We start from the raw sequence: 72,089 nt of genomic DNA, 5'->3' as shown, positions 1-72,089 counted from the left end.
AAGATGCTTACTCCTTGGAAGGAAAGTTATGACCAACCTAGATAGCATATTCAAAAGCAGAGACATTACTTTGCCAACAAAGGTCCGTCTAGTCAAGGCTATGGTTTTTCCAGTGGTCATGTATGGATGTGAGAGTTGGACTGTGAAGAAAGCTGAGTGCTGAAGAATTGATGCTTTTGAACTGTGGTGTTGGAGAAGACTCTAGAGAGTCCCTTGGACTGCAAGGAGATCCAACCAGTCCATTCTGAAGGAGATCAGCCCTGGGATTTCTTTTGCATTTTGCATTTCTCTAAACACTGCCTAAATTAAAATAATGTCTCTTGATTTTCTCTAACATAAACAGAGAAATACTTTTACTTCTTCTCTGTCTCATTCATAGTATTAATTGATAAAATATGATATCTGAGGTTAGTTTTCTGTAAAAATTAACATTTAACATTGTGTGTCTTCTGTGAACAACTTTTAAATTTGTATTTATTTTATAGATATATTCTCAGCCAATTACACTTTTAACATTTTTTATTCCACTTCCATTCTTTTTTTAAAAACTTACTATATGATGAATTATTTTAAGCATACAGAAAAGAAATAGTAACAGCTAACATTGACTGAACACTTACAATGTACCAAGCATTATTCTAAGTACTTGAAAATAATTAACAGTAGTTTTTGTAATAACTTTTTGAGATAGGAGATATTTATGTTTCCATGCTATAGATAAAACTATGTCATTTGCAAAAAGCTTGACAGCTAAAAATGATGAGCTCATATTCAAACCTGGTCTCACTCATCTGTGTCCTCATCCTCTCGTCTGCCATTAAGACTTCTACGACAGGAATATACCACCAACCCCACACTCTAGGGTCATTCTATATGTAATTTTTTAAATTTAAGCTTTATTCTTTGATTTTATTTATTACTTTTGCTGTCATCATCTCTGCCTATGTGGTATTTTTTTCTTCTTTTATTTCTTCGGAGTCCAGACGAATTTCAACATTTTGTAGCTGTGTAATTTTTTCCTCTGATTGTAATTTATTCTCCCATTGCTTTTGATATTTTGATATTGTTGATTTTGATATTTTTGGTTCTATAAATTTATTTTCTTCATGGATTTTAGGGTGTGGGTGCTTTTTTAGGTACATTGAACTGGGAAGTACCTCCTCCTTTCTAACTGCTGTCTCTCTTGTCTCTCTTTCTACTCTCCCCTCCCCTGCCCTGCCCTCCCCTATCCCTCACTTCCCCTCCTCCTTTTTCTCTTCCTCCTCTCTTTCTATCTCACTCCCTCCCCCTCTTTGTCTCCCATTCCAACCCCTAATCTATCTAGGACATTCTGGCATCAAGAACTGTGCCTTTTTCTGATAACTAAGAGACTCTCACTGAGTAATTATAGTGACTCCATTGTAGGAGTACATTAGTAACAAAATATCATAGCTTGGGAACCTCTCATTGTCCATATCCGTCTCTGTCCTAGAGCTTCAAAAGCTGATTCACAGCAAAGCATACAGAGAACCTGAAAACTAGGGAAATCTGGGAATGCTAATTATTAGACTAGAATGCAATTAGCACTCCTTTCCCCCTGGACGAATGTGATTGAGTAGATTTGCTATTATCCGATATGGAACATCTAATCTATGGGGCAAGATTTTCTTACAACTGATGCGTTGGACCATAAAGAAGGCTGAGTGCCAAAGAATCAATGCTTTTGAACTGTGGTGCTGGAGAAGACTCTTGAGAGTCCCTTGGACTATAAGAAAGGAGATCAAAGTAGTCCATCCTAAAGGAAATCAGTCCTGAATATTCACTGGAAGGACTGATGCTGAAGCTGAAGCTCCAATACTTTGGCCACCTGATGCAAAAAGCTGACTCACTGGAAAAGACCCTGATGCTGGGAAGGATTGAAGGCAGGAGGAGAAGGGGGTGGCAGAGGATGATCAGAGAGCATCACCAACTCAATGGATATGAGTCTGAGCAAGCTCCGGGAGATGGTGAAGGACAGGGAAGCCTGATACATGGCAGTCCAAGGGGTCACAAAGAGTCAGACACGACTTGGCCACTGAACAACAGCAATGGCTAAGCCTGTGTCTCCAGGACAAACTTCTGCTCTTAAAACAACTAAAGTTGAAGCAGACTTATATGGCATAAGCCACTGCACCTATTAAGCACAGGGATTCCAAGAGTTGCTTTTCTTGAGGAAAAGCTATGACTATGGCAAACATTGAGTTTTGTATATACTTCTTGGCATAGTTTTTCCCACTCTCTTAATTTAGACTCACTTCTAAGTATCTTTGTTACATTTATTTTAGTTTATATTTGTATTAGTCACAACCTCATTATTTTCTTCACTGCTCTAAGTGTACCCATCTGTTCTGTAGTCCCCTTGGACAAAAAAAGTTTGGGAATTCTGGCTTGTAGCAATGACTAATTGCTAGACTGATTATGTTCGTTTTATTTCTGTTGTGAATCTACATAAATTTATTCCCCCAAATTTCACAACCAAAGTTATGGTCCAAGAAAAAGAAGGATTATATAATTAGCTGGTAAATGTACTAGGAACTAGGAAAATGTAAATATCAACTTTAATTTAAATCATCTAGACTGGCTAGGCCGGATGTCTGAACTTCTGTGTGTAACTGCCTACATTTATGGTTCTAGCTGTGTGACATGAGGTACACATTTTCATAAAGGACTACAGACATTTATAGAGCTAGAAAAGGATTCTTTTGAAAGAAAACTAAAGGTACTTGTTTTATATAAATGTTGGACCAAATGTTCATCCTTTATTATTCTCCCATAGGAGTTTTACAAGATGAGAATCTGGCATTTATTAGCAGGTCATTTAGGGGTCGGTGGCTGTGGGAACCCAGACTCTTTGTCTGCATTTTATCTTCACCATATGATTTTTGTATGAGTATTTAAGTCTTATAAAGCATAATACTTCATGAATATTTAATAATTACATTTTTAAAATAACACAAATTAAATCACCTGCCTATTACAATGTTACACCATCAGTAAAGATGCATTTAATTCTTCAATAGGGATTGAAAAAATATTTTTGGTTTGAGCACTCATTTAGTTATGGATATGTGTATGTATGTATTATGTATGACAGTATGCTCTGAATAATCTCAGTTGTATTGAATATGATTTTAAGTTTTGTCTCCTTAGTTGAATGTTTGAATATACAAGTAATTTTAATCCATACAAAATTTGTAAATGGGTTTAAGATAAATAATATGATATAGGTACAGAATGTTATTGCTAAACTGCTAGATAATCAGATAAATCTACTCTGAATTATTTCCACTAAATTAAGAAATTCAGCCAAGTCTACCACAATAAATTGAAGCAGAAAGAACAGTCTATTGTTTAAAGAGGTTCATCAAATGTTCTTAGAAAGCATCTATTTGGACTTTGTGCTGCATTCATTCAATGCAACCCCAGAAGGTGTGACTCCTGACATTTGATAACTTTAACAAAAGAGAGACCACAAAGGCATAAACAAGATGTTGAGGCAATCTAGAGGTGAGCACAAAACGGCATCTTGATTTAAAACACAAGACTTTGGATCAGAAGAGGAGCTTCCAAGCTCTGGTTTTGCTACTTACTGTGCAATCTTGGGCAAGTCAACACCTCTTGATTTCAATTTCTTCGTCTTTTAAATGACTCTTGGAACTGTGTGTATAACATATGTCTGCAAATCTGCTACTTGGCCCCTTGTTTATAGTGCCCCAAACACACTGACTTCCTTGTTGTTCCTCAAAAACACCAAGAACCTCCATCAGGGGACCTTTGGAGAGGCTCTTCCCACTTCCTGCATTGTGCTTTCCTGAGATTTCCCCATGGACAGCTGCTTCTCTGCCTTCACGTTCAGCTTAATATTCCCACACGCCTTTGCTCCAGCTCGATAGAAAGACGGAAAAGCAGATAGGTGGTGCCTTCATCTTTCATACGGGAGACTGGCTCTGCATCCCTTCAAGATCCAAAAGATGCAGAATTCCCTCAAGTAGACAAAATATTAACAAATTTCCACTTATAGGTGTCAAGAAATTCTGCAAAGTCTTCAGACAATTACCATTCAGCAGCACAGGTAAACTCAGCAATCTGTAAGAAATGAGTAACAATACTTCAGTTAACAGTGTGTGCTGCTGCTGCTGCTGCTGCTGCTTCTGCTAAATCGTTTCAGTCGTGTCCAACTCTGTGCGACCCCAGAGATGGCAGCCCACCAGGCTCCTCTGTCCCTGGCATTCTCTAGGCAAGAATGCTGGAGTGGATTACCATTTCCTTCTCCAATGCATGCGTGCATGCTAAGTCGCTTCAGTCATGTCTGACTCTGCGCGACCCCATAGATGGCAGCCCACCAGCCTCCTCTGTCCATGGGATTCTCCAGGCAAGAACTCTGGAATGGGTCGCCATTTCCTACTTCCTAGGATCTTCCCTACCCAGGGAGAAAGCCCGTGTCTCTGGCATCGGTGGGTGGATTTTTTACCACTGTGCCACCAAAGAGACGACCAAGTAATAATACAATATAAACAATTTCCATATATATATATATACACACATATATATGGAAATATTTTTTCATTTTAAATTTCCTTCCCATTTAGGTTACTGCAGAGCACTGGGTAGGTTCTCATTAATTATGTATTTATACTTAGTATCAATAATATGTATACGTCAACCCCAGTCTCCCAATTCACACCACCACCTCACTTTCCCCCCTTGGTATCCACATGTTTATTCTCTACATCTCTGTCTCTATTATTGTTCTGCAAATAAGATCATCCATGCAATTTTTCTAGATTTCACATATATGTGTTAACACGTGGTATTTGATTCTCTCTTTCTGACTTACTTCACTCTGTATGACAGTCGCTAGGTCCATCCACGTCTCTACAAATTACCCGATTTCTCTCCTTTTTATGGCTGAGTAATATTGCACCCCGTATATGTACCACATCTCCTTTACCCATTTCTCTACTGATGGGCATTTAGGCTGCTTCCATGTCCTGCCTGTTGTAAACAGTGCTGCAGTGAACACTGGGGTGGCTGTGTCCTTTGGAATTCTGGTTTTCTCTGGGTACATGCCCAGTAATGGAATTGCTGGGTCATATGCTCATTCTATTTCTAGATTTTTTTCTTCCTTAACTTTTAATTTTGTATTGGGTATGTGTACCAGCTCAGTCGCTCAGTTGTGTCGAACTCTTTGCAGTCCAATAGACTGTAGCCCCCACGCTCCTCTGTCCATGGAATTTAAGCAAGAATACTTGGAGTCAGCTGCCATTTCCTATTCCAGGGACTCTTCCCAGCCCAGGGATCAAACCCATGTCTCTTGTATCTCCTGTATTGGCGGGCAGATTCTTCACCACTGTGCTACTTGGGAATCCAGGTGTATGGATATAGCCAATTAACATGTAATGTTACGATAGTTTCAGGTGAGCAGAATCAGGGTCTTTTCCAATGAGTTCACTCTTTGCATCAGGAGGCCAAAACACTGGAGCTTCAGCTTCAGCATCAGTCCTTCCAATGAATATTCAGGGCTGATTTCCTTGAGGATTGACTGGCTTGATCTCCTTGCAGTCCAAGGGACTCTCAAGAGTCTTCTCCAACACCACAGTTCAAAAGCATCAACTCTTTGGCTCTCAGCCTTATTTATGGTCCAACTCGCACATCTGTATATCACGACTGGAAAAACAGCTTTGACTGGACGGACCTGTGTTGGTAAAGTAATGTTTCTGTTTTTTAATACACTGTGTAGGTTGGTCATAGCTTTTCTTCCAAGGAGCAAGCATCTTTTAGTCTTATGGCTGCGGGCACCATCTGCAGCGACTTTGGAGTCCAGGAAAATGAAGTCTGTCACTGCTCCATTGTTTCCCCGTCTATTTGCCATGAAGTGATGGGACTGGATGTCATGATCTTAGTTTTCTGAATGTCGAGTTTGAAGCCAGCTTTTTCACTCTCCTCTTTCACCTTCGTTACCGTTTGACCTCACGCACGTGACAGTGTGCGTCTTCAAAGTGTTCAAACGGTAGGGCAATCGAGTGTGCCAGTACGGCAGGAGTCACAGTCTTTAGTAATCTAACCATGCAATTGACATCCCACCCCTGTGCCTTATTTTATTTATTAGAAGCAAGTCATCACCTAACCTCAAGAGGAAGGGATGGCACAGTCATGTATAGCAGGCAGTCGGATTTTACAGCTTTCTGAAGTCGGATTGCTAAAATTTAATTATTAAAGGTCGGTTTAAAAGCTGTCTGCCACATAGGTTCATTTGCATAATTGGAAAGGTGAGTGTAGCTTGTCTTTAGACACAATTGCATCCTAAAACTTAAAAGATGCCATCAAATGTCAGTTTCTCTTCATCACCATTACTTCTGTTAGTTTCGTTCTAAGACAAGCAGCATCAAGAAAAGATGAACTTTCGGTAACACACCTAGTGCCCTTGTAGATGTCTAAACAAATGAGAGCACGAATTCTTTTCCAGAGTGCCTTTCTCCTTGTTCATTTCAATAGCAAAGGAGATAGTCTTTAAACACAAAAACGTTTAGAAATACCTTAAATGCACTCAACAGTTAAGTACTTTAAAAACTTTCTAGAAAATGTGTGGGAAACAGCAGAAATGAGAAATTCTCCTAAAAGAGGGGGGAAAAAAAAAGAAAGAAACATTTTTCCCTAAGGAGAATTGAAAGAGCAAGTAGGAGAAAAAATGAAGAAGTTTTAGAGTTAGAAAATGGAAATTCAGGGTTTTGTCTTACAGAATCAGAAACCCTCTACATAATAGACTGAAAAAAAACTTTTTTCATGTCAGGCACATCTTGATGTAGGGGACGTTTACCAAAAACCTGAGTACAAATGACGGTAGAAATAGCACCTCAGTTGAAACACACAGATGAAGCAAATGTTTAACTATGAGCAGATTTAAGTCATAGCTCAAGTCCTTTCTACCAAAAGGGGCCTCACAATGTTTTTAATCCAATCTAATTCATACTATAGGTGAGAAAACTGTGCCTGGAAGAGTTAAATTACTTTCTAAAAATCAAACAATTAGTAAATACAGAGCAAGGATTGTTCATTTACCTTTAACCTCCAAGTCCATTTTTCAAAGAAATCGTTGCAGCTGTACATTGAAGATATTTATGATTTACAGTGCCCTCAGAGAATTGATGGGGAGGCCCACAAGAGCTCTAAAATTCCGGGATTTCCTTGTCCCACTTTTGGGATTTATCCTAAGCATTGAGTCAGAATCTCAAAGAGATACTTACACTCCCATTTTTAACATTATTCACAATAGCTAAGATATGGAAACAGCTTAAATTAAGTGTTCATTGGTTGACGAAGGAAATTAAGATATGACATATCAAACCCAGATCTCCTGCATTGCAGCCAGATTCTCTGCTGTCTGATCCACCAGGGAAGCCCCACAATGGAACATTATTCAGTCTTAAAAAAGGAAACCCCGCCATTTTCAATGATATGGCTGGACCTGGAGAACATTCTATTAAGTGAAATAAGCCAGACCTAGAAATACACATATTGTATGGTCTCACTTACATGTGGAATCTAAAATAGTCAAATTCATAAAGAAAACAACAGAATGGTGGTTTGCCAGGAGCTGAGGAAGGAGGAAATGGGAAGATGATGGTCAAAATGTATAAAGTTTAGTTACACAAGATAAACAAGTTCTGGAAATCTACTACATAGCACAGTGCACGCTAAGTTGCTTCGGTCGTGTCTGACTCTCTGGGAGCCTATGGGCTGCAGCCCACCAGGTTCCTCTGTCTGTGGGCTATAGCATAGTACCTATAGCTACAATAGTATTGTATTACATGACAGAAATTTGCCAAGAGTGGAGATCTTAAGCATTAAGCATTTTTACCAAAAATTTTAATAAAGGAAGTGGGAGGAAACTTTGGGAGGTAATAGATAAGTTAATGGCTTTGATGATGGTAATGGGCTCATGAGTATAAACTTATCCCAAACTCATTGAGTTGTATACATTAAATATGAACAGCTTTTTACATGCTAATTATACATCAATTAAGCGGTTTGTTTTTCAAAAATTCTTTTAAAGAAAGAGAGGTGAACTTAAGTAAATCTATCCCAAACCAAAGCTAACAGAATGCACTCTGGGAGACATGGTCTGAAAGAGATACAAAAGGAAGTTCTGTAGGACAAAAACAAGCGATACCAGATTAAAGCTCAGGAAACGCAGCAAGGAAAGGTCATCAAAAAGGTAAGTGTGTGGGCAAATCTAAATGAAATCTTGACTGTTTAAAGCAATAACATTATCATGTGAAGTTTAAAATACAGAGACAATTAAAATATTCAACCATAGTATCCAAAAGGCAGTTGTGGGAAGAATGAGAAACAGTTAAAACATTCTAGGTCCTCTACATGTCTAGAAGGCTTCCTAGGTGGTAAAGAACCCACCTGCCAATACAGGAGATGCAGCTTTGATCCCTGGGTCAGGAAGATCCCCTGGAGGAGGAAATGGCAACCCAATCCTTTATTCTTGCCTCGGAATTCCATGGACAGAGGAGCCTGGCGGACTACAGTCCATGGGGTCACAAAGAGTTGGACATGACTTAGAGACTAGAGCACTAAAAAATTAAATATATATATATATTATTTAAGGTGGATTCTAATAGCTTAAGGATGCCTGTGGTGAAGTCAGTGTTAATCACTAAAGTAATAAAATTAATAAAAGAATCCTAATAGAAGCAGAAAATGGAATAAGGAGAAAAAAAAACCACTCGATTATAGCAAGAAAAGGCAAGGAATGAAAGGAAATGGAACAAAAACAGATGACATATATATTTAAATGGTAGATTTAAACTCAGGTTTTCCTCGAGTCTCTTCAAATGGTTTCCAGTTCATGACCCCCAGTAAAGTTTTTACTGCCTTCTTTTTGCACTGAACTCGCCCTTTCCTACATATCCCACCACGGAGCTCAGACTCTTCCTGCTCTCCCTTAACTCCTAAACTCTCTCTCTAACAACTTCACGGCTAAAGCTGTGAATCATGAACAGACGTTAAATAATATATGAGCAGATACAATAAAATCAAAAGCACCATGTTCGTAGAAGTGCAGAAGAAAAAAAGAGAAACAAAGCGTTCACAACTGTGCTCCCCCTAATCCCCACTTCCTCCACGATCCAGCTAAATATTCCTCTTTCATTTCCTTCACTTTAGGGAAGGACACCAGCCCTGGTACCAGTGCTCAGATTCTGTCAACAAAGGAGCATTTTCAATCTGAACCAACAAGTAAGTCTCTCCCTTCCTTTGGGGAGTGTGCTGAAAGGGGGAGGGCTGCAAATATTTATCGTTCAGTATTTATACCCATCCTATTTGCATATCCTCTTTCTTATTTCTATTTCCCAAGGTCCACTTCTGTATCCCCAATACCACTAAACTAAGCAGTACAGCAAGCAAATGCACTGATTTTTACAGCTGAAAGGAAAAGGGACATGACCTTTACCCCTGTTTTAAAAACTGCAGAAGTGATTAGAAAGTTTTAGTCTATAAAGTCAGTTTTACGTTCTTTGATTTAATACCTCTGGAAAGTCTTAACTTTCCAGTCAGACTCCTAGGTGGGACTCTTGGACTTTGCCTCTTGCCTAGATACATGACTTTTCTGCAAAGTGACCCCACACTTGTAAACCTCACTCTCATCATCTGTTAAATGGGGACAGTAGAACAACTGAGGTAAGGATTAGAAAAGCCCTGTAAAGCACTGTTCTTAGATCAGAATGTATGTCCAGTAAAGCTTAGCTCCGCTTCTTTGCATAGGCTGGTCAGTGTTTGAACTAAGTGGATATGATTTTTAAAATTCATTTTGAGATCCAGGCTAGCAAAGCACACACAGCCCTCTGCTTCTCCTCCATCTGTCTGCCAACTGACATTCTTTGTTGCTAATCTAAGACCACGCCATATGTTCCCCGTATGGATGACTCTTTCCTGCCCAGGTGGGGAAGCAGACACAGTGATCTAATAAGTCTTTGCTGTCTCACTAGGGCAAGTCTTGGGAAAACTTCCAAACATTGAGAGGTTCTGATGAGACACCACCAGCTTGGGTGCCTATGTTGTACATCAAAAAGAATTTATTTTTTTACTTCCTTTTTTCCTCCCAAGATCCCCAAACTATGTTTCACTCCCGTCACTACCTGTTTCCTTGTCTCTGTTTAGTCTAGCAGACAGGTCAAGACTCTGAAAAAGGTTTCAACATGGAATGTCTGTGTGGTGTCAAGGACGGTATAGATGAAAAGTGTATTATTAGGAACTGGAGGACTGCATTAAAAGTCAGGCTCTGATCTACAAATCCCAAGCCTGTGGCATCCCAGTGAAGGAAATAAGCCACTTTGAAAGGGATGTGAAACGTACTCATAGAGTTTAATATCACCATATTTCACCTCCAGCATAATGGAAAGTGTGGAAGGATTTGCAGAAAGAAAATAAAATTATATTCAGAATTGCATTAAAAAGGAAATAGCAAATTGAGAAATAAATATTTACCATTCCACTAATGCTCTTCTTCACTGGGTCATAATAAAACAGCATAACCCCAGAACGTTAACACGACAATAACAGATTGGGAAAGAAATCTCTGAGATACCCTTGCTATTTTGACAGTTATATAAAACAAAAATGAGGCTTTCACTTTCTATTTACTTATGTTAAGCTAATGTTTGAAAATACTGAAGAACTCATTTTTAATGTTATGAAGTTAATTAATAGCTAAATTAAGCAAATTGGGATATTAACCTTCAAAGTCATTAACTGCAGAATGAACACAGGTATCAATCGCTAACTTGTCTCCTTGTTCTAACCTGTTGCCTTCTACTTTCCAGTTTTTTAATTCACAGTGTGGTGGCCCTAGGTAGACCTAGGTAAACCACTTAGCGTTTCTGAGCCTCAGTTTCCACATCCACAACATAGCAATTAAAAATCTCTGCCAGCTAATTGTCTCATAGGGAGTGTAATAGTAAAGGCATTTTTACAAAGTGTTTTACCTCTTATGAGGAATTACACTAAGACGTTTATTATCATAGGAAACAGGCAGGGATTGATATATTATTCCTTTCATTGGCTCCTTGCAAAGGGTTTAACAGGCCTGACCTCTAACCGTGTGACCTGGCTAGGGATATGCAACCTGGTTTGGATCTGTGTGTTATATCCTAACTCGTCAGTATACCACCATAAGTTATATTTCTTAGAGACATGAGGTTTTCAGAAAGAACTGGAAATCGGGGTCAGTTTCTCGAGGGAAAGCACCACAAACTTGACCTTTCTACATGTATGAGCCTGTTGGGGAAGGTCCCATCCTTTTTCCCAGCTCGTTTCACCATACGCTGGCTCGCGTTTTGCTACCACTTCAAAGAAATACACAGTTAACAAGAGTACATAATTAGTGTTTATGCTCTCTCCAGCCTATGTTGATGCTTCTCACGGGGAGAGACAGGCAGTACACATTTGAAACCTGCAGTGTATCCAGGGGGTGTGCGTGAATCTTCATATTTTCATTTATACAGCTGCAAAAAGGAAATTCAACAGAAAGGTGTCTGCAGCATGTTCACCAACTTATGCCTCTGAATTTATCCGAGGCTCTGTTCTTTAAGCATTCATACCACTGTTCACAAATCTGGTAATAAAAATTACTTCTGCTTTAGCTAGGGAGCTCAGGGTATTTACCTTGTACGTGAACTTGCCTAGCTCTACCCATCAGGTCTCTACGAAGATGGGGGAAAAAATGAGAGAGATCTGATATTATATTCAAGTACTTCATTTCTTTCCCAAATTAGTTCTCCTTCTGGAAGATAATGCTGGATAGTTATCCATGTAATACTTTCATTATAACAGAATGGAGAAGAATTGCATTAGCTTCAAAAGAGATATGAACTGGAAAGGTCATTTTTGTGATAATGGAATTCATCAAGGAGACTGAACAGACACTAGGAGAGATTCACAAAAGATGTCATTTTTTTCCCCTCTGTCTGAAATTTTTTCCTGATTATCAAAAGACCTTAGTACTTTACAAAAAGTGTATTTTTTAATTCACCTGGAACCATGCTTGTAGTTTATTATTGGTCTTACTAAAAAGATATTAGCCATTTAAGTCTAACTGTGAATTACACTGGGTCATCAAGAGGACCTGAATATTTAACATTTAGTAAAGAGGGTTCTCCATCATGTTTGATTTCCAACCATTTATATTCCAAAAATAGCTTTTCTTTTCCAGCCATGAAAGTAGTGCTTTGTGGGGATGTCCCAGTCTCTAGGGTTCTAAATTTATCTCAGATCTTTCAGGTTCTACATTTGAGATAAGTCTTAAACCTTGGAGGTCTGTTCAACCTATGTAATTTCAAATATTATCAGAAGCAATTTAAGTATGTCTTGAAGAGCTTTTGTGAAGCTCTTCTAAATTAATTATCAGGAATACGGATTTTCATAGTCCTTGGCAAAGCTCAATTAATTTTGACTAAAGTCAAAACAAATTATAAATATTTAAGATAGATTTTCCACCCTTGTCTCCATGTTTCTAGCCTGCAAACCCCCTCAGTCCCAATCTCTGTTGATCCTCACTAGCCATGTAAACTACAGGAAACAATTTAACTTCCTGGACTCTGTTTCTTTACTTCTGAGATGAATAAGCTATTCCTGTCCCATCTGTCTCTTAGAAATGTGAGGGAAATGACACGAGATTAGGTGTATGAAACGTAATGGTAAACTGTAAATTGTCTCATAAACTGCCATTATTCTTTTTTTGTTATTCTTTATCTTTCATTTTAAGTAATGCTTTGGTCTCCACACAAGCCTGAGAAGCCAATGTTTACCTGAAAGACTATACCTTTGATGACAATTAGAGCAAAATAGGGCAAGCAATTAACACAGAATTGGATGAAACAAAAATAATTATATCCTTGATCTTGGGGAAAATTGGGTTTATTTAGAGAGAATAGATGAAGAGCTTTTTTTTTTAATTCTAGAAGAAATTTAAAGATAGTTTCTAGGACTTTCAAGACTTTGTACATAAATTCTGATTTTTTTTTTCAAATGAAATCTGTGTATTTCCTTAAGGTGGTGTACTCACTCACCTTTAGCTTTGATTAGAATCATTTGAGGCCTCACAATTGAGAGGAAAGAAGACAGAAGAAAGAGACTTTACAAGGACCTAGGCAAGAATTACAGGACAAGAGAAAAGATGTGTTAAAATGAATATATGGCTGCAAAAGAAGGAGGTGGGGGGAGCCCAAAGTGGTGTTGACTGATCTGAATTGTACTGAAAGAAAAAATAAGCCAAGTAACTGCGAACTTAGCAAGATTACTCCATGCACCAGCTATGAGAAAACAGCATCCTCTAAAGAAAGTTACTTCCAGAAGCAGGCTGGGGATGAGAGGGTCACTATTTGAAGGGCAAGGGAGAACAGCTCCACAGCAAACAGAGCAAGGATGGGATGTTTGCACATCAGGTGCTCGTGACTTGGGAAATGCCTGCACTTTAGGAAACAGCGTACAGGAAACCTGAAAAGCTGACTGAGTGCCCATAAATATACGATGTTAAAATAGATGTTGAAAAGTTAGGATGCTCCCACACGCTTTAAAAATGTTTTAAACAAAAGGAAAAGTAAGCATGAAGAGAGAGCTCAGTGGAAGAAAGCGCAAATGTATAAACCATTAGACCAATAATAGCATCTGGCATTGTCGGTTGTCATGAAACATCTTGATATATTTCAGTGGTTAATAAAAGGATATTACCACGTGATAACTGATGGTTTTATACCACCTTCTGACTAGCCTACAAGTTGCTGAAACAGCACATCTTTTTACGAGCACTCTAACAAGCAAACACTAGAAGAATCCTTTTTCAGCACTGAGATTTTAAGAGAAGATAAAGACTACCTTGCATGCCTCCTAGCTTTGACGTGGTTTCCCATCAAGACGGCTGTAGCTGAAAGCCAAGGGAACGCTAGGCGTTAGTGAATGTGATGGGGAAGAAAGGGCCCATTCGCAAGCAGAGGGGAAACAAAGGAGACGGTGTCACATCAATCTACCCATTTTAGTAGCAGAAACAGCACTTTAATGTCCTGACAGTTCCCTGTCGTCTCAAAGTCATTTCATTTGTACTTCTTGACAAGGTTGATATTTAACTGTTGGCATTATTAGTTGAACTTGATATATAGTCGTAGGAGGCAGTCATTGAGAATCGTTCTCCGAGTATTATGAAATATTACTAAAATCTTTAATCCAATGTGGCTGATGATTTACATCCACTGAGTTCCACTATCACTATTTTGCAAGTGAACCTGGTATTTCTTTATGAAAAGAATAAGAGTTACGTTTAACAATTAGCTTCAGTCCAGTATGCTTTACAGAATTAACATTCCAACTAATAAGATTACAGTAGGTACACAAAAGCCATTAAAGGGCATGGCAGAAAGGTTACTTTTAAAATACCTGGCCCTGTGGAGACTCCCAGGGACAGAGGAGCCTGGCAGGCTGCAGTCTATGGGGCCGCAAGAGTCGGACATGACTGAGCAACTCAGCACAGCACACAGGCAAACATTATTATTTTTTTTTTTTTTTTGCAAACGAATTAGCTTGTTAGGAATTCTTATCTTGTAGGCAAAATAAAAACAACCACTTATAGTGGGCAGGACTTATTACTCCTATTATTAATAAAAATTAATATTAAATCTATGATGATAAAAAATAAAGCACATCCCTTATTTGGTTTCTGTTCTGTAGCATGCACTGGACCTTTTCCTGCACTGTTTTTATTGCTCATAACTACCTTGTGCAGAAGGTGTTGCTGTGTTTCTACAAATGAGAAATGTAGATGGAGTAACTGGCCTGATGGCACTTAATCAAGGTGGAATTCCAAGTCCAGATCTGCCTGAATCCGAAACCTGGGCTCTTTCTCTTAGGCTGTAGGCATGTATCGATAGGATTACCATCAGAGTTTAATGCACTTAGATTATGAAACTAGAAAAGTGGGAAACTGAAATATTTGTTTCTTCTGAGTGTAAATGTAATCATTTTAAACAAACAGAGGGAAGGCTCCCTATGAGATGAGCACTTACTGTTGTACCTGCTGATCCCACTTAGCTGACCTGTTTCCCTGGCGCTTCCAGCCCCAACACAGCCAAGGGGACAGTGTTGCCATGCCTGGACCCTGCTGTCTCCTGGGGTGGGGGAGATACCCCACTGAGGGGCATAAATTCTGGGTCCTTTAAGAACATGATTTTATCTTTATTCATTTATTTGTATTGCTGCTAAGTCACTTCAGTCACGTCTGACTCTGTGCAACCCCATAAATGGCAGCCCACCAGGCTCCCCCGTCCCTGGGATTCTCCAGGCAAGAACACTGGAGTGGGTTGCCATTTCCTTCTCCAATGTGTGAAAGTGAAAAGTGAAGTCACTCAGTCATGTCCGACTCTTTGCAACCCCGTGGACTGCAGCCCACCAGGCTCCTCCATCCACGGGATTTTCCAGGCAAGAATACTGGAGTGGGGTGCCACTGCCTTCTCCATTTGTAGTGACATATAGTTAATTTAAAATACTATATTAGTTTCAGGTGTACAGCATAACGATTCAGTAAATTTGCAGACTATACTCCACTATAAATTATTATAAGATGATGGTTGTAATTCCCTGTGTATACAATATATCCTTGTTACTTTACTATTTTATACAGAGTGATTTTTCTCTCTGAATCCCATACCCTAATCTGTCCTTCCCCTCTTCCCTCTCTCCTTGGGCAACTGCAAGTTTGTTTTCTATATCTGTAAGTCTGATTCTGTGTTGCATAAACCTTCATTTGTATTATTCTTTACATTCCACATATAAGTTATATCATACAGTATTTGTCTTTTCTGTGATTTATTTCACTAAGCATAATATTTCTAGGTCCATCCGTCTTGCTGCAAATAGCAGAATTTCATTCTTTCTAATGGCTGAGTGATAGTCTGCGTATTACTGTACACACAGAGCACATCTTCTGTAGGCATTCCTTTGTTAATGACACTTAGGCTGCTTCCCCATCTTGGCTACTGTGAACATTGGGGTGCATTATCTTATTAAATTAACGCTTTCATTTTTTCTGGCTATATACCCAGGAATGGAATCACTGGACCACGTGGCAGCTCTATTTTAGTTTTTTTTAAGGAACCTCTATACAGTTTTCTATTGGAGAAGGAAATGGCAACCCACTCCAGTATTCTTGCCTGGAGAATCCCAGGGACAGAGGAGCCTGTTGGGCTGTGCTTTCTATGGGGTCGCACAGAGTCGGACACAAATGAAGCGACTTAGGAGTATACAGTTTTCTATAGCGGCTGCGCTAATTTACATTTCTGCCAACATCGTAGGAGGGTTCCTTTTTCTCTACATCCTCTCCAGCATTTGTTATCTGTAGGCTCTTCAATGATAGCCATTCTAACAGGTGTGAAGCAATATCTCATTGTGGTTTTGACTGCCTTTCTCTGATAATTAGTAATGTTGAGTATCTTTTCATATGCCTGTTGGCTATCTGTTTGTCTTCTTTGAAAGAATGTCTATTCAGGTCTTATGCCCATTTTAAAATTGGATTGTTCTTTTTTTTTTTTAATATATATATATAGAGTTGTGTGAGCTGTTTATATATTTAAATATCAACCCCTCGGTCACATCACTTGTCAATACGCTCTCATTTCACAGGCTTTTCCATTTTGTGTCAGTGGTGTCTTTCAAGCTTAATTAGGTCCCATTTGTTTATTTTTGCTTTTATTTTTTTATTTTTTGACTGAGTAGACAGAACTCCCAACAAAAAAAAATTGCTACAAGTTATGTTAGAGTGCTTCCCCTGTGTTTTTCTCTAAAAATGTTATGATTTGGGATCTTACATTTAGATCTTTAATCCATTTTGAATCAATTTTTGTAAACGCTGTGAGAAAATGTTCTAACTTCTTTCTTTTACAAGTATCTGTCCAGTTTTCCCAGCACTGCTTATTGAAATGACTGTCTTTTCTCCATTGTCTATTCTTGATACTTTAATCATGGATTAATTGACCACAGGTGCATGGATTTACTTCCGGGCTCTGTGTTCTGCTCCACGGATCTTTGTGTCTGTCTCTGTGTCAGTAACATACTGTTTTGATGACAGTAGTTTTGCAGTATTGACTAGAGTCTACGAGGTTTATAACTCCAGCTTTGTTCTTTTTTCTCAAGATTGCTTTGTTAACTTAAGGTCTGTTATTCAAGGCTCCTTATGGATTTGAATTATTTTTTGTAGTTCTGTGAAAAAATGTCATCGGTACTTTAGTAAAGATTGCATTAAATCTGGGGATTGCTTTGGGTAGTATGGCCATGTTACAATACTAATTCTTCCAATCCAACAGCACAGGATATCCAGTTCTGCCACTTTCAGACTGTGTATCTGCTGCTGCTGCTGCTGCTAAGCCATGTCAGTCATGTCCGACTCTTAGCAACTCCATAGACTGCAGCCTACCAGGCTCCCCCGTCCATGGGATTTTCCAGACAAGAGTACTGGAGTGGGGTGCCATTGCCTTCTCCAGACTGTGTATCTGGGAGTACATTATTTAACCTCTCTGAGTTTAAGCATTCTCTTCAAAATATACAGAAAGCTAGCACAGCCTTTCAGGGTTGTCATGATTAGGTACCTGTATGGAAAGTTTCTCAGCAGTGGTTGCAACAAAGGAGAGTGATAAGCCGGAACCTCTATTGTTCTTGCGAAGGCTGCAGCTCTTGCCAAGGCTGAATGCCAAAGGCTGAGGTAAGTTTGACCTTGGTTCCCCACACCAAGGTCGAAGGTGTCCTCTGTTAGAGCTCACTCACAAAGAAATGGAGAGAAGGTTTGAGCCTAAAATGGGACTCCTCTGCTCGCAAATGTAAACAAGCTGGCCTTCTTCTTTGAGGCTGGGAAAAGTTGGCAGTTTGATCTGTCAGCTTGTGCCGCCTCCGTATTATCTGGCTTCTTCACGTGGCTGTGGCTGTTTTCTCTTGGAACCAAGTTTTGAGGGACACCCTAGGCAGAATCGCAGACCTTTCGATCAACCAATCTATGACTGGACTAGTCGTCTCATTTTGGTACTTTAATTTTCTAAACAATATAAACTTAATGTGCATGGAGTATACCTGTTTTGCATAAAACTATATCTTTCCGAAACTCAGAGAACTATCTTTGTTTGAATCATCTAAAAGGTAGATAAGTCAGTAAGTTCAGTTGCTCAGTCCTGTCCAACTCTTTGCGACTGCATGGACAGCAGCACACCAGGCTTCCCTGTCCATCACCAACTCCCAGAGTTTACTCAAACTCATGTCCATTGAGTTAGTGATGCCATCCAACCATCTCATCCTCTGTCGTCCCCTTCTCTTCCTGCCCTCAATCTTTCCCAGAATAAGGGTCTTTTCTAAGGAGTCTGTTCTTCACATTAGGTGGCCAAAGTATTGGAGTTTCAGCTTCAACATCAGTCCTTCCAATGAATACCCAGGAATGATTACTTTAGGATTGAGTGGTTTGATCTCCTTGCAGTCCAAGGGACTCTCAAGAATCTTCTCCAACTCCACAGTTCAAAAGCATCAAGTCTTTGGCACTCAGCTTTCTTTATGGTCCAACTCTCACATCCATACATGGCTACTGGAAAAACCATAGCTTTGACTAGAGGGACCTTTGTTGGCAAAGTAACGTCTCTGCATTCTAATATGCTATTTAGGTTGATCATAGCTTTTTGAAAATACCCTATCTAAAAGGTAGATACTGTTATTATTTCCAAACCAAACGTTTTCATGTTAATCTTTTAAGTAAAATTCCCCATGGTAAAATAAAGAGTAAGACAATAGGAATATCAGAATTACTTTACCCATATTTACTTCACAACTTCTCTGAAACTCATCCTTTTCATAAAGAGTTAACAATTATATAAACACTGAGAATGATCTAACAAAGCCACTGGATACTCCTATTTTTGTTATCAGTTGTTTATCCTACAACCAAGCCATTTTAGAAAACTAAAAGTTTATAAGGATCATGGTCGCGAATGAAAAAACCATCTCAACATCAAAAGCCTATGTCATATTTGAAAGAGGTGGGTGTCCCTTGACAAAGCTGATGCTAAGTGAACATACATGAATAATGGGAACTACATGGAGTATGTAAGTGAAGTAAGTGGAATCTGGTTTTAGGTCTGCCTTCATCGCAGACTGCTATGAAAATCCCCAAATTTCTAAAGTATCTTAGTTTTTCCTCAACTTTAAGAATGAAGAACTGATGTTGACGTATGGCAAAACCAATACAATATTGTAAAGTAAATAATAATAATAATAATAATAATAAAAATTTAAAAAATAAGAATAAAATTGTCATACCCTTAAAAAAAAGAAAAAAAGAATGAAGAACTGGGAGACCGCTCTCTGCCCAGACTTTGCTGGAAGATTCCTCAAATTATTCTCCTTTTAAAAATGAGAAACTAAGATGAAGACATTTTGAACAAATTAAGCTAAAACAATGACAACAAGCCCTGGCCTTTTTCCTGAGCAGTTTGTTCTGGAAAGAAGGGGAAGCATGTGCAGAAGCTCATGGAAAAACTAAAAGATGTGTTCTATGCAAAGGTTCCTGTCTATTATGAAGGAAAATGATCTTGCATTATAGAAGAAACGTTTCAAGATAGATTTTTAAATTATGCTGAAATATGCTTTGAAGAAAGGATGTGGGAATTTTAAAAAGAAAATTATCGAAAGCTCTTTCTTGGTGTGGTTTAAGTGCTAGCTGAAGACAAGTTGAGCTATATGACTTCCTGAAATTCCTGTGAGCCTAGAGGCTTTGAAATTTAACTCACACCGTCAGGCCCCACAGTCGTTTTCTTCATTTACCGATTCACCTATTAAACGCTTGCTGAGCGTCTACTGCATGCTTGGTTCCGTGCGAAGCTCTGAGAGGTGCGGTGACCAACATGACGCAGTAAGACTACGCCCCAGCCTGCAGACGCTCCCGCAGAGAAGGAGACTGTCGTGAGCGCGGGGCGGCAGTGAAACGGTGACGCGCACGCGCGGCCGTCTTCATTCTCTTTTCGCCAATCTGCTCTGTGACCCACACAGCTTTCGCTTCCTTCTCTTTTGAATCCCCCACTCGGATCTGGTCTGTTTTGCAGAATGCTTACCCCAACCACCCCCACTTTCCATGTCCCTTTTCCTGTATAAAGGACTCGAATAAGAGCACATGGAGTCTTACTCATCGCTTTCATAACAAATCTGTAATTCAGAATCGTTCCATTAGAGGAAAGGGATATATACTTTGAAAGATGGTGTTTATTACCATGAATACCATCAATAGTGGTTCTCTATGATACTGTATAGATAATAAGGCAAAAGGAAGTTACTTAGTCCAGATGTGGGAAATCGTTGGTGAGAGAGAGAATTCTTGGTACTCTTCAAATTGCTCTACCATAAACTGTGTTCTTCCAGAGCCAGCCCTTGGTCTATTGCCCTGTTTCTTTAGGGTGCCAAAAAATAAGTGCCAAATAGCGGAGGCACCATAGATCATCTGCGTAAGTGTCTTACGCCAGCCCGCTGCATCATCCTGAATGAATTAATTCTGTGTAGGTTTCAGTTTCGCGTATTTTCCTTCTTTGGGGGATCCTAAAAATGTGCACTTCCATTATTTAATTTGAAGCTGTCTCAGCGGAATCAAAACATATAGAGCAATAAAAAAAGGTGTTGTTGAAATTCTGCTCACCCCTTGCCTGTTCAACTACCATAAAATTCAGACTGCACATAAGACATAGGCTAGGTCTAGACCATTTGAATGACAAGTTCAAAATGCAGTCAGACATCTGGATGATTCCAGAGATCCAAGTGTTTGGCATTATATAGACAAATATATGGATGGTGGCCAGTTTGTTAAAATGCTGGAGGTGGTTTATGAAAACCCCTCCTCCTTACCTAAAGTATTCCACCAAGGGCAAAATATCTTCACCCCAGTTTTCCTGTGAAGACTGTGCAAAAAGTGATTTTGAGAAAAAAAAATTAAAAAATAAAGGGGGGCCTGTCTTCCTGCATAGTATCAGATACTGGCCCAAAATAAATGCTTTTGGCTAGTCCAATAGGTAAAATTATCTGCTTCTAAATTTCAGTGTCTGGCATTTCTCCATTGTAGCTGACCTCATGGCACTATATTCCCTAAGAGACGTTTCTTTCTTCACTTAGCTTTTCCCATAGCCTGGCAAGTAAGGCTAGGAATGGCCCCCCAAAACAGGCTTCTTAACAGCAAACACAAACATAAAGCTTTAGTCCATTCACATTAATTTTCAAAATTTCTACATTTGGATGATATTAACCCTATTTGCAGCATGAAGCTGACAAGTTCATACAGACTTTTAACACCCCATTAATCTTACTTTGTTAGACTAGGGCATACACCAGCCAAAAACTGGAAATTTGATTAGCTGGTCCCATGCATTAGCTATCTCATTGCTATGGCATTTTAAAATATTTTCCAGATATACAAAGCCGTGTTAGTTTTTTGAAGGTCTTTAGGGGGTTAGCAAAAAAACATACCAAATAACCTCCTTGTAAAACACTTCTACTTTGGCTACCAAAAAAAAAAAAAAAAACTGATTTAGGAATTTTTGTTTTCAACTGATAAATAATAATCTTAAAGAGAACTGTGCAGCCTAAACTTTGATTTGTGGTAACCTTTCAGCTCTGGGCATTTTTTCCCTAATCCTCTAGATTTATCAGGATCTAGTACATTTTTTTTTTCTAGTGGCAATTTGATAATAATTTTGAATTTCATACAATATGCTGGGCTTTTCAGAAAATCCTTCTGATGGACATGAATCCAATTGGAGTCATTTTGAAATGGATAGTCAATTTATTGGATTAGCTGATAAGGTGATGAAAATCTCTTTTAATCAGATGGATATCTTTAATGAATCAAAAAAGGCTTTTTCATCCATCCCTATCTCATTAAAGCCTTTGTAAATCTCATGGAATGACTTAATGGTACATTTTATGTCCTTTTCTTCTTTTGTGATTTTAAACAGCTTAGCAAATTGTTCATAGAGAGAACTGTGTATTGCAGCATAAATGCTTCAATTCAGAGTCTAATTCAGCCCCCTTGCTCACAAGGAGCTGGCCAACCAAGCCAAAATCAGGAAGACACCAAGACTAATCTATTTTAGATTCTCTGAGACCAGAAAAATAAGTTGTAATGCACAAGGGCATTTTCTCCTGGAGGTTTCACCTGAGATTTCCATCTTTTCTCTCATCTCCACATTAAGCAAAAAGAAAAGAAGCGTGGCCTGAGGCAAAGCAAGGCCTTTTCCTCTAAACTCCAGAATAGTGTCACAGTTGGTGAAAGCAGCTGATTTAACAGAGTGACTTACAACAGATATATTCACCTGAGGATTATTTCAGCTTCTCAGCAAAATGACTGGACAGTTAAAGGTATATGCCCTTTTTCGTTATCTCATTTCGTAACTGATAATCAGTCATTAAATACTTCTACAGTAACAAGTGTTACCCCTAAGGAAACCAACACCCATTTCCATTTTGTTAGTATTCAAATTAATATCCACTACTTTTTCTCTTGTGGAAGCCTATAACGTACCGTTTCTGTCACCAAGAATCTGATATGCCTAGGGAGCTCGTAGCTCAAGAAGCAACCTCAGTTTTCTGAACAGGTATCTGTATTCACTTCAAGCAGGATCAGGAAGACAAGGCAAACTTCATTGTGTTTCCTGTGTGTCGGGTCACGTCCCACACTTCCCAAGTCGGCCACGTGGGGCGTTTCCCATCTGGTCGACCAACACCCCCTTGAGCCTCTCATCTCACCTGTTAGCACCTCATCCCGCTCCTACCAACAACAGAGTCACCAAAGCTCAGACTGAAGCTGCCAACTATTTTTAATCACAAAAGGTGTACAGCTATTCTCTTGCAATACAAAACATCCATCAATCCTACGACATTTTGAACATATGTCATTCTAAACTTCACAAAGTTTTAAGATTAGCTCCTTTTAAGCAGAACAGTCTTTTCTTAGAACTTGCGTTTCAGAAGATAAATCTAATCATGCCAGAAAGCACAGCTTTTAAATTGGCAATTGCCTGTAGAAGTTGGCTCTGTGACTTTTTAAAAGAAAATCGGAAACTTAAACAACTCCTATATATTGAGTATATATTATTTCTCTCCAAAACCATTCAGTTTTGAATAAGCACTTTATTACACTATTTGCATTTTTAAATATAGATTTTAAGATTGAATGCTGATCTGTTTCCCTGATTCACACGGCTCATGTCTTACTTGAAAGCAGCTACGTGAACTTGAGCTGAGGAGTTTCACTTATTCTCCTCAAGTGCGATCTCTGGGGAATAATTTCCTGTGGGAAGTAACTGTAGGAGTGTCTCCATTGTTCTATGGAAAACTAAGAACAGCTGCAACATTTTTAAGAATAACCTACATAGAAAGTGTCAAATTAGAGGCATTCCTTCTTTTCCCTTGACTAAACGCAGCCATCTTCTTTAAGCACTGACTGAAAGGGAATTTGTTAGCCATGCTGATGTGTCTAAAACAGGCCAGATATCACTAAACAGAAATTCAATAATATTTTTTTTTCAGCATTAAAGGAGATAACTGTTAAATACCATTTATCTTGTCTGGGTTCATGATTAATGAGGTGTGTGTATCCTTTTGCTTCCCTCTATCACTTTTTCTTTTAATCAGTGTTAGCATACCAAGGTTATAGTATCTTCTAGATTTGTTATGTGGTAAAACTATGTGCAAAGAGATGCTCATCCCACTATATTACATGGGAAAAAATTGAAAATATATAAATATATGTTTTTTTCTGTAAAGAAATACATAATACCCATATGTATATACACACAGATACATAATTCCTGATAAATTTTCCTTGTTTGATAGTTATACTGAAATACAAAGAATAATTGATAAAACATACACAGAGAACATTTTGCAAAATAACTTTTGTTTAGCTTTTTTGTTCGCAATATTGAAACGTGATGGTGGGCAGCTTTTTTAAGTAAGATTTGCTCTTTCTTTGGTAAACTGTCAAATAGCACCTAAATATTCTCCTGGGGATTTCTAAATTGTACTTAGAATTTTGAACACTCTACTAAAACATCTGTAAACAGTCTGATACATGAGACCACTTGCAAACATAGACATATTGATATTCTAAATAATCACCCCAGAATGTTTTTAAAATCATTTTGAAATCAGACATCACAGGTGGGAGGTAGGTGTCAAAATTAAATGCAAATGGTGATGATGTCATTACTTAGACTTTTTTTTTTAATTTTATGAGGTCCTTTTTATTTTAGGGATCATGTTTATATTGTCATTCCCTTTAGAAAGATGAGAAAAACAGATGATTCTAAACATTGTGCTATATTTTTGACAGCTTTGTCAGAGCCAAACTAACAGTTCCATTTCTACGTAATATACTACAATGCTGAATATTTACCTGAAATAGATATCTAGGAAGAATAAAAAATATTAATATAACGGTAAAAATGAAGAGTCTTCCAGGTTTTCTCTTAACAACAAAACAAAAATGAAGAGAAAAATCCTGGGAGATATTAAGAAAGAATGCGTATACTGTATTAATTTAGTCCTTTTTTGTCTGTCCACTTCACTTTATCTCGAACCTCAATTAAGAAAATTGAACCCTTTACTTTCTTTTTGAAACTGAACCACAGAAGAAGGGAAAACTAGGTCCATAAAGCAGCTGCTATAAAAATCATCAAGCGTTGACTGATACGTTACAATGTAGGATAGAGACAACTGAAGTGGCACGTGGAAATAATGGGGAAAGTTGGAGGAACAACATACACAAAGCTTTAAATGTGAACACCGCACCTAACGAGAGAGACGCAATTGTGGAGTCGGCATGCAGTAGAAGCACACCGTATTAAAGGAGAGGCAGGGAGCCACCTTCTCACCTTAGGACGACGTATAAGAGGCTGGAGGATTAATTGGACCTTGTGGCTTTGGTTTGTTTAACAGAAGCATGGTCTCTGATCACATGCAACTTTAGTCTAGCCAATTACTGAAAGGGTTCTTCCGGTCTTCCCAGGGTTTATATTAAATGTTATCAACAAATCTGCCCATCGACAGAGGATTAGTACTTTCAGTACTGCAGTGGTGCCCTTTCGGCAATCTGTATGTGTGGGTTAAATTTAGAAGTCATGTAGCCGTATCTTTTCTTTATTCTTCCTGGTGCTTAGTGCTTGGCAAACAGAAGGTGCTCAAACACTTTTCTGCTTCTAGCTATTTCAACACCCATGAGGACTTTAGATACAGGAAAAAAAGGCTGAGGAGAATCTAGAGAAGCATTCCATGATGTGATCACAAATTTGAAGCCGGTGCGAAAATTTTGGCATAAAGAACCTCACCAAGGGATGATTTTAATAGCAAAAAGTAACTGAAAAATCAAAAGTAAAATGGAAAATATTATAAAAACAGACCTTTTATTGTGCCTAGAGAAAATTTCTTTCACTTGAGGAAAAATATATTTCAGTGTTTAGAAGGTGGTATTGAAATTTCAAAATGATATGTTTAAATGAAACTGAAAATTTTGCAACCATGTACTAACACTTTAAAACAGCACTTGTACTGATAGTGATTTATATAAAATATCTAAAATTAAAAGAGAAATAAGAGAGGGAGATGAAACAGGGCAAGAAAGAGAAAAAGAAATTAGCTCCATATAATACTCTGAGTAAAATAATTTGAAAGAGTACTCTTTGTGCTTTTGTTTGATCCAAAATTCTCATAACTGATCATAACATTTTCTTTACATGTATCCACTAAGTGAATAAATGTAAATCAGTACTAATGTGAGGAGTATTCTTTTCCATGTTAAAAGATGAGGTGGATAACAGATGAGGCAAAGAAAAAAGTACTTGAGCAGTAATGGATATGCTATCTCTTTATCTAAGCTTGGCAAATGTAGTACACCTCAAACTCTTTGCAGTGTATAAATAGATTTGGAAAAAACTTTGTGTAGAATTCACAATGAAGAACCACACTGATCCAGTAAAAGCCACGGTTGGTAAATTTCTCAGGAATTGCTCCAATATAAGGATTGACACAGAATAGTATGGCACCCACTCCAGGGCTCTTGCCTGAGAATCCCATGGACGGAGGAGCCTGGTGGGCTGCAGTCCATGGGGTCGATGAGGGTCGGACACGACTGAGCGACTTCACTTTCACTTTTCACTTTCATGCATTGGAGAAGGAAATGGCAGCCCACTCCAGTGTTCTTGCCTGGAGAATCCCAGGGACGGGGGAGCCTGGTGGGCTGACGTCTATGGGGTGACACACAGTCAGACGTAACTGAAGTGACTTAGCAGCAGCAGCAGCTCTCAGTAGACAGTCTTCTTTTTGGAAAGAGCTTTATGAAGGGAAGTACAGAGTGAAAATGATGAAAACAGTGTAAATATCTTCTTCTTGGTAAAATTTAAGAGTGCTTCACTCAGAACCTCAAAACCTGTACCGCTAAGTACCTACAGAGTTGAAAAACAAAGCCATATAACTTAGATGTATTTTAAGGAAAGTGTCAAAAAGTTAATGCAGTTCTACACTGAAGCATTCTCTCAGGTCTCCAAAGTTTAAAATATATAATCTAGTCTCCTGTGTCTCTTAATCCTTTGCATCTATGGATAGTTCCTGTTTATGTTAGCAAATAAAAAAGATGGAATGTAGGTCAAAGGTTCTCTGGACTTATTTCCCTTTAAAAAAAAATCAATATCCTGAAGAAACTTAGCTTTTATGATACCTGTCCATCTCTCAATAGTTGATGATGATATAATAATAATAATAAATGTAGATTAAATTCCCTGGTTGTAGCAGGAACTGGGTTAGTTAAAAATTCAAATAAAATAAAAGCAGGTTATAAGGGTCAAACAAATTAAGCTTTCTTTGAGATCTGGATCAGCATCTGAGCCTTGTAACCAGGCTTCTTAATTGAATATTAAGAACTATCACTCAAGCGTGAGGAAAACAGTGATGATTATGTAATGGCCTTCTATTGAGATTATTCCCGTCTAGCATATGGACTATTTCATATCACACTTCACAAGTTTTGATACTTCTGACATCTTAATCTAAAGTAGATACTGTTTAAAATCCTGTGATCACTAAAGTGCTCTAAAATATGAGCTATTTAAATATGTATTTCCTGGCAATTAATGCCTACCAGTGACAATGACCAAATGTTTCATTATAGGATGGCTAATGAAAGGCAGCCACAACCAGAGAGAATTAACCTGCACATTTTTCCACTTGTAACCTTTCTCCTTGCCACAGAATAAACAGATTTAACACAGTAGTTCTTTAATCTTCTCTAAAAGCTTGATGATGGGAAATTTCCTACATAAAATATGCGATCCTGAATAAGGTTATTAATCAAATTCAACATCCAATTCACAATTTCACAAGAGGTTGCCAAATTTACAGAGAAAGGGTCAAATTAGTTTATATACTATGGGTAAATTATTTTCCCATCTGACTGTATGATTTTTTAAACTCACTGTTTTCTGAACCCTAACAGAAAACAGGATATTGGCTCACAAGGGGTAGAGGAAGTATAAAGTCTCTGAGTTAATGCTATGTCTGTTTTAATTAACTACTTCATAAAATTTTTTCACACAGGTTACAAACAACATGCAGTAGGATTACAACTATGAAGACAAAGAATTTAACCTTGGGAAAAATGAGAAGAGGAGAAAATGTGTTTGCTTAATGAGACTGTCAGTGGTATTTGTCTCTCTTAATTCTTTTCTTGTGCTTTATTTTCATCTAATGGGAATTCTTTTAAAGAAAATTTATGTTATCCTAAGTACTTTAACTGAGACATTTCTTCTCACATAAGAAATAATTTGTTTTTGCTGATACTTTTCAAGAAATTTGAGAACCACCTTAAACTGTTGTTTGTTTTAGTGATTATTTCTACAGAAAAAAAAATGGAAGTGTTAAACAAGTATAGCTTCGTGGGGAAGACAGTTCCTCTTAGGCAGTGTCTGAATTTATGAATTCTAAGGTTCAAAAGTGAAACGAAAATCACTCAGTCGTGTCTGATACCATAGTGGGTAGCCTTTCCCTTCTCCAGGGGGGATCTTCCCAACCCAGGGATCAAACCCAGGTCTGTCACACAAATTAAATGGCTTCCAGAAACTTATTTAATATACACAAGATTAATTCTGTGTTTCATTTTACTTCTCCAAGTATGTTGTTTTTTCAGTGGTAGATGTTGGCATCTTTTCAATAAACAGTGCATTTGGCAAGAACAAGCATTGCCTTGGCGATGCAAGTGATGATTAAGGATTTAGTGTTCAAGAGCATCATGATGGATTCTTGTTAAAAGGGAAAGCAAGATTCAGCTAAGCTTACACAGCATAAAGATAGAGAAGACAGTTAAATAAAATTATTTCATATTCCTGAATCAGTTCTGCTTTCTCCACTTCCCCCAGTTCATGGAAAATACAATATTGTATTTATATATTATGATGGCTGGAACTTAAGTAGCTAAAAAATAAAAATAAGGATACTTCTGCCTTTGATATAAATAATGCTTATACATGTACACATAGAAGCAATCATTTTTTGTGACACCAACACATTCTGAAAATATACAGATATATATAACAGCAATCACAGTAGTGGTTATTATTTATCAAGTGATTATGAAGTACCCTCCAGGCACTGGGCTGCATGCTTATAGATACAGGTCCTTGAACTTTCTACATCTCTGAAAGTAAGAGTTGCTGTGCCCACTTGATAGTGAAGAAACAAAATCTCTAGAAAGAGTTTATTTACCAAGACTTAGTTTTGGTTTACTTACTGAGACTTGCCAAGCTTCACAGCTCATGAGAGGCGGCACAGGGATTTGAAATGCATCCTGTTTCATTTCAGTGTCCAGGGAGTTCTGTGTGCATGCTGTGGTGCTGTCTTCATATTGCTCGAAGAGGTCTGAATTGGGTAGTGGGTCTGAGTCAGAGCCTTCAAACAATCTCATCATCTTAACTAAGATACTCATTTCTTCTGTGTGTGTGTGTATGTGTGTGCTCAGTCATGTCTGACTCTGTGAACCCATGGACTATATCCTGCCAGCCTCCTCCATCCATGAAATTCAGTCCAGCAAAGCTAAAGAGAAAACTCTGAAAGCCAAGAAGCTAAGCATTTAATTTTCAGAATGAATATTTATAATACTTTTCCTTTGGTTCAGTTCTAGTAAAGTGGGTGAACCTAGACCCTGTTATGCAGAATGAAGTAATTCAGAAAGGAGAAAAATAAATATCGTATATTGATGCATATATATGGAATCTAAAAAAACGGTTTTGGTGAACCTATTTGCAGGGAAGGAATGGAAATGCAGATGTCTAGAACGGACTTGTGGACACAGTGGGGGAAGGAAAGAATGAGACAAACGGAGAAAGGATCAGCAACATATGTGAGCTATCGTGTATAAAACAGAGAGCTGCTCTTTAATGCAGGGAACCCAGCCTAGCCCTCTGTGCCGACCTGGAGGGGAGGCAGCCTACGAGGAAGGCGCTCCATGTGTGACTACGGCTGGTTTGCACTGTTGTGTGGCAGAAACCAACACAGCATTATAAAGCCATTTTTATTTTTATAATTAAAAAGTTTTTATAAAATTTTCATTTTTATAAAGCAATTTTCCTCCAATTAAAAAATAAATTAAAAAAAGAAAAAATAAATCAATTAAATGTAAAAACTAAAGTGCTTTAAAAAAGTCCAGATAATGCAAACAATGTAAGAGGTATATACAATATTTGGGCCATTCTGTGATAACCATCATTAACATTCTGGTGACTCAGCTTTCTTGTAGGACTTTGTACATGTTAGGTAATAGGTAGGTAGGAGAGGAAACAAAAAATTTTGCATAAGTAGAAGAAAGCACATAGAGGTTTTCTTTTTAATTATCATTAATTTTTACTTTTTTTAACCTCTAACCTATAGCCAGCCACATGACTGCCCCTCAATGCCAGCCATCAGTAATTCGTATTCAGTTCAGTTCAGTTCAGTCGCTCAGTCGTGTCCAACTTTGCGACCCCATGAATTGCAGCACGCCAGGCCTCCCTGTCCATCACCAACTCCTGGAGTTCACTCAGACTCACGTCCATCGAGTCAGTGATGCCATCCAGCCATCTCATCCTCTGTCGTCCCCTTCTCCTCCTGCCCCCAATCCCTCCCAGCATCAGGGTCTTTTCCAATGAGTCAACTCTTCGCATGAGGTGGCCAAAGTATTGGAATTAGTAATTTGTTTATCTTTTCTATTTTTTCCCAATATTTAATCATCTGCAGTGATACATGAGGATTTTGTAACTGTTCTTTTCACAAAAATTGTCAGGTATTTCTTTGTGATTGCTTTTTCTCCTTGAAAATGTCTTGAGGAAACCTCTGTGAATTAGTTTAAAAATAATTTATTCTTCTTAATAGCCAAATATGTCATAGTGTAAAAATACAAATAATGGTCACTCAGTGTGTCTTTTTTTTTTTTTTAATAGCTCTAAAAGGATCATCTCTGGACCTTTCTGTGATAGATATATAAGGGGCTTACTTTAATGAGAGAGATTTTCAGAAGTCAATGTGCTGTGCTTAGTTGCTTGGTCATGTCTGACTCTTTCGACCCCATGTAGCTTGCCAGGCTCCTCTGTCCATGGGGATTCTCAAGGCAAGAATACTCCACTGGGTTGCCAGGCCCTCCTGCATGGGATCTTCCCAACCCAGGGACTGAACCCAGGTCTCTCTCACTGCAGGCAGATTCTTTACCTTCTGAGCCACCAGGGAAGCCCTTATGTATCAGAAGTGGATACATAAGTAGTATAATTACCATATACGCATATTTTTTAGATATTTCCAGATAGCTTTTATAAAACACTGTGAGAAGTTCCATTTAACATGGAAATATTAAATGACAAGGCAGTATATACTGCTTTCCCATAATGGGAAATAAGGGATATTAAAAAGCATCTCCCATTCCTTGTTTGATTTAATTGTATTTTTACTGAACACCTAGATGCCAGCCTCGAAAACAATATATTACTTCACTTAGGATCACCAGAAATAAGAATTAAAAATTGCTGGGTTCAAGAACTGTCCACATAGTTTTAACTACATTCAGATATGTCTGCCAGAAGAGCATTTACACATCATCTCTTTCATGTGGGATGGTTGGTTGGTTGACTGGTTGGTCATTTTCAGTCTACTTCTCCAGTCCACAGTATCACTGTCACCATGTCTCTATTATTTACTGGAGTTTGCTATATTCTTCAAGTGTATAGGGCAGAAATAAGATTAAAAACCAGTGCTGCAGGCATTTATCTACTCAACCAAACTCACGGGCAGTTTACTGTCTGATATAAGAGCTACATTTCTGTCCCAGAAATCAGAAGGCTTGCTTTTCTGCATTCATATCCCATTCATATTGCATTATTTTAGAAATGTTTATGAAATTTAACTAACCAGGCTTCTTGAAATAAACTAACTTTAAAACAACTTGATAAATGCAGCCCAAGCATGAATGTATCATTTAAAATACACATAATAGATTCTATAAGGTGTCTTAAATTGAAGTTAGATAGCAGCAAGCCCAGAATTCAATAAAGAAACTTTGTAGACTCAACATAACTTACATATTGCTCTTTGTCTGATCATATCATATAAAGCTATTTTGGATTTATTTTTAACTGACACAGAGGAGAAAATTCTTTATTAATTGAGGAAAGAAATCTTTGAATAGGAATAGCATTGACTTTTAAATTATTGGCCTTATCTTGCTCTTTTATGTATGCTCAGAATAGTGACAGCATTTTCAACAATGTTCCCAAAGCCATTTAGCTTACAAAGTGGAATTATTGTGATACGGTACACTTAATGCATTTCTTCTTCATAGCATCTTATTTCATAAAAATCAATTGGATTTTATGCCTTGCATAGAAGGCCCTTCTTGCACAATGAAGGCAGAGTTATTATGGGTAAGCTGGCCAGATATCATCAAATGCACTAGAACCTTTCTATAGTATTTATTGTTGTACAGAATGCAGTGTAAGGCACTCCACTACCGTACAATAAGTAGCAGTTTCTCTAGCGCAGCCATTGTAGGAACTCTTTATAGGAAGCTATTAATATCACAAAGGTAGGCAAGGAAGTCTTGAAGTTTTTCCAGAGAGAAGATATACTGAAGTAACAATAAAGCCACCCTAATGCAGCTTTACACATGCAATGTACCTAGCAGTGTCTAGCCCGTGGTAGGCATTCGAAAGATACTTGCTGAATAAATGAAGGCAGTTTTCTAAAATAACATATGCAATGATGACACAAAGGTAAGACACCAACAGACACAGACAAGGGATTCAAGTTCTACTGAGGTTGGTAAGGAAATAATACTGTATTCTTTTTAACAGACAAATAATCAGAGCTAAGAGAAACAGGAACATATTTCAAATTGGAGGGACAAACGTCCATGCCCTTGGGAGCCCAGCTGCCAACGTGGTTTCAGATTAAAATTCCATCTGGTTCTTCCGAAAAGCTTATTTCCTTCCATTCTTAAGAGGCTTAATAACCTTCTGACTCTCTTCAGCTCTTGTAAAGAAGCAGTCTATGTGCCTGCTTGCTCACCAAATAAAGGTAACTAAGAACAGCAACAGTGTGTTCTTGACCATTTCTTGAATAAAAGAATCCAAGAAAATGTTTTTTTGTTTTTTCATTTTTTGCAGTTTAAGATCCCACATGCCAAACAAGTAAAAATAAATAAATAAATTGGGCCAAGATATTTTTAAAAATACTATTTTTGTAAAATACAATTTTTGAAGATTACTCTCCATTTGCAGTTATAAACATTGGCTGTTTCCTCATGCTGTCCGATACACCCTTGAATCTCTGGCATCTGATAGTTTGTGCCTTTTGCTCGCCTAGCCCTGTTTTACTGCCTCAGCCCTTCTCCCATGCCTGCTGGTAACCCCTAGCGTGTTCTCTGCCTGCGAGTTAGATTCTTTTTTCTTGTATCCACCAGATTGTTGTATTTTTGAGAAACAGCCTTCAACTTCCCATCTCCCATTTTTAATGGGTCTGGACTGCAAGCATTCTTCAGGTCTATCCCTACGGTATAAATTCCAAACGTGGAGTTTTAACAAAGCCCCAGAACATGCTAATTTCTTTTATAGAAGTAGATGTAATGTTTTAAAGGTATTTCTGCCAACATTGCGACCAAAAATAAATAACAGCATATATGTGATACAGAGCCTTTAAGATAAAAAATAAAATGCTCAGCATTTATTATTTGTAGACTTTTGGATCGCAGCCATTCTGACTGGTGTGAAATGGTACCTCATAGTGGTTTTGATTTGCATTTCTCTGATAATGAGTGATGTTGAGCATCTTTTCATGTGTTTGTTAGCCCTCTGTATGTCTTCTTTGGAGAAATGTCTATTTAGTTCTTTGGCCCATTTTTTGATTGGGTCATTTATTTTTCTGGAGTTGAGCTGTAGGAGTTGCTTGTATATTTTTGAGATTAGCTGTTTGTCAGTTTTGATATTTGACAAAACTAATACAATTATGTAAAGTTTAAAAATAAAATAAAATTAAAAAAATAAAAATAAATTAGCATGGACTTCCAGATAAAGATGAAAAATAAATAAATAAATAAAATGCTCAAAACATTTCACCCTTTTTTATGGCGTTCATAATATAGACATCTTTCCCAGCTTCTTCTCTTTGTTTTTATTAATTTTCTTTAAGATTCCATAAATGCAGATAAATATGGCTTCACATCAACACAGAAGTAGAATCACATGTGTTATGCTTTTCTTATTGTGTTTTTCTCCTTTTTTCCCCCACTTATTTCCTCCTTGTTTTCCTTCCCCATAAGTTGTAGGATATTAACTACTTCTTATGCACACTTTCATGCTGTTTTCGTATCATACAATCATGTATGCATATACATGTGCATATACATACATGCTAAATTGCTTCTGTCGTGTCCAGCTCTTTGCGACCCCATGGACTGTAGCCCACCAGCCTCCTCTGACCAGGGATTCTCCAGGCGAGAATACTGGAGTGGGTTGTCATGCCCTCCTGCAGCGGTTCTTCCTGACAGAGATCGAACCCGCGTGGCTTAGGTCTCCTGCACTGGCAGACAGGCTCCTTACTGCTAGCATCACCTGGGAAGCCCCATATACATATAATGTAAACATATATGAGGTTGATCATGGTTTCCTTCAGAAATGGGATATGGTTTACACACTTTCCTCCATCTTGCTTTCTCTTCTGAAAAACACATCATGAGGTCATTTCAGATCAGCTCATGTGGTCCTGTGTCATTCGATGGCATGCTCCACCATGACTTAGCGTGTATCCAGTGTTTTGTGAAGATTAATTCACAGTTCATTTCTTCCTGGATACATCCAAACACATGTTTTTCCCCCCTCAATGGCATGGAATCCCAGGAGCAGGATTGTCAAAACCAGATAGATAGGAAGGACAGAAACAGATTTGCGTAGTGTTTAAACTGCTGCGCAAAATGATAAAACATTCCACATTTCCGTCACTGACTCTCTACTCATATCATCGAGTCAGAGATAGTTATTGGTCTTTTATTTTTCTTCAAGTAATGAATATTAGCCCTATCACATTATCAAATTTCCCTGAATACTAGTGAGGTCAATTTTCTTATAATTGCAAGCTGTTTGGTTTGGTCTCCCATAAATTGCTATTTCATATTCCTTCTCTCTTGGGGTTTACAAATACAATTTTGTAATAAATTTTCGAGAGATGCCTAAATGCAGAATTTTTTTTATTGACATATACTTGATTTACTGTGGAGGAGGGCATGGCCACTCACTTCAGTGTTCTTGCCTGGAGAATTCCCATAGACAGAGGAGCCTGGTGGGCTACAGTCCATGGGGTCACAAAGAGTTGGACTTGACTGAGTGACTAAGCACACACACACACATACTTGATTTACACTATTGTGTTAGTTTTAGGTGGGTAGTATAGTGATTTTTTTTCTGATTATATTCCATTATAGGTTGTTACAAGATACTGAATGTAATTCCCTGGGCTATACAGTAAATCCTTGTTGCTTTTCTATTTTGTGTATTGCAGTTTATATCTGTTAGTCCTATATTTCTAATTTGTTTCTCCCCCTCCTTCACCCTTTGGTAAACCATAAATTTGTTTTCTATGTCTGTGAGTCTGCTTCTATTTTGCATACAGATTCTTTGTATCATTTTGAGATTCCATGTGTGACATCAGATTGTATTTGTCTTTCTCTGACTTAACTTCAGTAAGCACGATATTCTCTAGGTTCATCAGTATTGCTGAGCATGGCAATGTCTCCTTCTTTTTTGACATCTGAGTGGTCCACTGTGTGGTGTGCAGCACATCTTCTGAAGCCGCTTATCTAGGGGTGAGCACTTGCGTTGCTTCCAGGCCACGGGTATTGTAAACAGCGCTGCTGTGATGCGCATGCGTGTGTCTTTTTGAATCGCTCTTCTCCTTGTTTCTGGGTGTATAGCCAGCAGTGGGATTGCTGGATCGTATGGTACGATGGTATCCTTGCATTTGTCTTATACATTCAAGTATTTACCAAACTCTATTATTTATTGCTTGTATATCATATCTTTATGTAATTTTATATGGTCTATGATGTATAGACACATCTTTAATTTCATAATTTCCTGTTTTCTTCATTTGAGTGAAAAGTTTTTCCTTCTCTTTTCCCATACTTCCCAGACTAAAATAGTTTCCATATGTTTTTTTATAAGGTTTTATTGTTTTCCTCTTTATATTTCAGTTTTTGCCCAGATGGAATTTACTTTTTGTATGCTCTAAAATGGAGAACTTAACTTATTTTATTGGCTTCCAGATAGATAATTAGTTGAGCAACAACCACTCTTTTTACTCTGAATTGAAATGTCATTATATCTTGTATTAAGTTTTCATATACATTTGGATCTTTTTCTGGATTCACTATTCTGCTCTATCATGTGCTGAACTATACCTATAGCAATATCATAGAAACTGGAGTTGAATGTTTTATGTCATGAAATTATTTTATAGGACAAGTCTCTATTACTTTCTTTTGTAATTTTTCTGATTATCTTAAAATGGCATTTCTTTCATGTAAGTTTTACATTGACATCTATCAAGTTGAAAAAAATCTTGAGATTCTATTTAGTAATTTGTCTATTTTATTTTCTATGACAGCAAGTGTTTTCCATCCAGTTAAATAACCTTTCCTTTGTAGACATATCATTTGCATGTGTGCGTGCTAAGTAGCTTCACTTCAGTCAGTTCAGTCGCTCAGTCATGTCCGACTCTTTGTGACCCCATGAATCGCAGCACGCCAGGCCTCCCTGTCCATCACCAACTCCCGGAGTTCACTCAGACTCACGTCCATCCAGTTGGTGATGCCATCCAGCCATCTCATCCTCTGTTGTCCCCTTCTCCTCCTGCCCCCAATCTCTCCCAGCATCAGAGTCTTTTCCAATGAGTCAACTCTTCGCATGAGGTGGCCAAAGTACTGGAGTTTCAGCTTTAGCATCATTCTTTCCAAAGAACACCCAGGACTGATCTCTTTCAGAATGGACTGGTTGGATCTCCTTAGAGTCCAAGGGACTCTCAAGAGTCTTTTCCAACACCACAGTTCAAAAGCATCAATTCTTCAGCGCTCAGCTTTCTTCACAGTCCAACTCTCACATCCATACATAACCACTGGAAAAACCATAGCCTTGACTAGATGGACCTTTGTTGGCAAAGTGATGTCTCTGCTTTTGAATATGCTATCTAGGTTCAGTTGTGTCTAATTCTTTGGGATGCTATGGACTGTAGCCCACCAGGCTCCTCTGTCCATGAGATTTTCCAGCAAAAATACTTCAGTGGGTTGTCATGCCCTCCTGAGACATACTGTTTATATTCCACATATGTCCTTCAGTAATATTTCTTTACTTTTTTTCTATAGATACTTTTCCTTTCTTTTTAATTCCTAAGAATTTTGTAATTTTTTTTCATAGTATTGTTAATAAAACCGTCTAGCTATATCTATTTCCAACTTATTTTTAGCATAGAAAAAGCATCTAATTTTGTGTTTTGTATTTTATGCAAGCAGTGTATCACATACTTTTATTAATTCTAGTGAATTTTTTAAATCAGTAATAAGATTTATTTCTACTTTTTCTAGTACATAACTTTATTGTCTTAATGTTTTATTTAGCTTTTCCAGACTGATGAATAATAATAAAAATGGCAGATATGTTTGCCACATTCCTGCTATTAATGGTAATAATTTTTGCTGCTTAGAAAAATGCTGATTTTTGTTTTTAATAAATCACCTTTATTATCTTTTAAAATTTAATTGTTTATTTTTAACTTTTTTATTGAATGATTCTTTAAATTCTGTAGTGCTTTACAAATTTCAAAACTTTCACACACGTGATATCATATATTCCACAATAATCTTTTTTACTCTACCCCTGTATTCCCCTCCCACCACATTCCCTCTCTCCAGTGTTCAGTTCAGTTCAGTTACTCAGTTGCATAGGAATCTTTGCGACCCCGTGGACTGCAGCACACCAGGCCTCCCTGTCCATCACCAACTCCTGGAGTTTACTCAAACTCATGTCCATTGCGTCGGTGATGCCATCCAACCATCTCATCCTCTGTTGTCCCCTTCTCCTCCTGCCTTCAATCTTTCCCAGCATCAGGATCTTTTCCAATGAATCAGTTCTTTGCATCAGGTGACCAAAGTATTGGAGTTTCAGCTTCAGCATCAGTCCTTCCAATGAACATTCAGGACTGATTTCTTTTAGGATGGACTGGTTGGATCTCCTTGCAGTTCAAGGGTCTCTTAAGGGTCTTCTCCAACACCACAATTCAAAAGCATCAATTCTTCAGCGCTCAACTTTCTTTATGGTCCGGCGCTCACATCTGTATAAGACTACTGGAAAAACCATAGCTTTGACTAGATGGACCTTTGTCAGAAAAGTCATATCTCTGGTTTTTAATATGCTGTCTAGGTTAGTTATAGCTTTTCTTACAAGGAGCAAGTGTCTTTTAATTTCATGGCTGCAGTCACCATTTTGGAGCCCAAGAAAATAAAGCCCATCACTGTTTCTATTGTTTCACCATCTATTTGCCATGAAGTGATGGGACCAGATGCCATGATCTTCATTGTTTGAATGTTGAGTTTTAAGCCAACTTTTTCGTTCTCCTCTTTCACTTTTATCAAGAGGCTCTTCACTTTCTCCACTTTCTAGTTTGTTCTGTGTATCTGAGAGTCCACTTCTTTTGTTTTGTTCACTAGTTTGTTTTATTTCTTAAATTCCACATATAAGCTGTATCATACAGCGGCAAGAATGGACATCCTGGTCTTGTTCCTGATCTTTTGAAGTATAGTTGATTTAAAACACTGTTTTAGTTTAAGATGTACAGCAAAGTGATTTAGTTATTTTTTTGCATTATATTGCATTGTATGTTAGTATAAGACCTTGTTCTAACTTATACTAACTTATATAGTTCGCTGTGCTATACAGTAAATCCTTGCTGCTTAACTGTTTGTGTAATTAGTACCTGTTAACCCCACACTCTTAATTTTTCCCTTCCCCACTCTGTTCCCCTTTGGTAACCATAAGTTTGCTTTCTGTCTGTGAGCCTGTTTCTGTTTTGTATATAGATTCATTTGTGTTATTTTTAGATTCTATGTGTAAGTGACATCATATAGTATTTGTGTTTGTCTGACTTCACTAAGTATAATGTTCTCTAGGTTCATTGATATTGCCGCAAATGACAGTATTTCATGCTTTTATTATGCCTGTGTGGTATTGTGAGAATCCATTGTCCGTGGCATATGGCACATCTTCTGAAGCCACTTGTCTTCTGATGAGCACTTGGGCTGTCTCCATGCCCTGGGTTTTGTAAATAGTGATGCTATAATCTTTGGGGTGCATGTGTCTTTTCGAATTGCTATTCTCATTTTTTCTGAATATATACCCAAGAGTGGGATTGGTAGATCATATGGTAGTTCTTTTTTTTTTTTCCCGAGGAAACTTCGTAGAGTTTTCCACAGTGGTTGTACCAATTTACATTCCTACCAGCAGTGTAAAGGGTTCCTTTTTCTCTACACTCACTCTAGTATTTGTTATGACTTTGTAGTTTTTTCTTTTTTTAAGAGAACGATTCTGACCAGTGTGAGGTGATACCTTATTGTAGATTTTAGTTTGTATTTCTCTAATAATTAGTGATATTGAGCATCTTTTCATGTGCTTGTTGGTAATCTGTGTCTTCCTTGGACAAATGTCTATTTAGGTCTTCTTTCCAACTTTTGATTGAATTATTTGCTTTTTCAATATTAAATTGAATTAGATGCTTGTGTATTTTGGATATTAGCCCCTTTTCAGTCACATTCTTTGCAAATATTTTTTCCCATTCTGTAAATTGTCTTTTGTTTTGTTGATAATTTCTTTTGCTATGCAAAAGCTTTTATGTCTGATTGGCCCGTTTGTTTGTTTTGCTTTCTTTTTTTTTTTTTTTTTTTCCTTTGCCTTGAGAAGCTAATCTAAGAAAACATTGCTATGATTCATGTCAAAGAATGTTTGCCTATGTTCTCTTGTAGGGGTTTTATGGTGTTGTGTCTTGTATTTAGATCTTCAAACTACAGTAAGTTTTGTACTGTAAGTTTTGGTGTGAGAATGTGTTCTGACTTCATTGATTTACATGTAGCTATCCAGCTTTCCCAACACCAGTTGTTGACTAGACTGTCTTTTTTCCACTGTGTAGTCTTGCTATATTTATTGTAAATTAACTGATGGTAGGTGCATTGGTTTGTTTCTGTATTCCCTGTTCCATTGATTCCCCAGTTGATTTTGTGGCAATGCCATGCTGTTTTGATTACTGTAGGTTTATAGTATGTTTGAAGTCTGAATGGATTATGCCTCTAGCTTTTTCTTTTTCCTCAGGACTGCTTTGGCAATTCTAGGCCTTTTTTAGTTCCATATAAAATTTATGACTGTGTTTTCTAGTTCTGTGAAAGATATGGGTATTTTGATAGGAATTACAATAAATCTGTGGATTGCTTTCAGTAGTATGAACATTTTAACCAGATTAATTTCCAGTCTGAGAACATGGGATATCTTTTCATTTCTTTAAATCACATTCAGTTTTCTTTATCAATGTTATATCGTTTTTAGCATGTAAGTCTTTCTGATTCTTGGTTGAGTTTCTTCCTAGGTTTATTTTTGTGCTATTATAAACAAGATTGATGTTTTACTTTCTCTTTTGAATATTTCATATTGGTGTAAAAAAATGCAACAGATTTCTGTTTATTCTACTTGTACATTATACTTTATGGAATTTGTTTATTAGATTCGATAGGTTTGTATGGAGATTTTAGGATTCTCTCTCTATCTATATATCTAGATATTTGTATCTAGATAAAAATTTAGATTCTCTAAAAATTTAGATCTTAGATTTAAATTTAGATCTTAGATCTAAAATTTAGATTTTGGATCTAAAAATTTAGATTTAGATTCTCTCAATCTCATGCTATCTACAAATAGTGATAATTTTACCTCTTTCCTTCCCATTCAGATACCTTTCTTCCTTTCATCTGATTGCTATGCTAGGACTACCAACACTATTTTGAATAGAAGTGCTGAGAGTAGGAATTGTCTCATTCCTGAATTTAGCAGGAATGGTTTCAGCTTTTCATCATGGATTGTTATGTTGGCTATGGGTTTGTTGTAAATGCTTTTATTATGTTCAGATATGTTCCCCCTTTATCCACTTTATTGAGAAATTTTTACAAAATCATGAATGGTTATTGAATTTTGTCAAACGTTTTTCTCTGTGTCTAATTGAGGTGATCATTCAATTTTTGTCTTTCTTTTTACTAATAGGGTGTATCACATACCGATTCACCATATGACTGATCTGCATATGTTGAGCTGTCCTTAGACCATAGAATGGATCCAGCTTGATTGTGGCATATGGTCCTTTTTATGTCTTCTTGGACTTGGTTTGCTAACGTTTTGTTGAGGAATTTTGCATCTATATTCATCATAGATATTGGCCTGTAATTTTCTTTCCTTTTTTTTTTTTTTTTGTATGTCTTTGCTTTGGGATCAAGGTAATGTTGCCTTCATAGGAAGAACTTAGGAGTGTTTGCTCCTCTTCCTTATCTTGGAATAGTCTGAGAAGGCTAGGTGTAAGTGTTTCTTTGTGTGTTTGGTATACTTCTCCAGGGAAGCCATCCAGTATTGCACTTTTTTTGCAGGGGCGTTTCTCATTACAGATTCTATTTCACTTCTAGTGATCAGTTTGTTCAAATTATTTCTTAGATCATTTTTTACAGGCTGTATGTCTAGAAATTTCCCCATTTCTTAGTTATCCAATTTGTTGGCACATAACTGTTCTAGTTTTCTCTTATGTTTTTTATATTTATGTGGTTTCAGTTATTTCTCCTCTTTCACTTTTGAATTTGTGTGGGTCCTCTTTCTTTTCTTCTTGATTATTCTGGCTAGAGCATTTGGATTTTATTTATCTTTTCAAAAAATCAGCTCTTGGTTTTATTGATCTTTTCTGTTGTTTCTTTTAATCTCTGTTTTGCTTTTTCTCTGATCTTTAATATCTTCTTCCTTCTGCTGATTGAGTTTTGTTTGTTCTTTTATTACTTTTGTATGTGGTATTTTTGGTTGTTTACCTGAAGTTTTTCTTGCTTTTTGAGAAATACCTGTATCACTATAAATTTTCCTCTTAAACTGTTTACTGTACCCCAGACATTTTGTATGATATCATTGTAATTTTAGTTTGTCTTGAAATACTTCCTGATTTCTTCTTTGATTTTATTTTGTCCCATTGGTGTTTTAGTAGCATGCTGTTTATCCTCCATATGTTTGTTATTTTCCCATTTTTCTTTTTGTGGTTGATTTCTAGTTTCGTACCATTGTAGTAAAACAAACAAACAAAAGAAGTTGCTTGAAATAATTTATGTCATCATAAATTTGTTGAGGTGCATTTCATGACTTAGTGTTTGATCTTGAAAATAATTTGTATTCTGATTTTATTGGATGTGATGTCCTATATCTATCAATTAAGTCCAACTGGTTTATTGTGTCATTGCTGATCCATCCATTGATGTCAGTGGGATGTTAAAGTCTCCTCTTGTTATAGTTTTATTGTTCATTTTTCCCTTTATGTCTTTTAGTATTTGTTCCATATATCTAAGTACTCCTGCACTGGATGTATATATGTTATGGAATGTACTATCCTCATCTCATATAAATCCCTTCATCATTATATCATGTCTTTCTTGATGGCTTTTGTTTTAAAGTCTATTTTATCTGATAGAAGTAATGCTACCCCTGCTTTGTTATACTTTCTGTTTCCACAAAGTATCTCTTTCCATGCCTCACTTTCAGCTTAAGTGTGTATTTTGCCCAGATGTGAATGGGAATCTCTTACAGGCAGCATATTATAGATTCCTTTTTGTCAGTCCACTCTGACTGCTTTGATCAGAGCATTTAGTCCATTGACATTTAATGTAATTATAGATAGGCATGTAATTTTTGCCTCTTTAATCCGTGTTTTCCAGTTTTCTTGTAGTTCTTCATTTCTTATTCTTGTTGTTTTCCCTTGTGTGGTTTGATGGTTTTCCTGTCTAGTATACTTGAGTTGCTTTCTTTTTAGTTTTTAAAAATCTGTTGTGTATTTTTGATTTTTGGTCACCATGGATTTCAGTAGGTTGACTCATAACTATATCTACCTTCTTTAAACTGATAGTCATTCAAGTTGAAACACATTATAAAAGATCTACAATTTTATATGTTCTTCTGCCACGTATTATGACTTTGTCCTGTTCTACATCTTCATGCTCATCGTCTAACTATTAATTGTAGACATAATTGCTTTTATAATTTTTTGGCTTTTTAATATGCTTACCGGCTTATTTAAGTGCTCTTCAATTCCTTTACATATTTCCCTTGCCTACTGTGATTTTCCCTTTCCTATGGATTCTTCTTTGCTATTTAAAGAAGGCCCTTCATTATTTATTTTAGGGTAAATGTAATACAGCTGAACACTTTTAGGTTTTGCTTATCTGAGAAATTCTTTCTCTCTCCATCTGCTTTAATGATAGTCTTACTGGATAGAGTATTCTAGGTTTCAGTTTTTCCCTGTCAGGACTTTGAATATATCATGATATTCCATTCTGGCCTGAAAAGTTTCTGCAGAGAAATCAGCTGATAGCCTTGTGGGGGCTCCCTTGTAACGGACTGACTATTCTTCTTTTGCTGCCTTTAGAACTATATATTCTTAACTTTTGCCATTTTAATTATGGTATGTGTTGAAGTAGGTCTTCTTGGGTACATCTTGTTTGGGATTCTCTGTGGTTCCTATACCTTGATATATGTTTCCTTCTTTAGGTTTAGGAAGTTTTCAGTCATAATTTATTCAAATACATGTTTGATCCATTTATCTTTCTTTTCTCCTTCTGGAATTTATAATATACCTAGGCTGGCACACGATATTATCCTATAGACCTCATATGTTACTTTCTTCCTTTATATTTTCATCTGTCTTTTTCTCTGCTGTTCTGATGGGGTGATTTCCATTATTTTATCTTCCAGATCACTTATTTCTTCTTCTGTGAAAAGTGAAAGTGAAAATCACTCAGTCGTGTACAACTGTTTGCAATCCCAAGGACTATACATTCCATGATGCTAAAGCTGAAACTCCAGTCCTTTGGCCACCTCACGCGAAGAGTTGACTCATTGGAAAAGACTCTGATGCTGGGAGAGATTGAGGGCAGGAGAAGAAGGGGACGACAGAGGATGAGATGGCAAGATGGCATCACTGACTTGATGGACGTGAGTCTGGGTGAACTCCGGGAGTTGGTGATGGACAGGCAGGCCTGGCGTGCTGCGATTCATGGGGTCGAAAAGAGTCGGACACAACTAAGTGGCTGAACTGAACTCACTGATACATTCCATGGAATTCCCCAGTCCAGAATAATGGAGTGAATAGCCGTTCCCTTCTTCAGAGGATCTTCCCAACCCAGGGATTGAACCCAGGCCTCCCACATTGCGGGCGGATTCCTTACCAGCTGAGCCACCAGGGAAGCCCTCGTCTTCTGTGGTAGTCTGCTATTTATTGCTTCTAGATAGGTTTTTATCTCAGCAATTCAACTATCTACTCTTGATTGATCATCTTTAGTTTCTGGTTCCTTGTTATAGGGTTCTGCATTTCTATTGATAATTTTTCTTAATTCAGTTAACATTTTTTTTACCACAGTTTTGAATTTGGAAGTCTAGTAGACTAGTGATTTCTGTTTCATTATTTGTTCTTTTAGGGAATTTCTCTTGTTCTCTTAGCTGTGAGTGGTTCCTCTCCATTTCCATTTTACTTAGCTGTCTAGGCCTCTATAAATTTAGAAGATCATTATCTGCTGTGGTCTTGAAGGCCATGTTTTTATGTAGGAGTACCCCTGTGTAGGGGGCTGTGTGGTCTTGAAGGCCATGTTTTTATGTAGGAGCACCCCTGTGTAGGGGGCTGTGTGGTCTTGAAGGCCATGCTTTTATGTAGGAGCACCCCTGTGTAGGGGGGCTGTGTGGTCTTGAAGGCCATGTTTTTATGAAGGAGTACCCCTGTGTAGGGGGCTGTGTGGTCTTGAAGGCCATGTTTTTATGTAGGAGCACCCCTGTGTAGGGGGCTGTGTGGCCTTGAAGGCCATGTTTTTATGTAGGAGCACCCCTGTGTAGGGGCTGTGTAGGTGGCGCTTAGAAGATCATTATCTGCTGTGGTCTTGAAGGCCATGTTTTTTTGTAGGAGCACCCCTGTGTAGGGGGCTGTGTGGCCTTGAAGGACATGTTTTTATGTAGGAGCACCCCTGTGTAGGGGGCTGTGTGGTCTTGAAGGCCATGTTTTTATGTAGGAGCACCCCTGTGTAGGGGGCTGTGTGGCCTTGAAGGCCATGTTTTTATGTAGGAGCACCCCTGTGTAGGGGCTGTGTAGGTGGCGCTTAGAAGATCATTATCTGCTGTGGTCTTGAAGGCCATGTTTTTATGTAGGAGCACCCCTGTGTAGGGGGCTGTGTGGCCTTGAAGGCCATGTTTTTATGTAGGAACACCCCTGTGTAGGGGGCTGTGTAGGTGGCGCTTAGAGATCATTATCTGCTGTGGTCTTGAAGGCCATGTTTTTATGTAGGAGCACCCCTGTGTAGGGGGCTGTGTGGTCTTGAAGGCCATGCTTTTATGTAGGAGCACCCCTGTGTAGGGGGCTGTGTGGTCTTGAAGGCCATGCTTTTATGTAGGAGCACCCCTGTGTAGGGGGCTGTGTGGCCTTGAAGGCCATGTTTTTATGTAGGAGCACCCCTGTGTAGGGGCTGTGTAGGTGGCGCTTAGAAGATCATTATCTGCTGTGGTCTTGAAGGCCATGTTTTTATGTAGGAGCACCCCTGTGTAGGGGGCTGTGTGGCCTTGAAGGCCATGTTTTTATGTAGGAACACCCCTGTGTAGGGGGCTGTGTAGGTGGCGCTTAGAGATCATTATCTGCTGTGGTCTTGAAGGCCATGTTTTTATGTAGGAGCACCCCTGTGTAGGGGGCTGTGTGGTCTTGAAGGCCATGCTTTTATGTAGGAGCACCCCTGTGTAGGGGGCTGTGTGGTCTTGAAGGCCATGCTTTTATGTAGGAGCACCCCTATGTAGGGGGCTGTGTGGTCTTGAAGGCCATGTTTTTATGTAGGAGCACCCCTGTGTAGGGGGCTGTGTGGCCTTGAAGGCCATGTTTTTATGTAGGAACACCCCTGTGTAGGGGGCTGTGTAGGTGGCGCTTAGAGATCATTATCTGCTGTGGTCTTGAAGGCCATGTTTTTATGTAGGAGCACCCCTGTGTAGGGGGCTGTGTGGTCTTGAAGGCCATGTTTTTATGTAGGAGCACCCCTGTGTAGGGGGCTGTGTGGTCTTGAAGGCCATGCTTTTATGTAGGAGCACCCCTATGTAGGGGGCTGTGTGGTCTTGAAGGCCATGTTTTTATGTAGGAACACCCCTGTGTAGGGGGCTGTGTAGGTGGCGCTTAGAGATCATTATCTGCTGTGGTCTTGAAGGCCATGTTTTTATGTAGGAGCACCCCTGTGTAGGGGGCTGTGTGGTCTTGAAGGCCATGCTTTTATGTAGGAGCACCCCTGTGTAGGGGGCTGTGTGGCCTTGAAGGCCATGTTTTTATGTAGGAGCACCCCTGTGTAGGGGCTGTGTAGGTGGCGCTTAGAAGATCATTATCTGCTGTGGTCTTGAAGGCCATGTTTTTATGTAGGAGCACCCCTGTGTAGGGGGCTGTGTGGCCTTGAAGGCCATGTTTTTATGTAGGAACACCCCTGTGTAGGGGGCTGTGTAGGTGGCGCTTAGAGATCATTATCTGCTGTGGTCTTGAAGGCCATGTTTTTATGTAGGAGCACCCCTGTGTAGGGGGCTGTGTGGTCTTGAAGGCCATGCTTTTATGTAGGAGCACCCCTGTGTAGGGGGCTGTGTGGTCTTGAAGGCCATGCTTTTATGTAGGAGCACCCCTATGTAGGGGGCTGTGTGGTCTTGAAGGCCATGTTTTTATGTAGGAACACCCCTGTGTAGGGGGCTGTGTAGGTGGCACTTAGAGATCATTATCTGCTGTGGTCTTGAAGGCCATGTTTTTATGTAGGAGCACCCCTGTGTAGGGGGCTGTGTGGTCTTGAAGGCCATGCTTTTATGTAGGAGCACCCCTGTGTAGGGGGCTGTGTGGTCTTGAAGGCCATGCTTTTATGTAGGAGCACCCCTCTGTAGGGGGCTGTATAGGTGGCGCAGTGGTGAAGAGTCCACTGCCAATGTCAGAGACGCAGGAGACGTGGGTTCAACACCTGGGTTGGGAAGATTCCCTGAAGGAGCAAATGGCAACCCACCCCAGAATAGTTGCCTGGCTACTCCCATGGACAGAGGAGCCTAGCTGGCTACAGTTCACGGGGCCGCAAAGAATTGACCGTGACAGCACGCATGCGTGCATCCCTGTGCGGACAGTGTGGGTCCAGTGCTTTCTGGTGTGAGGGCTGGTTTTGGTGTCAGTGATGGCCATGGCTACCTTCAGGGTGTGCTGGCCACTATCCCCTTGATAGGGATATGGTTGGTGTAGTAACTACAGTCTGTGCTGGACATCAGGCAGGGCTTCTTCTACTCTGTCTCAGCCTTGTCAAGGATGGGCTCTACTTCTCAGTTTTTGGCATACGAACCCTGAGAGTTGGATTTAGCCAGGCTCCTCTGCCTTTGAGTGTGTGCCCTGCCCCCAAAAAGGTGATTGCTGAAGTAAGCCGGGCCCATACAGTCACAGAGGACCATGTGCCACCTGTGTAGGGATCTGCCACTTCTGCTCAGAAGCAGCCCAAGAATGCACTCCTTTCTCTGTTGTATTCATCCCAGATCTAGCATGAGGCCATGCTGTGGAGGAGGCTGTGGCTGGGAGTCAAAGTACTATGGCTGCAAGAATTGAGGCTGCTGAACTGCCACCTGAGATCTGGGCGGCCTCTTTGGCAGACTTCTCCTACGGCCTGTCTCTCCTAGATCTAATGCTAGGCTATGATGTGGAGAGGGTAGAGCTAGGATTCATTGCTAAAACATCAGCCGTTGCACACTCCTAAGTGCACTGACAATGGTGATCACCACCCCATCTGGACTACACCTGGAGTCCTTTGGGCTGTCTCTCTGTAGCTAGAATGAGTCCTGTTCCAGGCCCTGCTTGCCTGGGCTTGAGCACTTAGCTGCTATACACGTTTGTAGCATCACTCCTCGTGCATACTGACAATTTCTTTCACGGCTACCCTCACCACCCCTTGCAGGTTCTAACAATGGCTTCTGTAGCTTTACCTCTGTCATTCCCTGGGCACCCTGGTGTCTGCACAGGTGGATCAAGTCTCTGCCCAGATCTTGCAATAGGTTATGCTGTGGAGTTAGTAGGGCTGGGATGTTCACCTCTTCAGACTGGGGAGTGCAGGGAAGTGACATCACCAGTGCAAGGCTCTATCCACCCCGATTGTCAGCAAATCAGCATAAGTACCCTCCTTAGGAGTAGAGTCTAGGTTTCTCCAGCCCTTCTGTCTCAGAGCATTTTCCAACAGGTCAGGGGCCCACCTCCTCCATGCAGGACCCCAGGACTGAGGTGCTCAGTTGTGGTTCAACTTGCTCACACCCCAGGGTGAGAGTCCACCCATGCAGACCTTCTCCTCCCATTGAGGAGACCAGGTCCCTCCTAGGGACATAGATCATGCTTTGATGCCTTTGGTTTTTTTTATCCTACCCAGTTACATAGAGTTCTTTCTTGGAGCTTTGATTATATAGCAGTCCTGCCAGTTTCCAGTTACTTTCATGAGAATTGTTACACATATAGATGTATTTTTAATGTGTTTGTGGGAGGAGGTAAGTTCTACATCCTCCTACTCTTCCATCTTAATCCAGGTTTTATGATCTTTATTATCTTTAAGTGAGTTTCTTCTGTTACTATTTAACCTAATGATTTTCTTACTGACTGGCAAATTTAAGCAAATTATTTTCCTCTTCTGTGATTATGTTGTTTCTTTAATTCCTTTGTGTAGTGGATTATGCCATTAGATTCTTGATACTTAATCACCCTTGTATTCCTGGAATAAATTATGACTCATTTAAGTGCATTATTGTGCTTCTGTGTTGGATTATCTTTACCAATAATTAATTCAAAATATTTGTATTTGCATGACTTTTTTTTTTTTAAGACTGCACCATGCATGTAATGCATGTAATTGGGCTTCCCTGGTGGCTCAGATGGTAAAGCATCTGCCTACAATGCGGAAGACTGGGGTTAGATCCCTGGGTCAAGAAGATCCCCTGGAGAAGGAAATGGCAACCCACTCTAGTACTCTTGCATTGAATATCCCATTGACAGAGGAGCCTGGTAGGTTACAGTCCATGGGATTGAAAAGACTTGGACACGACTGAGCAACTTCACTCACTTATGCATGTAATTAAAAGACACTTACTCCTTGGAAGGAAAGTTATGATCAACCTAGACAGCATATTAAAAAGCAGAGACATTACTTTGCCAACAAAGGCCCGTCTAGTCAAGGCTATGGTTTTTCCAGTAGTCTTATATGAATGTGAGAGTTGGTCTATAAAGAAAGCTGAGCACTGAAGAACTGATGCTTTTGAACTGTGGTGTTGGAGAAGACTCTTGAGAGTCCTTTGGACTGCAAGGAAATCCAACCAGTCCATCCTAAAGGAAATCAGTTATATTCATTGGAAAGATTGATGTTGAAGCTGAAACTCCAATACTTTGACCACCTTGTGCAAAGAACTGACTCATTGGCAAAACCCTGATGCTGGGAAAGATTGAAAGTGGGAGAAGGGGACAGCAGACGATGAGATGGTTGGATGGCATCACCAACTCAATGGACATGACTTTGAGTAAACTCCAGAAGTTGGTGATGGACAGGCCTGGAATGCTGTAGTCCACAAGGTTGCAAAGAGTCGGACACGACTGAGCCACTAAACTGAACTAAACTAAACAGTTCCAAAATAAAAGGAAGACAAAACCTTCTCTTCCACCATGGGCAGGAATGGTAGCAGCAAGAAAGTTGCCGTTCCCTTAAGACAGTGAGATGGAAATTTTCCTGGTATCCAGTTTTCTCAAGTATTCTTTCCTTCACGAATTCAGTGAAAACAGCCTTAAGTGAAAGTGAAGTCACTCAGTCATGTCTGACTCTTGGTGACCCGATGGACTATAGCCCACAAGGCTCCTCTGTCCATGGACTTCTCCAAGCAAGTGTACTGCAGTGGGTAGCTATGCCCTTTTCCAGGAGATCCTGACCCAGGAATAGAACCTGGGTTTCTTGCATTGCCGGCAAATTCTTTCCCATATGAGGCCCCAGGAAAAGCTGAAAACAGCCCAACTTGTCAGCAATTTCTCAGGTTCTTTTCAATCAACCAGACCAGGCCAACTTCTGTGGGCCTGTTAAAACTAACCTTTGCATCTCCTAGACTCTGACTGCCAAGCTTTTCACTGCATCTACCATAGAGAAACTCTTGAGGTTTCCTGTTTCTGGTCTCCAGGCGATTGCCTGATCATCAGTGAGAAAGTCGTTGGCTGCTTCTTTCTACAAAGTCTTTGCCTGACTCATACTCAGCTGGCCACAGTCTCAGAAACCACCTGCCTCGGGAGACACTGATTGACTGAGCAGTAAATAGAGATGAAACATGTTCAAGGAGCCATAGTCCCAGAATCCTCTTCATTGGTTAAATAGGAAATAAGCTTATTCTATAATCATTCTAACATACAGTACTAAAACTAAATTACTAAAAAGAATAGGGTAGTCAGTAACTTTCCTCCTTGTCTGGTCTACTTCACCTGCTTGCCTCTAATTTCCCCTGGAATTCTTCACTACTCATTTCTCAGTGCTTCACGGCATCTGGTGGATGCCTCAATTGCTACAGCATTTTGACATGTTTTTGTAATTAATTATGCACATATCTATCTTTGAAAGGTAAGTGTAACTTATCCATGAACCCAAAGCAGTTATTGTACTACTTAAAGTGGGTGTCCAAGAAATTAAATTAGTTTATTATGAGTTGCTTTTGCTATCAGACTGATTCCTTAAAATCTACTTTGAAAAATATTTTATTTTGAAAAGTTTAAACGTCAGCTTTCCAGAATTTTATCTACAGCACTAGGAAATCACGTTTGAAGGAGGGAAAACAGAATTTTCCAAAAAAGAAAGAAAGCTATATGTGTTGCTGCAACCAATCAATAACAATGGTAATAATAATAACAATAAAAAGGAGGAATGGGAGGTAGTGGGAGTGGGGAGAGACAAAGTAGTAGTAATAGCAGCAGCAGCTGATGTTACTTTAATTAATTTTACTTACAGCATTGGACTGGTTAAAACCACAAAATAGATGATAGATGATACGCTGAATCACCACCTTGAATGTGTGATTCAAACCGTTTATTCCAGCAACAGTGAGCTGATATCCTCAACCGTATCACCAGTAGTATGTGTGCTTAGTCATTCAGTCGTGTCCGAAGCCCACCCAACTCCTCTGTCCATGGGGATTCTCCAGGCAAGAATACTGGAGGGAGTGGGCTGTCATGCCCTCCTCGAGGGGATCTTCCCAACCCAGGGATCAAACCCAAGCCTCCCGCACTGCAGGCAGATTCTTCACTGGCTGAGCCACCAGGGAAGCCCATCGCCAGTAGGATGTATACATAAAGCGAATGGTTAATGCCAGGCTCTGCATGGTTGCCATAGGAAGGGATTTCTCTCTGATGGACTTTGGAGTCATGAAAAATGGGTTTCACATCTGATTTTCTCATTACAAGCAATGTGAGAATGTCACTTAACCTTCTGAATTTCCGTTTCTTTACATATAAAGATTAATAATTAAAATACCTTATAGAGTTCTTCTAAGGATTAAATGTAGTAGTCAGTTAAAGTATCTGACACATTTTAATATGTTGTGATTGTTTTTGCACTCTCAATGTTATAGTATTAATTAAACAATCTTCTGCATAGGGGAAAAGCCAATACATTGTCCCAGTAACTTCACTGGGAATAATTCCTAGATAATAAAAATATATTAAGGTGAATTACTGAACCAGAGCACTTAAAAATAAAACAATAGTAATCTTTTAAACTGAAATTTGATGACAAGAACAAACAGATTTTGCTTATCATCAGAGCAACTTCAATAGAAAATAAACTTGGATACATTGTTTATATGTAATTAGATGATTTAGACATATCTTTAATTTTCACAATATTTACATAAATTTTAAATTTTCTGTTATGTTTAAATGTATTTAAATGTTTAAATGTGAACATCTCACATAAGAAATATAGCAACAAAAAAAAATTCCAAAAAATATTGTCTAATCTGGTGAATATGTTTTTCCCAAACATATACACATTTTCTCTCCCCCTCAATTGCTCCCTCTCAAAGGTAAGCTTCTCTACATTATCAGAAGACTGAACTACTTTTCTGAAGCGCAAATATTGAGAATATGAAAAGAGTACAGTTGTTCAACTCATCTATAGATAATCAAAAAAAAGTAAGTTAAGCCTTGGAAAACTATTCAATTCTATTTATGAAGTACCTGCTTCACATAGCATTGAAATATAGTACAGTGGCTATAAAACACATTTTTGGTTCACTCTCTTCAGTCCTTTGCCAGGATTATTTGATTTTGGTATTGCCTAATGAAGTAGTCTCCAAACATTTTTATATTAGTGCTTTTACAAGATATGTATTCTAGATTCTGGAGAACTAGGGACCATACATCTTTATTGAACTACAAATTTTGAAACGCCCAATTACAAATACTAACATCATATCATGTACATATAATTTTAAATTGAAGGATTATTGCTTTACAGAATTTTGCTGTTTTCTGTCAAACCTCAACATGGCTCAGCCATAGGTATATATATATATATCCCTCCCCTCTTGACCTCCCTCCCATCTCTCTCCCCATCCCACTCCTCTAGGTTGATACAGAGCCCCTGTTTGAGTTTCCTGAGACATACAGCAAATTCCCGTTGGCTATGTATTTTACATATGGTAATGTAAGTTTTCATGTTACTCTCATCATACATTCAGCCTCTCCTCCCCTCTCGGGTCCATAAGTCTGTTATCAATGTCTGTTTCTCCATTGCTGCTGCTGCTGCTAAGTCACTTCAGTCGTGTCCGACTCTGTGAGACCCCACAGACAGCAGCCCACCAGGCTCCCCGTCCCTGAGATTCTCCAGGCAAGAACACTGGAGTGGGTTGCCATTTCTTTCTCCATTGCTGCCCTGCAAATAAATTCTTTGGTACTGTCTATCTAGATTCCATATATATGTGTTACTGTACGATATTTATCTTTCTCTTTCTGACTTACTCACTCTATAATACGCTCTAGGTTCATCCACCTCATTGGAACTGATTCAAAGGTGATCCTATTTATGGCTGAGTAATATTCCATTGTGTATACGTAACACAACTTCTTTATCCATTCATCTGTTGATGGACATCTAGGTTGCTCCCATGTTCTATTGTAAATAGTGCTGCAATGAACATTGGGGTGCATGTGTCTTTTCCAGTTTTGGTTTCCTCAGGGTATATGCCTAGGAGTGGGATTTCTGGGTCATATGGTAGCTTTATTCCTAATTTTTTAAGGAATCTCCATACTGTCTTGCATAGTGGCTGTATCAAGTTACATTCCCACTAGCAGTGCAAGAGGGTTCCCTTTTCTCCACACCCTCCCCAGCATTTATTCTTTGTAGACTGTTTGATGACGGCCATTCTGATGGTGTGAGGTAACATCTCACTGTAGTTTTGATTTGCATTTCTCCCTGGTGGCTCAGATAGTAAAGCATCTGTCTACAATGCGGGAGACCCGGGTTCAATCTCTGGGTTGGGAAGATCCCCTGGAGAAAGAAATGGCAATCCACTCCAGTACTATTGCCTGGAAAATAGTACTGGCGGAGCCTGGTAGGCTACAGTCAATGGGGTCACAAAGAGTCGGACACAACTGAGCGACTTCACTTTAATTTTTTAATAATGAGCGATACTGAGCATCTTTTCATGTGTGTGTGTGTGTGTATCTGTGTATGTGTGTTTTCTGACATATTTTGGAGGAGTAAATGAACTGGAGCAGGCACCAGGGAGACGGGAGACACTTTAGAATCTCAGGACTTGAAAGGCCAGATTTCTGACCTCACCCCTTCCCCAGGTTCGCAGATCAGTAAACTGAGACAGGAGAAGCACACCTTACAAACCTCTGAGCTGAAGAAGACCCAGATGTGCTTATGTCTTCTTTGGAGAAATGTCTGTCTAAACAGACATTCTTTTTCCCACTTTGTGATTGGGTTGTTTGTTTTTCTGGCATTGAGTTGTATGAGCTGCTTGTATATTTTGGAAAATAATCCTTTGTCAGTTGTTTCATTTGCTATTATTTTCTCCCATTCCGAGGGTTGTCTTTTCATCTTGCTTATAGTGTCCTTTGCTGTGCAAAAGCTTTTAAGTTTAATCAGGACCTACTTGTTTACTTTTGTTTCTATTTCCATTACTGTAGGAGGTGGGTCATAGAGGATCTTGCTTTAATTTATGTCATTGAGGGTTCTGCCTATGTTTTCCTCTAAGAGTTTTATAGCTTCTGGTCTTACATTTAGGTCTTTAATCCATTTTTAGTTTATCTTTGTGTAGGTGTTAGGAAGTGTTCTAATTTTATTCTTTTACATGTAGCTGTCCAGGTTTCCCAGCACCATTTTTTGAAGAGGCTGTCTTTGTCCCATTGTATATTCTTGCCTCCTTTGTCAAAAATAAGGTACCCATAGATGTTTGGGTTTATTCCTGGGCTTTCTATCTTGTTCCACTTTTTTATATTTCTGGTTTTGTGCCAGTACCATGATGTTTTGATGACTGCAGCTTTGTAGTGTAACCTGAAGTCAGGAAGGTGGATTCCTCTAGCTCCATTCTTCTTTCTCAAGACTGCTTTGTCTTTTGGGGTCTTCTGTCTCTCTATATAAATTGTGAAATATTTTGTTATAGTTCTGTGAAAAATGCCATTGGTAGTTTGATGGGGATCACATTGCATCTGTAGATTAAATTTCGTAGTGTAGTCATTTTCCCAATGTTGAGTCTTCTCACCCAGGAACATGGACTATCTCTCCTCTGTTTATGTCATCTTTGATTTCTTTCATCAGTGTCTTATAATTTTCTGTGTACAGTTCTTTTGTCTCCTTCAGTTCAGTTCAGTTTAGTTCAGTTGCTCAGTTGTGTCTGACTCTTTGTGACCCCATGAATCGCAGCACGCCAGGCCTCCCTGTCCATCACCAGCTTCCGGAGTTCACTCAGACTCACGTCCATCCAGTTGGTGATGCCATCCAGCCATCTCATCCTCCGTCGTCCCCTTCTCCTCCTGCCCCCAATCCCTCCCAGCATCAGAGTCTTTTCCAATGAGTCAACTCTTCGCATGAGATGGCCAAAGTACTGGAGTTTCAGCTTTAGCATCATTCCTTCCAAAGAAATCCCAGGGCTGATCTCCTTCAGAATGGACTGGCTGGATCTCCTTGCAGTCCAAGGAACTCTCAAGAGTCTTCTCCAACACCACAGTTCAAAAGCATCAATTCTTCAGTGCTCAGCCTTCTTCACAGTCCAATTCTCACATCCATACATGACCACTGGAAAAACCATAGCCTTGACTAGACAGACCTTTGTTGGCAAAGTAATGTCTCTGCTTTTGTCTCCTTAGGTAAGTTTATTCCTAGATATTTTATTCTTTTTGTTGCAATGGTGAATGGGATTGAATCCTTAATTTCTCTTTCTGATTTTCATTGTTAGTATATAAGAACGCAAGTGATTTTTGTGTATTGATTTTGTATCTTGTGACTTTGCTAAGTTCACTGATTAGCTCTAGCAAATTTCTGATAGCATCTTTAGGGTTTTCTGTGTATAGTATCATGTCATCTGCAAGCAATGAGAGTTTTACTTCTTTTCTGATCTGGATTCCTTTTATTTCATTTTCTTCTCTGATTGCTATAGCTAGGACTTCCAAAATTATGTTGAATAGTAGTGGTAAGAGTGGTCACACTTGTCTGGTTCCTTATCTTAGGGGAAATGCTTTCAGTTTTCCACCACTGAGAATGTTTGCTGTGGGCTTATCATATATGCCCTTTACTATGTTGAGGTAGGTTCCTTCTATGCCCATCTTTTGAAGAGTTTTAATACAAGGTCCTTCTAGTCGAGGCTATGGTTTTTCCAGTGGTCATGTATGGATGTGAGAGTTGGACTGTGAAGAAAGCTGAATGCTGAAGAATTGATGCTTTTGAACTGTGGTGTTGGAGAAGACTCTTGAGAGTCCCTTGGACTGCAAGGATCCAGCCAGTCCATCCTAGAGGAGATCAGGCCTGGGTGTTCATTGGAAGGACTGATGCTGAAGCTGAAACTCCAATACTTTGGTCACCTCATGCAAAGAGTTGACTCATTGGAAAAAGACCCTGATGCTGGGAGGGATTGCAGGCAGGAGGAGAAGGGGACGACAGAGGATGAGATGGCTGGATGGCATCACCGACTCAATGGGCATGAGTTTGGGTAAACTCTGGCAGTTGGTGATGGACGGGGAGGCCTGGCATGCTGCGATTCATGAGGTCGCAAAGAGTTGGACACGACTGAGCGACTGAACTGAATCATAGATGGGTGCTGAGTTTTGTCAAAGGCTTTTTCTGCATCTATTGAGATTATCATATGGTTTTTATCTTTCAGTTTGTTAATATGGTGTATCACATTGATTGATTTGCATATATTGAAGAATCCTTGCATAAATGCAAGATTGATCCTGGAATAAACACAACTTGATCATGGTGTATGAGTTTTAAATGTATTGTCAAATTCTGTTTGCTAGAATTTTGTTGAGGATTTTTGCATTTATGTTCATCACTGATATTGGCCTGAAGTTTTCTTTTTTATGTTGTCTTTGTCTGGTTTTGGTATCAGGGCCATGGTGGCCTCATAGAATGAGTTTGGAAATGTTCCTTCCTCTACAATTTTTTGAAAGAGTTTTAGAAGGATAGGCATTAGCTTTTCTCTAAATGTTTGACAGAATTCACTTGTGCAGGTCATCTGGTCCTGGGTTTTTGTTTTCTGGAAGATTTCTGATCACACTTTCAGTGTCACTGCTTGTAATTGGGGAGTTCATAATTTCTATTTCTTCCTAGTTCAGTCTTTCAAGATTGAACTTTTCTAAGAATTTGTCCATTTCTTCCAGGTTATACATTTTATTGTCATATAGTTGTTCATAATAGTCTTTTATAATCCTTTGTATGTCTGCATTGTCTGTTGTAACCTCTTCTTTTTCATTTCTAATTTTGTTGATTTGATTCTTCTCTCTTTTTTTCTTGATGAGTCTGGATAAAGGTTTGTCAGCTTTATCTTCTCAAAGAAATAGCTTTTGGTTTTATTAATCTGTACTAGTTCTTTCATTTCTTTTTCAATTATTTCTACCCTGATCTTTATGATTATTTTCCTTCTTCTAATTTTGGGGGTTTTGTTGTTGTTGTTCTTTTTCCAGTTGCTTTAGGTGTAAAGTTAGGTTGTCTATTCAGTGTGTTTCCTGTTTCTTGAGGTAGTATGTACTGCTATGAACTTCCCTCTTGGAACTGCTTTTGCTGCATCCCATAGGTTTTGAGTTGTCGTGTTTTCATTGTCATTTGTGTCCAGGAATTTTTTGTTGTCCTTTTTGATTTCTTCACTAACCTGTCCATTATTTAGAAATGTATTGTTTAATCTCCATGTGCTTGTGTTTTTTACAGTCTTTTTCTTGTAATTCATATCTAGTCTCAGTGTTGTGGTTGGAAAAGATGCTTGATAGAATTTTAATTTTCTTAACTTTACTTCAGTTTGATTTGTGACCCAAGATGTGATCTATCCTGGAGAATGTTCCATGTGCACTTGAGAAGAAGTGTATTCTTCTGCATTTGGGTGGAATGTCCTGAAGATATCAATGAGATCCATCTTGTATCATTTAAGACATGTTTCCTTATTAATTTTCTATTTTGATGATCTGTCCATTGGTGTAAGTGGGGTGTTAAATTCTCCTACTATTATTTTGTTACTGTCAATTTCTCCATTTATGTCTGTTAGTGTTTGTCTTATGTATTTAGGTGTTCCTATGTTGGGTGCATAGATATTTATAATTGTTATATCTTCCTCTTGGATTGGTCCCTTGATCATTATGAAGTGTTCTTCCTTACCTCTTCTACTTTGTCTGATATGAGGATTACTACTTCAGCTTTCTTTCACTTTCCATTTGCATGGAATATGTTTTTCCATCCTCTCACTTTCAGTCTATATGTGTCTTTAGGTTTGACGTTGTTTTCTTGTGGACAGCATATATACAGGTCTTGTTTTTGTATCCATTCAGCCATTCTGTGTCTTTAGGTTGGAGCATTTAATCCATTTACATTTAAAGTAATTATTGATATATATGTTCCTATTGCCATTTTCTTAATTGTTTGGGGTTGATTTTGTAGATCTTTTTCTTCTCTTGTATTTCATGACTATATATGTCCCTTGAACATTTGTTGTAAAGCTGGTTTGGTGGTACTGGATTCTCTTAACTTTTGCTTTTCTGAAAAGCTTTTGATTTCTCCATCAAATTTGATTGAGATCCTTGCCAGGTACAGTAATCTTGATTGTAGATTTTTCCCTTTCAGTACTTCAAATATATCCTGCCATTCCCTTCTGGCCTGCAGAGTCTCTGCTGAAAGACCTTCAGCTGTTAAGCTTATGGGGTTTTCATTGTGTTACTTGTTGCTTTTCCCTTGCTGCTGTCACTGTTCTTTCTTCGTGTTTAATCTTTGTTAGTGTGATTAGTATGTGTCTTGACATTTTTCTCCTTGAGTTTATCCTGTATGGGACTCTGTGCCTCTTGGACTTGATTGACTATTTCATTTTCCATGTTGGGGAAATTTTCAACTACAATCTATTTAAAAAATTTCTCATACGCTTTCTTTTTCTCTTCTTCTTCTGGGACCCCTATAATTCAAATGTTGGTGCATTTGATATTGTCGAAGATGTCTCTGAGACTATCTTCCATTCTTTTTATTCTTTTTACTTTATTCTGCTCTTTAGACGTTACCTCCACCATTTTGTCTTCCAGCTCACTGATCCATTCTTCTGCTTCAGATATCCTGCTACAGACCTTCTAGAGATTTTTAATTTCAGTAATTGTGGTGTTTGTCTCTATATGTTTATTCTTTAATTTATAGGTCTTTGTTAATTGATTCTTGTATTTTCTCCATTTTGTTTTCATGGTTTTTGATCATCTTTGCTATCATTGTTCTAAATTCTTTTTCGGATAGTTTGCCTATTTCCTCTTCATTTATTTGGACTTCTGCATTTCTAGTTTATTCCTTCATTTGTGCAGTATTTATCTCCCTTTTCATTTTTTTTTTTAATTTACTGTGTTTGAGATTTCCTTTTCCCAGGCTTCAAGGTTGAACCCTTTCTTCCTTTTGGTTTCTGCCCTCCTTAGGTTGGTTCAGTTGTTTGTATAAAGGTTTGTATAGGGTGAGATTTGTGCTGAGTGGTTTTTTTTTTTTTTTTTCTTCCTCTGATGGATGGGCTGAGTGAGGTGGTAATCCTGTCTGCTGATGATTAGGTTTGCATTTTTGTCTTGTTTGTTGTTTGGATGAGGCGTCCTGCACAGGGTGCTGCTGGGAGTTGGGTGATGCTTGCTGTTGTATTCAAGTGGCTTCCTTTGGAGGAGTTCTCACTGTCTTATCCTCCCTAAGCTTAGTTGTTTTCTGGTAGTCTAGGGTCTTGAAGTCACTGCTCCCACTCCAAAGGCTCTGAGCTTGATCTCTAGCCAGGAAAGGAGATTACACAGCTGTTTTTTTTTTTTTTTTTATGGCATTAAATGAGATTTTTTTAATACCTAAAATGAGAAACCAAAGGTGAACCCCAGATAAATGGCAGTCATAAAATCAGGCAAATAATAATTAAATTAATGGAATATACATATACACCCATAAACAAAATCAAAACAGTCCAACAAAAATAAAGTACAATAGATTGACCCAGCAAACAAAGGAAACCAAAAATGATATCCACCAGTTAAGAACAAAACTAACTAAAGCACAAACTGGAAAACAAAACTAAACCCAGATGTCAATTGGGAAATAAAGCAATGAAAGCAAAACTAACAAATATGGTGAGAAAAAGAAAGAAAAGAATAGAAATGCAAAGTTATAGATAGGTAGATAAAGAAGATCTATATACATTAAAGAGTAACCAAAAGGGGAAAAGAACAGTTGGAAAAGCAAACAAAGAAATAAATGTAGAAAAAATAATAATAGGTTTAAAAATTTTTTTAATTAAATAAAGAGAGAAAAAAGAAAAAAAAAAAAAAGTAAAACTCCACAGAACTGCAAAAGGCCAACGTAGAGGTTGAGGTTTATAATAGCAATTAAAAATGTGATTGGAAAAAACAAAGAAAGCAAAGCCTTGATTAGATTTCATAGTGCTAATAAAATTGGCAAGTATAACAGAGGAGGAAAAAGAAAACAACAATAAACCTAAGGAAACTACAGAACAAGTCAAAACATAAGAATAATAAATCTTTTCTTGAGTCATTGCTGTTAGGGTCCTTTCCCTCGCTGGGGGGTCACCGCTCACCTCACCCCCCTAGGATGCCCTCCAGCACTGTGCTGCTCTCTGGACCTGCTGTGGGGGCAGCTCAGGCTCGAATCTGGTCCTACTCCTGTGTGTTTTTGCCTCCAATATCCACAGCCATCAACACTAATGCATTTTCTTTTGTGGGAACTCTCAATGTCCTTTTATATATTCCACAGACACAATCTGTCTAGTTGATCATGTAGATTTTATCTGCAGCTTGTAAAACTGGTGAGAAGGTTTTGGGGCTTCTTTCTTAGCCACACTGCCCCTGGGTTTCAACTGTGGTTTTATTTCCACCTCTGCCTGTTGGTTGACCACTGGGGTTTGCTCCTGAAGCTTCCCTGGAGGATTTGAGTTTGCTCCTGTGAAGGCCAGGTGTGGAGGTGGTGCAGCTGCTTGAGTCGCAGGGGTCCTGGAAACACCAAGTACTCAGGGGAGTTGGAAGCTAGGGCAGCAGGAAATACAGTGCTCTAGAAGAGTATGGTAACCAGTATTGGCCAGTACACTCCAGCATCCTTGCCTGGAGAATCCCATTGACAGAGAAGCCTGGCAGGACAGAGTCCATGGGGTTGCAAAGAATTGGACATCACCAAAACAACTCTGCGTGCATAGATGCAAGACTTTTTTGACTGTGGCAGCTCTGCCCCAGTGAGGGTTGAGCATGAAGGCGTTGCAGCTGCTCGCGTCACGGGGGCCCTGATGGTGCCAAGGGTGGGGGGACATGGACTGCTTCAGCTGCAGGAGTTATGGCCCTATCAGAGTCTTTTTTCGAGCCTCTGGTAGCTGGCAATCACAAGGCCTCTTTGGTTAGTCTTTCTCCATAGCTCTGCCTGTTCAGGCATTTAGAGGGCTCTCTTGCCTGAGGTCCTTCTCTGTTGTTCAGTGCATCAGGCACATAGAGGGGCCACCCTGGGTGGGGTCCTACTCTGTAGTTCCCAGCTTCGGGCGCTGGATGGGCCAGCCTCTCTATTGTTCAGTTGCCAATGCTGGTGTGTGGAGAGAAGCTATGGTGAGCAGTATTGCCTTGCTTCCATGGCTGCCCCGCTTTCCTCCAAAGGCGTTTTCCACCACAGTCTCCTCTCTCACGGCCTCTTGGTCCATCTCTCCACAGTCAATAGCAGCCCTCTCCCTGGGACTGCTTCACAATCCCTCTACTCCAGCTCCCAGCTGCTGCACTTTCTAGAAAGCTGTGTCCCTGTCCGGGGTATGTATGGCTGCGGCAAGGACTGTCTAATTCTCATTCCATTTGGGCTGCCACAGATCAGGTGCTTCACTCTCAGCCTTAAATGTTTCTCCTCTGACCCAGACAATTGCTCCAATGTGGGGATGCGACCCCTGCTTCAGTCCCCCCACCCGCCAAGGGCAGGTCCAGTCTTACTGACACTCCTGTTTTTCCCCTTAGTTACTTTGTCCTACCGAGTTTTGCGTGGTTCTATATATTCTTTTCCACTGGTCTGGTTGTCCTGTCTGCTCTCAGCTGTTCTGCAAGCACTCCTGTGTCTAAAGGTGTATTCTTGATGTATCCGCAGAGAGCGATGTATTGCATGTCCACCTACTCCTCCGCCATCTTGTTCTCTCCCATATTATGTATATTTTTAAAGTAATGTGAATGTGCTTTTTTTAAAGAACGAAATGAAATGACTATTAATAGAACTAACATGTTTTGTTTTTACTTCCAGTGGCTTATTTTCCCCTCCTACTCCAGGAGGCCAGGAGCCTAGATAAGGGAAAAAGACTAGCTACCTGATGTCCTTTCTGGTACAAGAGTTCTAATTCTGTGTGTTTTTAAGGATGCTTTCCAGAATTGTTTTAAGATGTCATCTCCCAATGATAGAATTCAGTAGTGTCAAACATACTGGCAAATATATATTTTGTATTCTATTCAGATTTTATAAATCAGATGTAGCAGTACAAGCCAGCATATGCTAGCAAATAAGGTCCATTATTATCTGATAGCAAATATAAACACATCAAAATCATAAAAACTTATTGTAGCATTTCTTAAAATATTCTTATGTCAAATATATTAAATAAATAACATAAAAATTCAAGCCTGTTGTTAATTGCTAAGTCTAAGGCATTAATTTTATGAATTCCTTTTAACCATGATCATTCCTCTACTGAAGATGAAGTGAATAATGTGTTTTTTTTTTAAGTTAGAAGATACTGAATTACATTGAGCAAATTACAGTACAGAATTATTTATAGTACCTAAACCTCTATATAAGACTTCAAGACCTTTATAATGTGAATCAGGTTTTGATAGCTTTTTTTATTTTTTTGCATGTTCGTGTCATTCCAGCTGGCTGCAGGCTCAACCAGTTAACAAGATGTTCAGTGATTTGCAGTTATAAAGGTTTATCTTCACAAGCAAAAGGGCTTAATTTAGATCCCTCATTGTCTTTAAATTAGAGCTTAAGAAATAGAACAAAGTCTTTGGATTAAAAGTAAATAAGATTTTGTGGATTTGTAGTGTGCCATATTCATAGATTTAATATATATCATGATAAGACAGAAGTAGAATTTCTCTAGTTTGGAATGTTCCCTATTAATCCTTCAGAAAAGAACACTTCCAGTCAGTAGATTAAAACAGTTCAGGATAATTCTTAGAATCACATCTTAAGTGATTCCAACTCATTACGATCAGAAGTGATTGTTCACCAGATAGTTAGGAAAGGGCTTCCAGAATAAATCTTTTCAGTGATTTGATAAATAAAAAGAAAAAAAAATTATTGACCGATGAAAATCAAAGTTGCTTCATGTGTAATTTCTGAAAGTTAAGAGACAAAAGCAGCTATGCACTCTCACAGAAAACCTTCCTTCTCAATCAGGAGACTTGAAAAGAGTTACAGTCCGCAAGTGGGTGCTCCAGGAAAATTATTTCTGTAACAGACTCCACACATCCTGCAGTGGATTCACACTGCCTTGGCAAGCAAATGGGCTAGCTTTGATGGTGCTGCCAGTAAAGCCACAGTCCTTTGTTGCTGCGCAAACACATTTCTCTCTCTCTTTAGATGGCCTCCAGCAAACTACACATGTTACTTTTGTTTGGGTAATTTACTGTCTTGGAAAAGGAAGTATGAAACTACTTTTCAGAGAAAACCATTGAAACTCTTTGGCTGGCAGCATCAGAGTCACTAGCTTCAAAAATATCACCACAAAGCTTTCTATGATCAAATGGAAATACTGAGATGGGGGGAAACCCTCCTTACATCCAACCAGCAAAATTCCTGCAAACCTTCGTTCATAAACTGGATTTTTATGAGCCATCTGTTTTCCAAATAGACCATATTTCTTGGCCTTAACCATCCTTCTTTACGCTCCTTCCAGCCATGGTCCCCATTATTTATACACAACATTAATAAAGATCTCTGAAATGAAAGCATCAATACATCTCATAGCCTCTTTACTTTCGTCCATTAAAAATTTTTTTTAAAATTTAAATTTAGATCAGTTCGGTTCAGTTCAATTACTCAGTTGTGTCCAACTCTTTGCAACCCCATGAATCGCAGCATGCCAGGCCTCCCTGTCCATCACCAACTCCCAGAGTTCACCCAAACTCATGTCCATTGAGTTGGTGATGCCATCCATCCATCTCATTCTCTGTCGTCCCCTTCTCCTCCTGCCCCCAATCCCTCCCAGCATCACAGGCTTTTCCAATGAGTCAACTCTTCACATCAGGTAGCCAAAGTATTGGAGTTTCAGCTTCAGCATCAGTCCTTCCAATGAACATCCAGGACTGATCTCCTTTAGGATGGACTGGTTGGAGCCTTGCAGTCCAAGGGACTCTCAAGAGTCTTCTCCAATACCACAGTTCAAAACCATCAAATCTTCAGTGCTCAGCTTTCTTTATAGTCCAACTCTCACATCCATACATGACCACTGGAAAAACCATAGCCTTGGCTAGACAGACCTTTGTAGGCAAAGTAATGTCTCTGCTTTTTAATATGCTCTCTAGGTTGCTCATAACTTTCCTTCCAAGGAGTAAGCGTCTTTTAATTTCATGGCTGCAGTCACCATCTGCAGTGATTTTGGAGCCCAAAAAAATAAAGTCTGACACTGTTTCCACTGTATCCCCATTTATTTGCCATGAAGTGATGGGACTGGATGCCATGATCTTCGTTTTCTGAATGCTGAGCTTTAAGCCAACTTTTTCACTCTCCTCTTTCACTTTCATCAAGAGGCTTTTGAGTTCCTCTTCAATATTTAACCTCAATTTCTTTGATATTTCTTTATTCTTAGCCCAACTATTGCTTTAGTAAATACCCCAGTTTGCTTGTTTGATATTTTTTTTTGTTTCTTTTGGTATAAACATGTATAAACATTTTCTTCATCTTTTAGAATACTTTTTTACCTCATGATAACCTGCTACTCACATAATCTTGAAATGAGAGAGTAAATTAGCAACTTACAGGGTGTAGAAAATATTTTTCCATAGTTTCAATCAAAGGAATAGCTGTGATACTCTTATTCATAACATGAATTTCATTAAATTTTAATTTAATATGCAGTGAGTTTTAAGTTTTCCTTTTAAAAAATATAATGTTAGATTGACCTAAATGATTATAGAAAGCAATTTCAACTTTCTGATTCTAGTGTTGATGGGAACTAAAAAGCACAAACTTTGAAATTATTTTGTTTTTGGAAGCTCAACATATCCAATCATTAGAGAAATACAAGTCAAAACCACAATGAGAGATCACTTAACACCCATTAAGTTGGCTATTATCAAAAGACGGAAATAACCAACTTGGGACGATGCTGAGAAATTTAAATCCTTGTGCATTGTTGGTGGAGATGTAAAATGATACGGCCTCTGTGGAAAACAAGATGGCAGTTCTTTGGAAAATTAAACAGAGTTACCATATGATCCCGCAGTTCCACTTTTAGGTATATACGCAAAATTAATGAAAGCAGGGACCCAAACAGATGTCTGTGCCTGTGTCAAGGCAGTATTATCCACAGCAACCCAGAGGTGGAAACAGCTCTTTGTCTATCAGTATATGAATATATTTAAAAGATGTCATATGTGTATGCAATGGAATATTATTCAGCCTTAAAAAGTGATGAAATTCTGACATGTGCTACAATGTGAATGAAACTTGAAGAGATTATTTTAAATTAAGCTAGACACAGAAGAACAAACATTATATGGTTCCACTTATATGAGGTACCTAGAGTAGTCAGATTCTTAGAAACAGAAAGTAGAATTGTGGTTACCAGGCTTCCCTTGTGGCTCAGCTGGTAAAGAATCTGCCTGCAATGCAGGAGACCTGGGTTCAATTCCTGGGTTGGGAAGATCCCCTGAAGAAGGGACAGACTACCCACTCCAGTATTCTTGGGCTTCCCTTGTGGCTCAGCTGGTAAAGAATCCGCCTGCAATGGAGGAGACCTGGGTTTGATCCCTGGGTTGGGAAGATCCCCTGGAGAAGGGAAAGGCTACCCACTCCAGTATTCTAGCCTGGAGAATTCTATGGACTGTACAGACCATGGTGTCTCAAAGAATTTGACATGATTGAGCAACTTTAAAAAAAAGCGGGGGGGCATTGGCTGGGGAAATTGAGCAATGGAAAATTGTTTAATGGATATGGAGTTTCAGTTTGGGAAGAAGAAAAAGTTCTGGAGATGAATTGTAATGATGATTGCACAATAATGTGAATGTACCTAATGCCACTGAGCTGTATTGCTATGTATACTTTAACTGTAAAAATGATTTTCTTTTCAAAAATAATGTTTCTTAACAGTGATTAACTTAAATAAAATATTTCACTTTATTTTGAAATTATTTCATCCATTTAACCCAGAAAGTTAATTATCCTCATTATCTATAATGTTGAAATTCTAATTCTCTATATTGGGCTTAACAGCCTCAATGGGTATTTGGTGGTTTAGTCGCTAAGTTGTGTCCAACTCTTTACAACCCCATGGACTGTAGCCCACCAGGCTCCTCTGTCCATGGGATTTTCCAGGCAAGAATATCAGAGTGGTTTGCCATTTCCTTCTCCAGAGGATCTTCCTAACCCAGGGACTGAAACTGGGTCTCCTGCACTGTAGGCAGATTCTTTACTGACTAAGCTACCAGAGAAGCCCCAATAAATATAAACTTTGGGCTTCCCAGATGGCAAGTGGTAAAGAATCCACCTGCCAATTCAGAAAACATAAGATGTGGGTTTGATCCCTGGGAAGATCCCCTGGAGTAGGAAATGGCCACCTGCTCCAGAGTTCTTGCCTGGAAAATTCCATGGACAGAGGAGCCTGGCAGGCTACAATCCATGGAGTCACCAAGAGTTGGACAGGACTGAGCAACTGAACACACACACGCACAATTACGATCTTTACACTGAGCCTGTGTAAAGGAAACCAGACTTAAAAGTCCCTCATGAGTTAGATATTCCAGATTCAGGAAACCTGATACCAGAACCCCTTTAGGATTTAGTGAAATTATACCGATAAGAACTATGCTCATTTTCGTGTCTTAAAAAAAGCCTTGGGAATATTATTATTGATGCTCTTAGAATCACTTACAGGAGTTCAGATGAGAACTAAACTTCTGTTGCTCAATGAACACCCACCAAATTGTGTATTTTTTAAGAAACTTCTCATGAACGTTGTCTGAAAGGCATTTGTGTGGCTAATATGGATCACATAAGTCAGACACTAAAGCATTATATGTTTGTCTAGTTCTCTCAGCCACTTTTGGTTCTTCTTTCTTTTCCTTTTATGTCCATTGCTTGTTTTTGTTTTGCTTTAGTTGGGGAAGAAGTTAGGAAACCATGATGTTAAGTTAGTTTTAAAAGGATTTTATAATAATAAAATTCTGCCACTTCAAACCATGTTTGAAATGTGTTTAGACGTTCAGGAGTTTTTAGCTATTTATAATGAATTGATAGCCCAACCACAAAATAAACAGTATCTAAGTTATTTTAAAATGACAAAATGTTCTGGGGCGTGTTTTTGTTATTGGTAGTTATAAGTTGCTCTTATTATTGGAAAGAGATTCATTTTTACTACGGTTAAATGTCCCTTCCATGTCCTGGGTAAGACAACAAAAGGGAAAATGTTGCTTTTCTTCACTTCATCTGGTTAGAATGTAAGCAACTATAAAACTGAGCATTTGTATTGTGTACATTCTTTCCAGAGAAAAGTACAATACAAAGTCGGGTGATAATAACGGAAGGAAGGATCCAGCCATGTGCACACCATTTTGATGCTTTTCAGCAGTGTAGACTTCTAGAGGAGTAGGTGTGTGCACACGCACACACGCCCTTCTTTATTACCCTCTTGTCAAGCACTGTGCATTTATATTAAGAAAACTGTTCTTGACTCTGAGGGTGTTATAAAGTTCCAGTGAATCTAGAAAGCAATTTTTCCAATATTTTGTTTTCATATATGCATGAATGTTCACATAAATGCTTGAACAGAAAAACACCCCGTTTTATAGGCTCACATAAACCAAATTTCCAGATCACTTTATATTTGTCTGAATAATATGTTTTCAACATTTCTTCTTTTTTTCACTGTGTAATAACTATGTGAATCTAGGTTTCCTGATAACGAGGAACAAGACTGCTGCAGATTAGACGTTGACTTGGTATTTCCAAAGGCTGCCTCTTCTACAGTTTAGCCTGTAGGTACCATGTCATCAGAACCAATAAGGTCATCAGGGCCATCAGTGTCATCAGAGCCATTCCAGGCAGACGTCTGTCTATGTCACTTGTAACCTTGAAAACTGATCCTGTTTCTTGGACTTGTGAAATGCTCTATCCAGCTTTTCTTGTAGCTTGTTTTGGGGGAACCCCTCCCAAGGATATTACTGCTTCAAACGTGTTGCTCTCTTAGTAAATTCAGGTCATCCCACTAGCCATTACTTCAACTAGTTTGTGCTTTCTCTAGTATAGATTTTTCCAGGCTTTTGTTCAGGTTGGAAGCAGGGGGAAGATCAGTTGTTTTGAAGGTCTCTTTTGTGGGCAAGCATGGTCCTCAGGCAGCAAAAGCGTCTGCCTGCAATGCAGGAGACCTGGGTTCGATCCCTGAGTCAGGAAGGGTCCCTGGAGAAGGAAAGGACAACCCACTCCAGTACTCTTGCCTGGAGAATCCCACGGACAGAGGAGCCTGGTGGGCTACTGTCCCTGGCGTCGCAGAGACTCGGACACGACTGAGCGACTTCACTGTCTTCTCTTTCTCACTGTGGTCCTCAGTTGAGTTGATTTTCATGTCAGTCTGCTCACTGTGTTTTCTGTTGCTACCTCTCCTACTGGACGTCCAGGCTTTCTGTGGATTCGTTACCTTTTTGGTTTTTTTAATCTTCTATCATTTTAGCAGGATTTAAGGAAAGAAGAGAGAACACATCAAGACATTTTAAATAAGAGTGTATATCAGTCAGGATTCAGGCAAGAAAGAGAGGGTATAATCAACAGGCTGGTCAAGGAAGGTGATTGACAAAGGTCAACAGGCACCATGAGATATGGTGAAACATCCCAGGGCTAGCAAGACAAGGTGCTGTCACCTCCTAGACCTAAAGAGGTGAAAGAGAGCATCATGGACCATGACTGTAGTTATGGCTCCTTTAGCAGAGGAACCCACCCAACCAACAGTATTCCGACAGGGAGGAAGCAGAGGAGAAAACACCCTGACATCATTTCCCTTAGTCTTCCCAATCTCCAGTGTGTGACTCCCCTTAGGCAAATCTGCCTGAAATCCTGAGGGCTTGGGAGTCAGTTTGTGTCACTGGCAGAAGTCAGCCTCCTGGGGCCCAGAGGAGACAGAACGGGGGAAGGAGGCAGACAGTGGCTCCTGAAGGACAAATACGAACCGTCCAGTCTTTGCAGCTTCTCTCTTATCCTCCAAATCCAGTCTTAATCATTAATTTATTCATGAGTATGTTTGTACGTGTGTGCTGTGTGTGTGTAAACACGGAACAATTGAGATAGAGGCACAGAACACAACACGTATGTAAAATGAATGTGGATAAAGCCCTTGGTGTGTACCAGGTACTATCTGAAGCACTATAAATGTATCAGATCATTTACTCCCCTTAGTAATTCCATGAGGTAGGTGCTGTTATAATTCCCATTTTCCAGATAAGGAAACCAAAGTACAAAGAGTGTAAGAAACTTGCTCGGTCAAACAGATGGTAAGCGGAAACCCTAGGACTTGCCACAGATTGGAATCAATCAGTAGAGCCAGATAGTTGTATATGTATCTGGCACGTGCATTTCATCTGAGACAATGACATGCCCCTTTTCTGTTTTGTAATTATAAACTCAAATGTTGATTGCAAATACTCATGCCTCACCTGCCCTGTCTCACTCACTTACTTACCTGTCCTCTGAAGGAATGTGCATTTGGGACTAGAAAACTGCCTGACCTATCAGAAAGAGTGGACTGAATAAATGTCATATGTATTGTTTCTCCCTGGCTAAGTCTTTTGCTAGATATTATTTGGCAGAAGTTATAGATTCTCCCTCGGCAAGTACCTCAAGTGCGACTATTCTTTGTTGCCAATTTTAAAGATATGTCTCTTAAAAGATAGCTTCTCATACTCTTTAGCTTCCTGAAATCAAGTCTCTTACTTTTTCAATCAATTCAAGGGCAACTCAAAACAACTTGACTGTTGAGTCTTCTTAAAGAGACTTTTGGCCATACCAAGAAAGCTCTTTCTTTTGAAGGAGCCAACTGTATTGCAGGCATATTTTCTGTGTAGAAGAAGCAGAATCTATAAACTAGTTCCACAATGGAAAAAAAAAAAATGAGGTTCTCTTCATATGTTTCTAAAAGCTATAAAGGAATTGCTCTTTTAACATGCAGTTTATAGTTCTGAGTTTAGCCAAAAGGAAAAGAATTAGAAAATGTTTTAACCAAATTGCCTCTTCTATCAATTCCTGAAGGATCTGCAAAGCAATGTATTGTTTTCAATTTTATATTAGAAGTACAGATAGCTTTATATTCCCATGATATATTTAAGCCAATGAAATAAAATACTGTCCTGTTGTTCAATCCAGCTTGGTCCCATTCCTTCCCTTAATTTTGTGTGGTATGTTTTGTTTAGCCTTTAATACAGACTCTGGGGAGCTAAGCAGTGGGTGGTGCTTAGTTTTATTCTGTGTGCAGTATTATTGAGCATTATTAAAAATGTTTTATTATCTTCACATGGAGTAGTGAAAAATCCTTTAAAATTAAATAAACCACAAGGTAGAATTGAACATAACAAATTGAATTTTTGTGGGAAGTTCCCACTGAAAAATAATTAATGTCGGGGTTCTCATCTGTCTCAGCTGTGATGCAAAGCAACAGGCTGGTTCTGTGGTAAAGAAATTGAGATAATTGCTGAGGAAGGTAAGACACTGATATTAGAACCATAGATCTTGATGATTAATACTACAGAACTCTGTGCCTAATCCTCTCCCTTTTCCCGCCGTGACAACTGAGAAATCTTTAGATGTATTCTTAAACTTACCACAAAGGAAACTTTTACTAGCATACAGTCAACATTTTAAGTATTCATCTGTTCTAGTTTAAACTGTGTATTCTCTCCCACTATAGCCTACCATTACAGATACTTATGGAAAGCAGTTGACAGCAGTCATAAGAAAACTCCCTCTTATAGGGCTCCTACAAATGCCCAATACAGAAAATCGACTTCTGCACTCACAAGGGAGGAAAGCAGAGAATTCCCAACTGGGAAGGATGAGGTAAAACCAAACTTCTCAAGAGCCGTGTAAATATTAAAAGGCTAAATTTATTTTATAAACAAGCTAAACAACATCAACCTAATGAGACATAGTCACCTTAAGGTAATTAGGAAATCAGTTGGGATCCCTTCGAAGGGAAATTAAAAACAGAATTAATTTGGGAGAAAAGTTTTTATGGGATTAACATTGAAAGTTGTAATGACAGCATTTGATTGGAGGAGGAGAAGAGAAATAAATGTAGCAAGACTTAAATAGTTCTTATTTTAACGCTGAGGGATATGGTTTTAAGCCGTGATTCCTCTGTTTGTGCACCCGTCTGTGTAACATTGCGCCTCGAGGGTAATTGTAAAGGCACAGATATTGATTCGCTCCCTCTAAAAGAAAGGATGATCTTCTTTCTTGCATTTAGCCAAAAAGAGAAGGGAAATTATTGTAAATGTATTCTATTCTGCTCTAACATTTTTTAATTAAGCTACTTTTCCTTTTATGGCTAAAGTACTTAGATTAATCAAGACCGAAACAGCTGCAGCGAAGAATCTATGAGTTCTTTATTCTAGCATAGAAAAATAAGCCGCTAAAAATAGGAGAGTGTGTAACCTATTCTTTTACAAAAAAGCCTTTGATAATTACTCCCAATAGTTAAACATTTCTTTCAACCTTTTACTCCACTAATCTGGATGTCATATTTCTACCTTTAATAATAATTTCGGTTACTCATTTGCAAGTGTATCGCCTCAGATTCAGATAATTCTTCATTCCTATTTGACTTATTACCGTCTGCTTCTTCCGCTAAAGATAGACCATGTTTAATGACAATATTATGTAAAATACCACCCGGCAGGAATTTTTTTGTCTGCTTTATGGGGGCAGAGAAATAATGTTTCTCCAGATTTGCCTAGACATTAAAACCTCAATTTTAGGATAATATCCAGGGTTACCTCAATAACCATTCTGGTTAAAAAAAAAAGTGATGCTTTTTATTATTGTTTTTATGGCAGAGATATTCAGAGTCAAACAAAAAAAAATGGCAGCTAACCTGAAAACAAATAATCTAAAGCCTGTAATTGTTTTAAGAAAAAAATTAAAATTATAGACAGCGTTTTAAAGAATTACTCAAAAGCCGAATTCTCTCAATTTATAAAAAGCCATGCATTTCTGAAGCAGACTGTCTTAAGATGAATGA

Source organism: Bos indicus x Bos taurus, chromosome 7 (assembly GCF_003369695.1).
Source record: "Bos indicus x Bos taurus breed Angus x Brahman F1 hybrid chromosome 7, Bos_hybrid_MaternalHap_v2.0, whole genome shotgun sequence".
NCBI lineage: Eukaryota > Metazoa > Chordata > Mammalia > Artiodactyla > Bovidae > Bos > Bos indicus x Bos taurus.
This window is presented reverse-complemented; position numbering follows the sequence as displayed.